Raw genomic sequence first — 72,089 nt, 5'->3', positions numbered from 1 at the left:
ACAGTCATGGCATTTTGATCCCGTCTCTACCTCTGTACCATTCTGAAGGGACAACACAATTTGCGTGTCGTCCGCATAAGAGGTTAACTGGAACCCAAAGTATCTAATCAAGACTGCCAGTGGTGACACATACACATTAAATAATGTGGGACTAACAGAGGACCCTTGCGGCACTCCACAGGGGAGAGAGAAGGGCCGAGATGTATCCCTACCTAGGTCCACAGTTTGTGTCCTACTGGTCAGAAAAGATTACAGAAGATCCCAGGCCTTGCCTTGGACCCCAACCTCAGTTAACGGTCCATCAGAACTTCATGATGGACCGTATCGAAGGCGGCCGAGAGGTCCAGCAAAATGAGTATAGCAGCACCTCCCTGGTCCAAGGTCTCTCTGATCTCCTTCGTGGATTTGATCAGTGCCAGCTGAGTGCTGTGTTCCGCACGGAAGCCAAACTGTGGAGGGTTCAACAGAGAGCTGGTTTGAAGAAACGCACTGAGTTGGCATTCATGGCCTTCTCAATCATGTTTCCTGGAAAAGGGAGACACGAGATGGATCTGTAATTACTTGGGTCCTTTGGATCAAGGTTGGATTTTTTTAATAGAGGAAGGATCAATGATGTTTTCCAGGGTCCAGGAAAATGACCAGAGTTAAAAATGGAACACAACAGTGGAGTGAGGGCTTCTCAATGATTTCTGGAACCTGTTTCAGTACAGAGGCTGGACATGGGTCCAAAGGGGAACCTGAACGAATTTCTAACATTAATTTGGTAACCCCATGTAAATCCAGCGATGTAAAACAATCTAGTTTGGGGCTAGGCCTATTATCCTTTAGCAACCCTGTTATTGAGGCCTTATTAGCGACAGTAGGCAGGAGAGTAAAGAAGGAAAAGAAGATTTCCACCTTTTGCAGAAAAAAGGAAGCCAGATTCTCATATAGTTCAGGGCTACTGTCTGTCTTGGGGCTAGAGGAGGTCGTAAGTGTGGAGATCATTTTAAACAGAACTTTAGATGAGGATCCGGCTTTCCTAATTTGTTCCCCGAAGTATATCTTTTTGGCTTACGAGAGCAATTTTTTATAGTTTGTAAGGCTTACTTTATAGGCCACTTTATCGAAGTTATTGTACCCACTCCTCCAGGCTCGCTCTAGCCTCTTACAGTCACGTTTATGTGCTTTTAGTTTTTCTGAATACAAAGGGGCAGATGGCAGAGCCCACTTGGGAATACACCAGTTGCCCGGCACTAATTTCCTGCAGGCGGAATCAACCCATTCCGTGTAGGTGGTCGTAGCTTCCTCTACATTAGAGGATGGTGGGTGTGATGAAGCTTTCAGGAGACTTCCTAGTTCTAGGCTATCAATATTTTTCCTGGCCCTTGTGGTTGTCACAGCCTTTAGAGGAAAGTTTATATTGATGGCGCTTAGCCTGTTTAAATTCAAATAAAATCGCCGCATGGTCAGTACAGGTTAGTGGTAATGTTTCCGTATACGCAAGGTTAGGGTTATTGGAGAAAATACCATCTAATGTATGCCCTGCAGAATGAGTGGGATCTACCACAAGCTGCTTGAGGTCCCCACCACAGAAAATTTGCTGCAGTCTTATATTATCATTATCGTTGAGGTCCTCAAGGTGTAATTTAAAATCTCCCATAACCGTAAAGAACTTAGCACACAACCCTTTCCTCTAAAAGTGTTCCAATGGAATCTAAAAACGCACCCCTAGGGCCCAGGGGGTTGGTAGAGGAGGCTGGCATTGAATGTGTCATGGTCAGATGTTCGAATACTGATTGACAGTGCCTCGCATGCATGATTAGAATCCTTAGCAAAAGAGGGCTCTAAGGTGTCATGAAATATAACTGCCAGCCCACCACCTCTCTTGCTCGGTCTATCAAGCGTCTAGCAGAAGAAACCGGGTGGAGTGGCTTTGACGAGGTCAGGTCCAGATGCTTCATCAGACCAGGATTCTGTTATAAGGGCTAATTTAATATTATGTTCCTCAATAAACAGGGCACATTCCACACAATGCTTGATCAGAGACCTGGCATTGAGAAGACGACATTTAAGTGATGCCTGAACAACTTGACTGGTCCTGTCCAGCAGATTGATGGCATGTTTCACAATGCGTGGTAGGACAAGGTGACACTTAGGACAGCGCTCAACCTGTGCTTCCATAATGAATTAGGGAGTAATCCTAGGGCAGCAGGCATTGCCCCCTTCAGGATCCCAACCCATAAGCTGCTCTCTAGAGTAAATCCAAATGTCTGACATGAAAGGGCTAGGGGGACAGGCCCTAAGCCCGTTCTGAGCATGGACAGGCACAGACGGGCTTGCCTTAGGCGCGCCCGCTGTACGGTCTCGTCAGCGTGAGCATTTATGTATTCTGGCTTGAAAAGCCGAGAGCGCTAACCACCAAGATGACGATCGGTGTCCTGCCCCTGATTCCTCTACACGGAGCAGTCCCCGTGCCACGTAAACAGATGAAGGTAAAGTGCCTAGTGCGTCTCTGTTAGAAGAATAACACAGAATAACACAGTAATGTCAATGAAACAATTAAAATAACTATTAAAAGGTCCAGCAATTAGTTTAAAAGTGATCCGATAAAGTTAGTCACCTGCCTGGCCAGCATTGATCACAGCTCTGTCCCAGGAGGCAGCGCTGCGCGGTCGCATCAGCGTGAGGATTTATGTATTCTGGCTGGAAAAGCCTAGAGCGTTAACCACCAAGGTGGCGATCGGTGTCCTGCCCCTGATTCCTCTATACGAAGCAGTCACCGTGCCACATAAACAGATGAAGGTAAAGTGCCCCGAAGAATAACACAGAATAACACAGTAATGTCAATGAAACAATTAAAATAACTATTAAAAGGTCCAGCAATTAGTTTAAAAGTGATGCGATAAAGCTAGTCACCTGCCTGGCGAGCATTGAACACAGCTCTGTCATGCCATAACTTCTCCACTAGTGAGAAGTGAGCAGTGTGTGCTTGCGCACATTGACGTGCCTGTTGTCACTGCAGTCCAGGGAAAATACAGGCGCCTGTGGGCATAAAACAGAGCCCAATAGAGACCCGTTTCGAGGCTCCCTTTAAAAAACGGCCTGTGCTGAGACCCGGTGAGACCCGGCCCACTCAAATCCCTGCCTTTGCACTTCAAATTGCATGGGCAGGTGTTCATATAAATTACATTTTCGCTGTTGCCATTGGTATATGTCCTTATCATCCATTGTATTGCAGTAACTTTGTGCAAGTTTTAGTGGTGTTTCTGAATGGGCACACGGAATATCTCTCACAGGGGTGATGGTCGTCAGCAGGCGGTAAGCCCCCAAAGTATTAGTAGTAACAGGGGAGTCACTCTTCCGTTTCCTATGTACCAACGTGTCCCTAATGTTTATATTTTGTTTAAATGAAAAAGAGACTGTTCCCATTGGCTACCATTCTTGTTGAATACTTGCCAAGGTTTAAATATGCTTTTCTTAAGCCGTTAGAAACTGACATGAACATGGTGGGACAAGTGGTCCTATCAGAGGTGGGTTTTTGGTTGATTTCAGTTACTACATCTCTGTTGTTGTTCCTAGCTTTTTTTAGGTCGAGCCTAGCGCAGCGCAAGCGCTGCCTAGGAAAACGACCTCTTGCAATCACTCCAGCATTCCTGCAAGCTTGTGCATGTGGGACTCACACGCCATTGGCCTTTGCACCTGGCTTTATTACGCAATTGGCCAAAGGCATGTGGATGTCCCAGCTTCTTTTGAAAGGTTGACTCCCAGAGCGTTTTGCTCTCGGGAGCCAGCAGCGGCGCACAGGGGCCATGTGGTTTGGTTCAGGTTTCATGCACATCCCCTCCACCCCACCTCCACAAGAATGCGCATCGCTTTATCTTTCGCGGCCGCGCTTGTTTTCTTTTCATTCCAAGACTTTTTGTTTTGCTTGTTTTTAATGTTCCTGTGGCACCTTTCGAATTTGCCTCCTTGAGACGTTGCCAATTGCATACTTGATTGTGTTGTGATTCTGTCTTTGCTGACACGTATGTTTATAGCAGTTAATGGACGTCGAAGCGCCAAGTGTTAGAATATCGAATCGTTGTGGATAAATTTAGTCACAAACGCAATATTGGTTCCGCGTATCATCTCCCAGAGCAATCTGCACCTTCATCCTTGCAGGAACGACTCGCACTGTGTATCAGAAGGTAAACTTTCAAGCTAGAAGACTACTTTGGTGTACTTTTTTAAGGCCTTCTGTCGACACAACTCTTTCCAACAGATCAGGGTTATGGAACTCATTTTTTAGGCACGGGGAATTACAAACAAAGCCTTGTTTCACTGCGCAGAACAATTAGTCAAAGTGAGAGCGCATCCGAGGACAGTGCTATAGGACGCCACCTCTCGTTCACTTATGGAACAGTATATTATATCAGCTGGTGCACTATATGTGTGTGATAGCTCGTGTGCATGCACGCGTGTGGATGTCATTGTGAGCGATACGTTCCGAGCTGAAGGCACTTCCAAGCCTTGCCCTCCTCTAGGCGCCCGTTGTAAACACGGATCTTTACACCTGCACTTGGGCTGCTGTGAGGTTATCTGACTGGCCATGGGTGGCATTGACAGGAGCCAAATGCCCAAGTTCTCTTCCAGTAAACGGAGCGCAGGGACAGTCGGTGCAGGGACGAAAGAGTCCCTGTGCAGGAGATGAGTGCACCTAGAACAATCCAGCAGATAAAGTTAAGCGTTATAAACAGAAATTGAGCTATGTCGGTCCTTTTCTATCCCAGTGTTGCACACATTACAAGAAAGTGACTAACCACAAGGGCGACCCTAGAACAAGAACCAGGGATGACAACCAATATACTCCAAACAGAGGTTCTTGAGCAATATTATCAGACTTGACTAAAAAATGGAAAAACAAGCCCACCAACAAAGTAAAAAAGGCAATGAGTGTCACAATGTCACAAAAAAACCAATGCATAAATATGGGCTGAAGTAAATTTAATAAAGTGAAAATGAAAACACAAGGGCGCTCAAACAATTGCACTCACAATTATTACATTTAAAAGATGTAAACATATGTGAAATCAAAAACCAAAGAACAATGGCGGAGACTGATAAACAAATCACAATATACACAGTGAAAAAATAATGTGATCTCTGATTTTTGCCATGTACAAAGCGTCGACGGCGTTTCAACCCAACATTCCTTTGAGGGTCATCATCAGGACAAATTAGCTTCAGGAGCGAAAGCGACCACTTGATAGACTTTCTTAACAGTCTTTCTAGACGTTGAGAAATCCTTCTCCTATTGTGCCAAATAGATTCCAACAGGGAAACCTGGCGGTATCCAGAAGTGCCACAAATTGGCGAACCTCCAAGTGAGAATTGATAGGAGAATTCAGTGGTTCCATTAAATGGGGAACACGAACATCAAGAATTTTTGCATGGTCACCCCCAGGTTGCAGAGAATTCCGGGTAATTTCATAAATTCAAGGGCAGATGTCCAGCGACCGAGTGTTTCACCAAAGAAGCCAGCCATTACAAGAGAGCTCACAGTGCCAGCTTTCTGGTACCCAAGGGCTTCTCCCATAATACACAAGAGTTCACACAGTGCCAAATGTCTACTTCCCAAGTGTTGCACCCATATTACCCGAGAAAGCTCATATAGTGCCATCTCTCCTACCCAAGCGCTGCTCTAATGTTACACGAGAGTTCACACAGTGGCAGCTCATTTCTACCCAAGTGTTTCAGCCATATGACACGAGAGAGCTCATAAAGTGCCATCTCTCTCTTACCTAAGTATTGTACTCATATTTCATGAGAGAGGTCACACAGTGCCAACTTTCTTCTACCCAAATGTTCCACCTACGTTACACGAGAGCTCATACAGTGCCAACTCTCTCCTACCCAAGCGCTGCTGTCATATTACACGAGAGCTCACACAGTGGCAGCTCTCGTCTACCCAAGTGTTGCCCCCAGTTTACACGAGTGAGCTCATATAGTGCCGTTTGTACTACATAAGCGCTGCTTTCATATTACACATGAGAGCTCACACAGTGCCGGCACTCTTTCACTGAAGTGTGTTACTAATATCCCACATTGCTGCGCTCGCGCTCTACCAGCGCTTTGTCATTTTAACTCTCCTCGTTTTGGATTTTGGTTTGAGACTTTATTTTTCCACTTACCCCTGTTCTTAATTCGGCTGCCTGCAGCTCGCGCCCCTCTCTCCCCTCACCGCACTTAAAATCGCACTAGTGTGCCTGAAAGCACCACCACTTTGGTGGGTCCGGGTCTGGGGGCACTACCTTGGGGGCCATTTTGGATTGGGGCTTTCCATCGGCGGCGGCCGCCATCTTGGAGCGGACTCGCGCTAGAGGAAGGACTGGAGCGCCTATTTAAGGCGGTCCTTAGTGGGGTGTTGTACTTTACCATCTCCCACATTGCTGCGCTCGCGCTCTACCAGCGCTTTTTCATTTTAACTCTCCTCGTTTTGGATTTTGGTTTGAGACTTTATTTTTCCACTTACCCCTGTTCTTAATTCGGCTGCCTGCAGCTCGCGCCCCTCTCTCCCCTCACCGCACTTAAAATCGCACTAGTGTGCCTGAAAGCACCACCACTTTGGTGGGTCCGGGTCTGGGGGCACTACCTTGGGGGCCATTTTGGATTGGGGCTTTCCATCCGGCGGCGGCCGCCATCTTGGAGTGGACTCGCGCTAGAGGAAGGACTGGAGCGCCTATTTAAAGTCGCTCCCCTACGCGCAGCGTGACGCGCAGGTTGACGCCCTCGCTGTGCCTGAGTCGTGCCGGAGTCCTGCCCGTCTGCGCCCGTCAGCATCCCGGAGGCGTCGGGGCGGCGGGGGACCTTGGTCCGGCACTACTCTGGCTGCGATGATTTGTTATTCCTCTGCGTCATTGCGGGACATGCGGGGCCATTCCAGCTCCTGCCGCTCCGTTTTTCCGGGGCGGTTTAGGGGCAAACGACGCTGTCCGGGCTGTGGATGGACGCCTTCTTGGACCTGTGCTACAGTTCCTCGCCCGGCAACTGCTGGCGTGAAGCATCTCTGCCTGTTGCTGAACACGAGGTCGGTAGGTCGCCACGCCCTGCACATTCATGATCTTCTGGTCAGGGAAAATCCCCTGTGCTTGCTACTGACGGAAACCTGGCTGGGAGAGGCCTCCAATCCGGACGTCTTCTCAGCTATTCCTCCGGAGTATAATATCTTCCGGCAGGACAGAGCTAAGGGTAGGGGAGGTGGAGTCGCGGTTGTGGTGAAAAAGTGCGTCTCCTGCTCAGTGCTTCCCTTGAACTCCATCGGGAATGCCGAGTCGCTCGCCTTTACGCTCAGACTGTCCCCGGGTCAGGCCATGAAGGGGTTACTGGTCTATAGACCACCAGGCCCTGTGGGTTCCTTTTTGGAGGATCTGCAGACAGCCGTCTCGGAGTTGGCGCTGACCTCACAGCACTGTATTGTGGCCGGTGATTTCAATTTCCACCTTGATGTGGCAGACGACCCTGATGCGGTCAAACTGCTGGATGTTACATCTCCGCTTGGCCTTTTACCGTGCGTGTCAGGGCCAACACATGAGAAGGGGCATACCCTGGATCAGGTGTTTTCGTCTGTGCCACTCACGGAGGTTGATACCCTGCAGATGCTCTGGACTGACCACTGGTTGATCAGCTTTTCGGTGTTGGAATGTGCGCACTCGGATCACAGAGCGCCTACTGTGCTCAGACCGGCCTCGAGAGCGCTGCATAGAGTGACACCCGACATGTTAGAGCAGGCACTGCTGGATCACCCTTGTCATCTTTCGGGCGATTTGGACAGCGACACGGAGACTATGCAGCGATGGCTCACCGATAGGCTTGACGATCTTGCCCCTAGGATAGCCCCCCGGTCCACGGTGGCACGGCAATCTGCACCGTGGTTCACGGAGGCGCTTCGTGTGGCTCGGAGCCAGTGCAAGGTGGCCGAGAGGGCCTGGCGCCTTCTGTATGATGGGGAGGCCAAAATCGCTTATAAGGTGGCGGTGAAGGCCTACCATCGGGACATCCTTGGTGCCAAGAGGGACTATCTGGCTAGGAGGATCGAGGCATCTGCGAACTCCTGTAAGGAGATCTTTAATATTGTGAAGGAGTTTACGACCCCCAGCTCCCATCCGCCCCCACCAGCTTCGGCGGATGCTTGGGCGTGTGATCTTGCTGGTTTCTTCACAAATAAGATCAAGGATATTCAGGCTACTTTCGTGGAGGGACCGGACGGAAGCAGCGCTGTGAGGGCAGTCCGCAGTCTTCCGCATACATCTGCGGCGGTGCTGTCCGATTTCCCTGCTGTTTCCAGCGATGTCTCCCGGACTCTGCTGGCCAATCTCAAATCCGGCTCGCCACTTGACCCCTGCCCTGCCAAATTTTTGGCCGGGATGGCGGCAGTGGTGAATCCACTGGTCAACTCCATCCTCAATGCCTCCCTGAGGGAGGGTAGGGTACCCAGTTCTTGGAAAAGAGCAATGGTGATCCCCCTCCTAAAAAAAACGGGTCTTGACACCGAGGCTTTGGCAAACTACAGGCCAATCTCGCTTCTACCAGCGCTGGTGAAGATAACGGAAAAACATGCCCACGGTGTCCTGTCGAGCTTTTTGGAAGCTAATAATCTGCTCCATCCATCTCAATCGGGTTTCCGTCCTAATTTTAGTACGGAAACGGCTTTGTTGGAGGTGACTGAGATCATCAGGGAGACCCTGGATGTCGGCGGTAGGGCCATGCTGGTCATGTTAGACCTTTCGGCGGCTTTCGACACCGTCCCCCACAAGGCGCTTTTAGCTAGGCTTTATGACATCGGCCTTAGGGGGACGGTGCTCAGGTGGTTTACTTCTTTTCTTGAAGGCCGCCGCCAGACGGTCTGGGTCTCCCAGAGTTCCGCCGAGATGTCGCCATTGGGAGTTGGGGTTCCACAGGGCTCTGTGTTGAGCCCCACGTTATTTAACATCTTTATGTCCCCTTTGGCGGCCTTGGTGGAGGCTTACGGGGCCCAGATCCTCTCTTATGCCGACGACACGCAACTCCTCTTCACATGCGGGAAAGAACAAGAGTTTGATGGAGAGAGAATCAGGGACTGTCTTGCATTGGTCTTCGACTGGTTCCAGCGGAACAGTCTGAGGGCCAATTCGGGCAAGTCTGAGATTTTATTTTTCGGTTGCGTTGCCGATCCGGAGTGGCAGCATTGGTGGCCGTCCGACATGAACCCTCCAGCACAGTCTTCCTTGGTGGCCAAAAATTTGGGCGTCAGGTTAGACAACCAGCTGTCGCTACGTAGTCATATTCTTGGCCTGGCCGGCACCTGCTACGGAATCCTGAAGATGCTCCGCAAATTTTTGCCCTTGCTGTCTGAGGAGCACAGGAGGATTACTGTGCAGGCTCTTGTCGGTTCAAGGCTAGACTATGCCAATGCTCTCTTTCTTGGCCTCCCATATTACCTGGTCCAGCGCCTTCAGGTGGTGCAGAACTCTGCTGCCCGGGCGATTTTCGGCCTAGGCAGATGAGCTCGAACTTCCGGTTTGCTTCAGACGTTGCACTGGCTCCCCATCAGGAAGCGGATCCAGTTTAAAACCCTGACCCTGATGCATAAAGCTTTGCATGGATCAGGGGCTGGATATCTGCAGCGGAGACTGACTTTCTATCATCCAGTCCGTTCTCTTCGCTCGGAATCCCTCTTTAAAGCTGTGGTCCCGCGGGTGAGGAAGGCTCGTGCTGGAGGGCGGTCTTTTAGTTGCAGAGCTCCCCAGCTTTGGAATCTGCTTCCACTCCCGCTCCGCAGCACTGCCAATTTACTCCAGTTTAGGAAGGGCCTGAAGACCTGGCTTTTTAATTCTTAGTCTGTCTACTGTTTTTATTATTTTTCTCTGTTGTCTTCCGTTTTTAGCTGTGTTGTGTTATTCTGAGCTGCTGGTGGAAAGCGTCGGGACACTCTTACCGAGTAGCCGTACGCTATATAAAAACTACATAACATAACATAACATAACAATATTTCAAGAGAGAGAGCTCTCTTTTACCCAAACCTGCTGTTATCTCGACAAACCTTTTAATTTGGAGCCTGTCCTTATTTTGACCTCGACACACAATTAACCTCTGATAAAAGGCATTGTCCATTAACTATGTCACCGCGGCGCCGGGCCCTCTTCGTGGGTAAAAAATACATTGACCAGAATGCAGTTTGAGCAGGAGTTGCGGGTCCCTGGCCAGAGTCATGTTGTGTTTTCTTCTGCAGATGGCCCTGTATATTGAAGCCTCATTTGCTTCAGACATGCTTACTCAAACTGTTGTTTTATTTTTGTAATAACATTAAATGGCATTTACTTAGAGTTGGATTTTTTTAGAAGGGCTAGTCGTTTACATACTGATTAATATCCTACCGCTTTGTCCTAGATGCATTGCAATGTCGTTTCACCTTATATAGTTCTACTCATGTTATCAACCTTAAAACTATGTACGGTTGAGCTAGTATGGCAAAATCTGACCTCCAAATTACAAGTTAAACAAATCTCTGCAACTATGGTGACAGCACAGACAAAGCTAATAATAGTTGCTAAAAAAAACTTTAAGTACTTCACAATGCAGTCTTATAATATGACTATTAGTGTCCATGTTAAAGAACAGTAGATGTTGTAGCACCCAGCATAATATGCTGCATGGCTAAAAATGTATTTGATCCAAAGGCGAAACCTATTGGCTTTGCCAATGCTTGCTGTAGCTTTCCTAATCATTTTGTCAGTGTACGGGTGGCTGTTAGTTTGTTTGACAGAGCTGTTGCTTGTTTATCAAACACAGTAATGTCTGAGCAAATGTGCTGCATATGCAAAATTGCCCAGAGGGAATATTTTCCCTAAAGGCATGTGGGTGTTGGCTGTCAAAAATGAGTAGTCCATTTTTATCTGTTGGTTTATTGTAGACCCTGGTCTCAAAATTCCTATCTCCGTTTTTGATCGAATGACACCTCTGTTTGATTAATGATGTGGATGGATAAATCTCATATGTGGGCCATGTAATTTATACACATAATGAATTCAAGGGCTGTAGCTATGTCCCCCGTAAGATGATCAAAACATCATCTGTTTATTAATCCCACATTTATATGTAATGTATGTATCAATTTGTCATCTGAATAAGTTAATTTAGTCACTAACTGATGTGTATGCGAAGAGGAAATGTCAGGGCTAAGGAGCTGCCCATTGAAGTGCCCGGCATCCGATGGTACTGGATGCCATTGTACTAAATCAATGCTAGGAGTGCATGTACTGTCACAAAGAATATTGGTGCAATTAGGTCCCAGTCAAGGTGTTTTAGTATGAACTCAATCACCTTGAAAGTGTGTGCCTGGGGCATGCTTGTGAATAAAGTCGTGATGCCCATGGTGATGAGAATATCTCTGTCCCCATCAATCATCAGATCTTTGAGAAGACAAATCAGATCCTTTGTATCTTTAAAAAATAATGGTGTTTTACCAATAGGTGGCCTAAGGAACCTGTCACAAAATGTTGATAATTGTTCTAGTACTGAGTTTTGCCCTGACATTATAGGTCTAACTGTTGGAGGTAAACATGGTTTATGAATTTGGGGTAGGGAATAAACATAGTGTATGGGGGTCTTTTGCCACTAGGAACTCTGCCCCATGTCTTGCGATCCATCTGATGTCAATCCTTTGTCAATCATGTTGTTAATGATGGGCCTCAAACGTGGTGTTGGATTCTCATGAAGGATTTCAGAGCTGACCCTATCAGACGTCAATCTGAGACATTCCATGTTGTACATGTCCCAGCTCCTAAAACAATAGACGCGCCTTTGTTGGCCCACTTAAATACCAAGTTCCTGTTGTTCTAAAGGTATTCAAGATCCAATTACTGCTTTTTGAAAGGTTGTAAGAAGTATTCTCTGTATCTGTATTGATGTCCTCTATTTCTGTGATCACTGCCTGATCAAAGGTTATGACCTTGGTAGGTACAAATTTCATATGGGGTTTAAAAGTGGATTTATTTCTCAACCTTGTGTTTACCAGTGCAATGTCGGCGTTGGGATTATTCTTAACCACTTGGCTGCTAAGGGGTTTTCCCCTCCTGTGCTGCATATTTATGAATCCCATTATACATGACGAGTTGACCTTGTCATGATCACAGCTCCAGTGTGCCTCATGACGAGTTCACCTTGTCATTAGCATGCAAGTGGTAAGGCCTTGAGCCTTATCTTCTGAAATTATCGAGTATTGAGCTACATAGTAATGATGATACGGGGAAAATATGTGTTCGCATAAACGAACACAGCAGTAATATCAGGTGTAAAGGGAGTTCAACGAAAATGACAAAGCATTTTCTGGGGACGGAACACTGTGAAAATTACCTTAAAAGGCCATTCTGGAGAAGGTCTGGTGCAACCAACAAAACATCCATCAGAGATTGTTAAACAAAGAGAAAAGATGGGTGTACTGTCTCAAGACACATATAGATGGTTTTCATGATTACATCTCATGTTGACAGGTCAGATCCTTCTGTTTAAACTTTATATAAGCAACATTTTACATAAACCATATGGACAGAGAATATAAACCAATTCTTTACAGGTCGGACAACCTTGAACAAACTTTATATATATATAACATTCCCCCCGTATCATACAGACAGTGGATATAAACCAATGTATTCTGTATGCATGCTTATAGGCCAGACACTTTTGAGCAACTCTATTTTCCAAATACTATACAAACATTGAATATGTACTTATTCATTTTCCATGCATTGTTTGCAGGAGTTGAGAAATGCTTGACCCTATCACCTTATTACTTTTTTGTGCGTGTTGTTACCTTTTTTTTTTCTTCATTATGGAGCTTATTTAGAGCTGAATGGTTAAGCACTCCCCACAACTTAAAACTTTTATTTTAAAATTCATAATATGACCCGGCTCCATTTGGTGGTAGGAGGTATTTGTGGTTTTTGAAAGAAAATGTCACATCACTCACTAGCACATTACATACTGACCAGCTCTATAAGGGTGCAAGTACTATAATTCCTGAAAGCCTCTGCCACTTGCTGACATCGTAATACTTTGAGCATGTTCATGTAGTATGATGACCAATAGAATTTTTGTCAAATGCGCTTTTAATTTCCTATCTTATGAATATGTTCATTTTCCTTTTATTTTGTATGACTTCACCATTTAAGATACACAAACAAAAGTATACTGTGTCTCCTATTGCATGAAAACTATGAATGATGTATTAATGCCTTATGAATGAGTGGACATAATTTTCAGGGATCTTGTCCCTGATAAAAGCCAGTGTATGGATGAAACATGTTGTCCTATATGACGCAGGAGTAATAATGCTCCTAGGTTTCCTGACTCTATTTTAATCATCTCCAGATTAGAGTAGTATTCTTGGTAAGTAGATGGAGATTTTTTGTCTTTGGTTCTGGATCCCACAACGTCAGTGTCTCCATGGAAGGTATACCATAAACATCGGAGCCCATTCACTATATTCATTTCTGACGAATAAGGCGGCCCTCTGATGAAGCATGACACCTAGGTTTGTGTGTGAGGTTTTGCCTAAAAAAAATTCTAATATCTTGAACTTTCTTTGAACACAAACAGACGACAGACCAGGTATCCCACCTATATGAATATATTGGGTACACATATTATTTGGTCCAGAGCCTCATAGCAGGACATCCAGACAATGGAGAGAGGAGGATGGAGACATGGCTATTTTAGGATTTCCACGAGGTGTATTGTTAGCATGGAGCTGCTGATTAGTTCTCCCTGAGGACTTCCATTTGATTCATGATATAAGTGAGGGGTCAGACTATAATTTTTGTTGTGCAAAGTGACCACGATTATATGTCAGGCCTGCCCTTTTGTCTGTACCTGACTTCTGCTTCAGAAAGGCAGATGACAGTCAGCTGCAGAAACATCACTCTTCATTGTGCCCATTGTGAGAAGTTGGCCTGGTATATGCTGTCCACAAGTTATAGTGGGCACCTTGCACCAGTCCAAACTACCCTTATTGATGTTTAGGTTAAAGACAACCGTTATTGAAAGCTATCCTAGTGGTAGCTATGGAGAGCAGCCTTCAGGCTAAGTCTCGAAGAATGTGAAGCAGCTTGTTTTACCAGTCTAGAACCTCCTGAATGACCAAATGAAAGGAGAACCACACAATGTATATATACAATATATGTATTTATTACTAAACACTCTCTACTAACCTCTTTATGAGATTAGAGAACAAGGCACACAATATTACAGTACTAGAACGACAGTAAATAGCACAATATACAGCGGGCTCCATGGGGGAGACCGAGCCATATAGTAAGAAAGTGGTATAACAACCACGACTTGACTAGACACAGAACCTAAAGCACGTAGAATCCATGGTAGTGACACAGGGGACCCACGGGGGATGCGTGCAGTGTGAGAACACAGCCGCGAGCTCCGTACAATCCTATGGGAAAGTCGCAATTGGAATTTTTATAGATTAAGGACACTTAGGAGAGGACTTTGAGCAAACCCTTTCAGACTTATACGGTTCTAAGGCCAGGACCCATGTGAGCACCGGAGTACTTATATGGTTGTCAAATGGTGTCGGGAATCTTCATCGTTTTCGATGGCGAGATGCTGCAAAGTGCTGCTGCCGTGAAGAGGAAAAGTGTCCGGTGTGATCTAAGCCTGGATCGAAGCTGAGAAGAACCTGAAAGCAGAGGGGACAGAGTCTGGGTTACTATCAATCACCCCTATGGCAGGCCTTATCAATCCTGAAGGCAGGGCGCTGGATTTTATGTGAGAGGGTGCCCATGCATGAGCAGGGCCCCTTTGCAGCCTTCAGAATCTATTCTCCGGGTCTGTTCTGTGATACAGCCAAAACCCAGCACCTTGCCTTCAGGATTGATAAGGCCTGCCATAGGGGTAACTGATAGATTTATATGTGCAGTGATAAGGTAGATATAGTGAACCTTTATCTATGTAAGGAGTGCCTGCACCACCTTACACAGGTTGCAGTAGCAGACCTGTGGTGTCACTTTGAGTGGCCTCTCAGGGGTGGCAAAATACACACTGCAGCCCCTGGGAGGCCTCTGGGCTACATATGCCCTGGGTATATACTACGCCATATACTAGGGACTTATAAGGGTACCCTAGGATCCAATCTGGAGTGTACCTAAAGTACATGCAATCAGTTTATAAGAGAAAGCAGCTTGGCTGGGGTCCTGAATAGCAAGATCCCAGCCAGACTAAGTCGAAAACAGTGAAACATCAGCAAAAAGTGGGGGTAACTATAAGAAGCAGATCCTACTCTCCTGCACCCGTGTTGGTGGTGCTCCAAGTTGGACACAACCCTAGAGGTACCTGCTGTGAGAATCATCACTTAACACAAACGCTGTGTTGAGAGAGCTGCATGGGACGGGCTCTTGAAAATAGAGCCACCCTAGAGTGTTTCTGAGATTTGAGACAGTGGACCCACATTGTTTGGCTAGAGAATGTGCATAAAAGAGGGTCCTACACCACACATACTTTGTTACAGTTCAAATTCCTTCCAGACCAAGTAGGGATTGCACTACAAGCGGTTGACATGTAAGATGCTTCAAGTATGTAAACTTTAGAGTGGTCAAAGTGATTCTCTCATTCATGCAGAGTGGCAGAGATCCATAGTAGACCGCTTGCCTGTTTGTGCTCTCTACAGATAGCCATTCTCAAGGGGTTTTGAATATTCCTTTCAAAACTGATGACAACTTTGAGAGACAGTCTGAGACAATATTGCAGTGTTTTGGTCAACTGGCCTACCACTGCTTTGTAAATATGATGCAGGGCATTGCGCCACCGTAACATTGAAAACAATTATGTTCCAGTGATGCAATCCCTTGTACATATGCCTCAATATGTCTTGTACTATGCTACTCTGAGTCTTCACTCTTAGACAGTGTAACTGTGTGTGGGACGGTGGAGTGCTGGTGACTGAAATACTGTGTCTTGCACTATTGTGTGGCCTTCAATGCTATAGAGTGTTACAATGATTGTGCCAATGAAGCGCTGGTGACAGGACTAATAAGGCTGACTTCAGGCACGGACTGGCAATCCCGGGCACCGGGCAATCCCCCGGTCGGCTGGACAGGGGGGTGGGGCCGTTTTTTTGACTGGGGGCCGTTTTTTTGACAGGGGGCTGGTTTTTGGTCCGGACTGTGACTGTAGAGTTCACTTCACTCACTCAATGCAGTAGTAGTCACTCGTCACTACTCTGCGTCTCTCCTACTCGCTCCGTGTTCGGCGCTCCATGTGCAGGAAAAAAAGCACAACTAACACTCGGGATTCTCTGCATAAATATGCATTGGGGCACCATTTAATAGGGTCACGCGCAGCGTGCAGTCTCCGCTGCCGCATCTGCGCAGATTCTTCACTTCACCCACCTTAGGGTGGGGCAGCTGGTGGTGATTGTGCGCACTGGGGCCAAATTGGGGCTCGCGCATGCGCAATAAAACTTGCATGTGACCGGTGAGGCAGGGTCGAGGAGCATTCCAGAAGTTAGCCAGAGACTGCCTGGTCACGACGACAGAGTGAGAGTGAGAGGCATACCATCTGGCCTGCACCCCATAATTTAATTATTTCTAGCCCCTGCCTCTCCCTGCTGCCGACTGCCACCGCCGCTCGTAGGTGAGTCTCTGAGTCAGAGTAGTGCCTGTCCGTGTCTGAGTCCGACCGTACGTCCATTTTCAAATTGAAATATCATCATCATGGCACTGTGGGCCGGGATGAAACAAAAGCTATAGGCCCCCCTGTCGCCCCCCGCCCCCCAACGCACGGGGCCTTGGCCAATACCCAGGCCTGCCTATACCTTTTTTTGTTTTATCCCCGGCCCGGTTCTGCGCAGCAACAGCGCGCTACGCCCTGGGGTCCCTCCCTGGGTGTGCATTTATTTGTGAGCACAGAGGCCTGCTCAGTGAAGCTGTTGGTGAGCAGGGGCCAGGCGGAGCCGGTTGCCGGAGCAAGGTGGTGGCTGTGTAGTTGCACGAGGGAAAGGTCAGGCACACTTCATTTCTGCATCCCTTAACAATTTTATTCCTTCAAGCGCTCAACGAAAAATCAGCTGTCTTCTCCAATTTTTCAAGATTGCTTGTTTTTCCACTTGTTTTCTTTCTCCCCTATTAATTATTCCATTGACATCCCAGACGCTCACGTGTCAAACTCTGTTCCCTCCAATTCTGCTTTGGAACACATTGAATGACTACAGGAAATAAAATGGAGCTGTGTTTTTGTGTATTTCATTACCAACACTTTCACCCTGTTTCTTAAGTGGGCATGGCTTCCTTATAGAATTTGCATTAGTTTCACATTTGACGAGGCTAAAATACCATTAAATAAAACAAGACATGGTAAATGAATGCACACATTGTTAAAAACCTTCAAAAGTGCACAGTTACACACTCCCTAAACAGTTTCTTTTAACTACTGATATTGTGCGAGTTTTCTAATCTATACAGATACAGTTGATAAAATGGAGTTCCTTTTTTCTTTTAGATAAAATGTGGCCTATGCGTAGAATAGCTGCCTGCCTCGTTTAAGTTGAGTTGCGCGCACAGTCTTGGGCCGCGGTGCCTGGGCCTGGCCCTGACTCCCCGAGCCGAGACACACACTCCTGGGGAGACGAGCACAGATTAAGAAGCCACTCCTAGTAACCCCCACCACACTTTTGCAGGCAGCCCTGCTTTGGTTCCTGCCACGGGCCCCAGCACTGACCTTAAACATGAGCTCAGGTCAGATTCTATAAAATAAAATGGGGTTTATCTTTGTCAGGGTGTTTGTTGTCTGTTGTTCGTGTCCGACTCCGAGCAGGTCCAGCTGAAATGTTCCGAGCCAGCAGCAGGCAGGATACGTGACACGTGTGCTCCCTTTGGTGGAGCTAAGCTGCTTGACTCTTGGGGGCTGTAACTGGGGCGAAGGATGGGGTCAGCACAGCAGGGCCGCTTAAAATATATTTTTCAGCACAAGCCCCAACAGGGCTTTCTAGTTTTTGTTTTTGTTTTTTTACACCAACGAGTCCTTTTGTTTTGTTTTCTTTTAAGGTGTTACTTGCCACTGGCACTAAGTTGCCACTACATAGCTCCTGTTGGTAAGGCTAACGTGTAAATTAACGTGTATATTTCTAGGAGCCCTTGGTACATTCCCTTGACGCTGGCTCAGTTTGTGACCTATGTTTTATTAAATTGTCCGGATTTCAGTCCGGATTTCACAAGAAAGATGTTTGCGCTGTTAAAATGCGCACTTGTGTGTTCACTGCTAGTGTCTTTTTCAAGACGCTCCTGCTAGGCCCTGCAACTTTGCTGTGTGAGGAAACAGAAATGGCCCCAGAAATCAGTTCCGCTTGGCTAGCGAGTTGGCACTTGGCAGCCATATGCCAAACAACACTCTCCCTGGCGCGCGTAAACAGACACACACAAATAGGGATGTGGCGTGGCTTGTTGACAACAAGAGGTAGGGACAGTAGGGACATGGCTGGTCTTGCAGTTAGTTGAATAAGGTATATTTACCAGTGACCGCTGTGTTCATGGCATAGGGTGGGTGAGTTAAGTCTCACTGGACCTTGTCCTACAGCACGTTTTGTGATGTGATCCCCGCTGACAGACAGGTCACTGCAGCAGACAGTTGGCTCCTCTCAAAGGCTTCATCCCTGTGGCCCCCCCCCCCACCCGGTCCCTTCCTACCACTGCTCCAAGCACCGTTGATCTGCAGCGGACATCCATGGCTGCCTGCTCCCACCTGAATGGACCATCTCAGCGCCAACTGGGGTTGCTACAAATGTGGTCAGTGCAAAAGGCTCTCACTGCTCCCCACAGTTCATGGCCATCCAACCACTCCATTATAATTGTTCCTTATATGTGTGTCCACAAGTGTATGTGCACCCGTTGGTGTGTACATGTGTGGTTGCATATATGTGCAAGTAAAGTATGCAATGCTGATTCCCCTGTGGTACCAGTTCAGTGTGTGCTAGGCAAGTCTGCACACGTTATATCAGATTGTATATGTATGTATGTGTGAGTGTTTGTGTTTTTGTTGCACTTTTTCGCCCATCATTGCATTGTGCATTTACATTGTGTCCCCATGAACCCTTTGTGCCCTTGCACAGTGCACACCCCATCGTACCTGAACTTTCCCACTTGCACCCTATTTTCTTCCCTGAGACCTCTTCACACTGTACAACCCTTTTTTATTTTATTTAGTTGTTTAACAATGTTATATGGTGCCCCAGCAACTTTGGTTATATTCGCACTTTACAATAACCGACAAAAGATACAGCAAGCAGTGTGCATAAGTGCCTTTATGTAATAAGTCTATAAAAAAGTTAGTGCAGTTGTACAGTGGAGTAACATCAGGTTTAAGGGAAGGCATGCCTATGCAAGTGCCTGTCAGGCGAGCTTACAGTTATTCCGAAGAGCATGGGAGTGGGAGCAGTTCCTAAATCCGCTTTGGGTGTGTGTGTTCCAGAGGGATGTAGTGCCACCTTCAGTGCTTGGGAGGTCTTTAATTTAAACATTTCTCCTTTGTGTCCTGCACCTTTGTATCCTGCACCTACTTTCCCATGTCCCCTACACTTCGCTCTTTGATTGTACTAGTGGTTTTAGATTTTGAACTAAGAAAAACTACCCTTGATAGCTTTGTTAAAGCTCAACAGCGGTACAGCACGGACAACAGCAGTGCAAGTTTCCCTAATAGAAATAACAGCTACAGGAGAGGCAGAAAGTCTGAATACCCAGTCACCCCCAAAGAACAGGTACCTATAACGTGCAGAAAAGCGTCTTATCTGTTGGAAATTAGGACTGACTTCTGCTACCTTTGTGCTACATGATTTGTGTATTATTCAAGCTTGTGAACATCTGTTCATTAGATAAAAAACAAACCCATTTACATTGGCAATTCTTGTTCTTGAATTGCTTTTTCTTGTTCTTCAGACCGTATGGGGGGATGGTCTCACTTTTACTTTGTTCTCTTTGATTCACTACTCGTGTCTATTTTTGGTGCTCTCTGTAAGAATGTCAAGGGGTAACCTAGTGCTCTTTAAGGTCATCATCTAATATTTACTGTTTTTTGAAAGTTGATACGATTGAATATGTAATGTAAAATGTGCTGTCAAATTCACCATTTTGGTTTGTTGCTTTCCAAAATTTTCTTTGTGGGAAACCCCCCCAAACCCCCCTAGTAGCAGTCGGACGAGCTGGTTGCACTAGCTCGCTACACGTCGGACGGGGGCTGGTCTGGCAAAATTTGCCAGGGCTGCTTTCAGTTCCCAGTCCGGCCCTGGCTGACTTGCACTGTGTTGCAGTGGGCCTGATTCCACCTGCACACGCGTGAAGTATCACTTTCACCATCAGAGACAAGTGCCAAATGAGGTTAAACCCATTTTAGCAGCTTAGTCTGTGCAGGACTTTTACAACGTCAGGCCAGTACAAGTCATGAAAATATTGTGTTCTCTTGAGTCGGCCTTGTGTTCTGTACCAGTTTACTGTTTTATCCTCGATTTGGCGGATTAGATATTAGTGACTTCCGTGGCTTCTTTAAGCAGAGTGATAAGGGAAGACACTGGTGACTAGGCAAATAGCTGCCTACTATTAAGAGAGACGGGCTGGTGCAAGCAAATGTGCTTTGTCACCGAACACGTGCGGTAGACCAGCAGAGTGACAGGCGCTGAGCCACATCAAATAACCATTCCACAACACTGCTTTGGCAGTGGGTACACATTTATGAAGGGAGAAAATCTGAGCTGATCAGCATTTATTGGAACCCAATTCTAGCTCCATGGGGCGATTCAGCAGCAAGTACTTGACCGAGAAAACGATCTTGCTGGTCTGGAATAGAAATACAGTTCAAGAACTGGTGCTTTATGAATGAGAAGAAGGAAAAATCAATTAAAAATAGAAGTGTTTGTCGACATTCAAGAAACAAAATCAACATTTTGGATGACTGCAAACGCAAAGGTTTCAGGCTCACAAATCACACGAGGTGTCAGTGAGGGAGCTGGCAAGAACTCCCGCTTCTCTCTTTTATGCGCTGCCATTCATATCACTGTACTGTACATCTTGGCAGCCCGGGAGCGTCCTGGCGAGATGCTTGCTCTAACACCTCGGGCTGTGCACTGTTCATGTGGAAGGGAACAGCCAAGTGTGCTGGAGGAGAGGTCCCTAGTGCGCATCGTTACTGTACACGCCGTGCTCCCAAATTCGGGTGCTGGCCGCATTTCAGCCACGGCGATCACTTCAGGGAAAGAGTTCATTCTCGAATCATCCCGCAGGAGAGTTTATGGCAGGGCTTTAAGTGGGATGAAAAAACACAGGGGGGTCTCCCAAAAAGGCGTGGCCAATATAATTAAGGGCATGGCTTAAAAAAAACCTAAGCTGAAAATCAGTGCTTAACATAGCAGCATGCCGCCCGACTGGTATTTTTCGGTTTCTGTTTAGCATCCTGATTTTTGATACAGGGGACATTCTACTCACAACACGCCAAGTAACATTATACCCACAACACGCCAGGACACTGGTGATGAGCAGGACATAGCACTTCAAGGCTTACACTGCTCTTCAGACGAAAGAACTAGCACTTCTGTGCAGGGCAGTAATACTTTCAGAAACTACCATGCTTTTCTGCTCTTCCGTAACTATGAGTATGGGACGGTAACAGGACCCTGCCACTACTCAGCAGGACTCCAAGCGAGCTATACAAAATGCAATGAAATACAACAGCGTAAAACACAATATTTTTTAATGAGGCAGCCCTTCCACTTCAGAGGAGGCAGCGTCTGTTAAGAGGCAGGACAAAGCACGCTCTCTGCTTACTTTTCAGTTCACACAACTTGACAAACGGGGTGCAGGAAACAAGCAGTCATTCGAATCGAAAGGCTTTCGGACACCCCTCAGAAGGCAGCTGAGCTCAACGAGGACGGACTGTAGCCCCCACCCCTCCTGCGCTTGACCGTGAACTCCCTCCGCCAGGAACGGCGCGCGCGGCCGGTGCCAAAACTTCTGCGGAGCATTAGTTTTCCTCGGCGAGCGAAACGCGCGAGAGAAGGGCGGGCTCGCGCCTCTCCTGTAAATAACAAAAGCGTAAGGTAGCCCCGCCCACGTCACAGAAAAAAAAGTTCGTGTTTCCCTATTCTATGCTGCGCAGCCCTGGCCGGAGTAAAGCCCTCTTTGGTGGTGACGTCACACATAGATTCGGAGCGAAGATTATTTTTTTTTCATTTCTCTATTGCAGCAATTAGCCGCGGAATGTATAAAAGGCTACGGCGCGTAGCGAGGCCACCAGAGGGGAACCTTTGGGTGCCACGGGCAGGAAGCCTGACAGAGCGCGAGAGGCGCTGGTCCAGGGCAGCGGCAGAGAGAGGGGAAAGGTGGCTCTGTGTGGTGCACATGGCGAGGGGGAGTGGCAGCCCAAAACTACTTGTCCACTTTGACCCACTCTTTGTGGTGCTTTTACTAATTGTTAAAACTTAAAAGTTACAACGCCTGAGTGAAACTTTTCCCACATTCAAAACTTGGAAAGGGAACAACTATAGTCCTCTGGTTTGGCAATTGGTAAAGCCTGTCCCATGCCCTTGTTAACAGACCCGCCAAATTATGCAGACAGGTTGCATCGAGCCATCTGTGGGAGGCACCTGTTGGGGCAGTGTCCTTTATAGCAAGGTCAGGGACAAAGTGGCGTCATTTTTCCTCTCCTTCATGTGGGTGAAGGGCTGCGGGGAAGGCAAGGAGCCTGGGCGTCAATGCCAGGCTCCAAGCATGGGCTTTCAGAGTGCCAGCCTGTTGATCGCCCTGCAGATCGTGCCAGGTTTCTTCTGCAATTGCCTCTTCTTGGCCATCTACGACTCTGTCGTCCTGCTGAAGCACGTGGTGCTGTTGCTGAGCCGGTCCAAGTCGGCACACCATGAATGGCGCCGGATGTTGACCTCAGAAGGGCTGCGTTGTGTCTGGAACAGCTTCCTATTGGACGCTTACAAGCAGGTAAGACAATGGATAGTCTTCTGCTGCCAATGGGTGATGGAGAAGGCTTTTGGATATTTTGTGGTCCTAGGACCTTAGGGGTGGCTTTGGAGACTGTGGACTTCCAATAACACTCTTCAAGTTGTGGTACATTAGGTTATTGAGTCTACAACTGAGTATGGTAACTTGAATGGAACGTTATCAAGCTATGTATTGCTATTGATTTATATTTGCCTGTGTGATAGAGTGTTTAGTCTTGCATCTAGCCAAGGTCCAAAAGTGGGTGCTAGTTGGGAAGTAGATGCAATTGTCTAGTTTTGATATATTAGTGATGACTAGGGGTTTACGTCTTTCTAAACTTTTCTAGTTTTGGCAGATAAGAACAATGACGTAGGTTAGGTGGCTTCCAAAGAACCATAAATGTGGCCACTTAGGGATGCCATGAGTAGAATTCTGGTTATTCAGTTGAAAATTTACAAACTTGTTCACATCTCTTTTTAACAATGTTACATTTTAGTTGAGACTCCAGTTGAACTTAAGTTTGTGGTGTATTATAAATCCTTGATTGTATCCTTATTTGTGCCGATTGGGGTTTCCCCATAAAATGTATCAATAGCAGAGATGTGACTCAAAGCTGATTTGCTAATTGAAGGCATGCTTGATAAGTGTCCTGCTGTACACGTGTTCAGTGGGATGTAAGTGACAAGATCCTCCCTTCCGTCCTTACTATGTAATGGATTACCAATAGGTTGATCAATGCTTCACTGCCTCCTAGCTGTGGTAGAACTATACTTAGACAAATACCCTTTCATACTTTTATATACTCCTCATCTGTGGAGACTGCAGAGAGCACAGGTCCTTTTAGAGATATAATAAAGCACTAGCCAATGGCTCTGAAAAGCTATTGGTGTGACATGGACGGAAGAGGTGGGTGGAATGTAACACACCACCTGCTTCTCCTGCCCCTATAAGGAGTCAATTGCAACTCATTCATGGCAGTGACATATAGACAAATTGACCGGTCTAAGATCAATCAAAGGTTGTGGAGAAGGAAGGAAAGACAAGGGAAGGGTAGGAGAGGGGATGGAAAGTAAGACAAAGGTACTTGTCTGAGTTCACGCAAAGGACATGAAGGAGGAAGTTGAAGGGAAGGGTAAGAGAAGAGAGGAAAAGAAGACAAAGGGACTTGTCAGAGGTCATGAAGAAAATAAGAGAAGGGAAGGGTAAGAGAAGAGAGGAAAAAAAGACAAAGGGACTTGTTAGAGTTCACACAAAGGTCATGAAGAAGGAAAGAGAAGGGAAGGATAGGAGAAGATAGGGAAAAGAGGACAAATGGACTTAACTGAGTTCACACAAAGATAATGAAGAAGGAAAGAGAAGGGTAAGAGAAGAGAGAAAAAAAGACAAAGGGACTTGTCAGAGTTCACACAAAGGTCATGAAGAAGGAAATAGAAGGGAGGGATAGGAGACACGAGGGAAAAGAATACAAAGAGACTTGTCTGAGTCCACATAAAGGTCATGGAGAAGGAGTGAAAGGCAGAAGTGAATGGTAAGGAAAAGATGTAAGGGGAGGAAATGGAATGGGAGTGGAAGGAAGGAAGGGAAAGGATGAGAAGGGTAAGGAAGGGGAGGCGAAAGAAGGAAAGAAAGGAGAGGGGAAGTAAAATGAAGTGAAGGGAAGAGAAGAGAAGTGAAAGAAAGGGGAGGTGAAGGAAGGAAAGGGAAGAGGAGGGGAGGTAAGAAGAGAAGGGAAGAAACATAGATTTGTGAAGCCCATGAATCACAGTATAACCTTTGACCGCTGTGGCTCTTTGGGTCATGCCAGGTGCAGCAAAGCACCCCAGACCTATTTGTTTAGGGAAGCTGAGATAGCTAAGCTCAGCGGTGAGGTATCTTGTGGTACAGGATGGTGCTGTACCACGAGTACCCACAGTCGAGTACTCCAAAGACATTTATTACGGACGGCCAATACAAGTAGGTGTTTTCTTTCGTGGGATGTTTTCTACTTCGGCAACCTGGCACCTGTATATGCATTTCAAGATGAGTCTAATGAAACAGCCCAGTGGGTTGAGCACGAGCTGCTTGGATTTGCATGACACCTGATGGGCACGGGGTTAAATCCCGGAGTAGACAACACAGACATTCTATGTTTTTTTACCAATTTAAATCAACGCAAGAGGCATGCATGGGTTGGGTAATAATAACAATGCGGCCCCTTTAACAGCATTTCAGCTTGCAGAGTGCGCAATACAACCAGTTCATTTACACATTTCCTTCACTTTCACTTCATTAACTGGCCATATGTCGTTCCCACCACCTGGTGCTGAGGACAAAGGGACCAAGAAATGCGTGCCCAGGCGCCTTCCAGCTCATTCTAGTCAAGAATGGCATCTCTGCATCCGTTCTAACTGAGGTGATGGTGTACTGTGGTCAGCGCGCGCTCGCGCGGATGCATGGCGCCTTGCCCGGGCCTCGCATGCTCCTGTGATGTACGCTGATCTTTCTGCACAGCACGCCTTTCTGCCCAGCTCGGGCTGGAGAGGAGCTTGCATGGCGCCTTGCCCGGGCCTCGCATGCTCCTGTGATGTACGCTGATCTTTCTGCACAGCACGCCTTTCTGCCCAGCTCGGGCTGGAGAGGAGCTGCTCCTTGAGAGCTCCCTGCGATCCCTGGCGAAGGTCCAGCTCGTCTGATCCAGGGTTTTTCACTCACGTGAGAGAGTGGAGGGAGGCTCTGGGAGACGGAAAGCGCGGGACAATGTAGGCTGTGCGCGTGGGCTATGATCTCACGAGGAAATACCACCTCCCCTACATATCAAATGCCTCTCGGTGAGTGTGTCAACTGTTGTTACCTCTCTCACCCTCCCAGACGTGCAGTCTTATAGCCCCCTATACTCCCCTCATAGTCACAGCCGCATAATCTGCTTTCCTTGCAACACAATATCCTATTTTTCAGTCTCATGCTCCTCTCAAACCCTGTCACCGACATCATCTCATACGTCCTCCGTTTTGCAATCTGAACTGACGTCTCTCTTAGTCACACTCTCACACACCCAGTATCATGCAGCACAACAGCCACCAGGCACTCAGTTTCTCGTGTCCCTCATACTATCACACACTCACACTAATACTCTTTCCAAGTCACACCCAATTACAGACTCAGTGCCACACCCCTCAGTCTCCCAATTTAAAATGCTCTCGCTAATTTACACTTCCTCACAACCAATCTCTGTCTCAAACACCCTGTCACACACATCCGGTCTTACTCTATTCCACACCCTCTCCGATTTTCTACCTCTCACATACTCTCATAGGCTTTCATATACCCAATCTCGGGTTTATAGACTCTCATTAATACATTTGCACATTCACAATATTTTTTTTCCACTTACCTAGACTCTGCATCTTTCTCTCAACCAATCTCACACTTTGTCGCACCCAGGTATATCCTCTCTGCTACACCCACTCACATGCTTTTTCTTTCACGAAATCTCATTCAGCAAACGTCACAGTTATACACCTTTAATCTCATTCTTTACGACACATCAGTCTCCTTCCATTTGACATACATCACTTTTACTTCGATCATCAACCCTATACACTTCTCAGGAACTTAGATCATCACATATTCTGCCATGCAAATCATCTCATACTCGGTTTATTGCTTGTCAACTGTTTTATATTCTGTAACCCCCCGTACTCTGTCACACAGAGAACTTGTGAGTCAGAAGGCATTATCACACTGTTGTACCATCGGGCATGTGCCAGTTCTACTCTCACTGTCTGACAGAAGGTCTAACACTGTCTTATGCTCTCTCTACACATTTGTACCCAACAGTGGATCAAACTATGTCACCTCCTCAGAATGGCTCTAACTCTACCAAGTTATGAATATGGCTCTTAACAACAAATGCGTTGTTCACGCATTCCATTACAACGCAGTCGTTACAACAACTGCGTTGTTTCAACGCGAATCATTACATCGCAAGTCGTTTCAACGTCTTGCTGTAGGGGGCGCGCTGGACTTGGGAATAGTATTATTTACTATTCCTACTCCAGTTTGTGCAACAGCAGGGAAGGTGTTGGATTGTGAATCCAACACCAGCGCGCCCCCTACAGCAAGTCGTTGAAATGACTTGCGATGTATTGGTACGTGTGGTAACAACACGGTTGTTGTAACGACCGCGTTGTAAAGGAACCACGTTGTGGAGACAGCATTGTAAACACGGATTCCCCCCAGTTATGGGTCTCACACATTCATTATTTCTACCACTTTCTTATATCGTGAATTGCAGTCTCATAATCTGTGACACTTTTAAACCTATTCTACACATATACTCACACAACCTCACACAATCACAAAATGTTGTTCTTATGTACATATTATCTTTCACACTTACCTTGCTCAAACTTAACCTCATGGTTTCCAATATAACCCTAAACATGCTTTCTATTGCAAAATTAATTATGCTCAGAAATACATGTATATATTAACAAGCACAATACGACATTTTCTAGTAATTTCATACTCTTTCACACACAATCTTCATAATGTATAAACATTCAATCCCATAATATTCAAGCCTAACTTCTACAGTCTCCAAGTCCAAAGCCAATGTTTAAACATATAAAATATCTTACCCCAACTCTTAAGTCTAAGCTTTAATTCTCAAGCTATAAGTAGAGGAGGGAAATTCGTGTATCAACAACTAATGTGTTTCATATTTTATTCTGATTTAAGCAGGTGAGGAACATAAGGATATATATTCTACTATTGGGCCAAGTCAGAAGCAGAGGTGTAAGGGCCTATAATAAAAGTGGGATGTGGCCCTATATGCCTGGATCTCTGCATAGAGGGTTGGGCTAAGCAGAGCAAGTGGTTGTTAATGGCCGTACACACTCTTCATGTAATCCAGTATTATTCAGCTCTGTAACCTGATACAGAGCACCAGAAAGCAGATGCAGCTCCAATTAGACAAACACAACAGGAACTATGGGAATGCTTCTGAATATAATACATTTAAAGAAGGAGTTACATTCATGTAAGTATCTACAACTGCAGAATGATGCTCTAGAAGGCAGCTGGAGACCGAGATGGACAAGAAGCAAGAGACGTTGGATAAAGAGAGGAAATATTGAAAGCCCAGAACAGGCCACATGTAGATAAAGAAGGATGAAGCACTGGAAAAAGGTATGTTATGTTATGTCATGGTTCACATTCAGAGATGGATGGGCCTAAATCACTTAAAACTCAACCCAGGCAAAACTGAATTGATTTTGCCTGGGAAGAGTGCACTGTACTGGGGACCACATTTCTGGCCTCCAGAAATGGGTGACCCCCCGGCTAAGTCCCAAACAGTTAAGAGCCTTGGAATTTCTTTTAATGAAGATCTATCGCTCAAAAATCAGGTAGGGACTGTGGTATCTGCAAGTTTCTTTCAACTTCGCAAGATTAAGAAGATCGCCCACCTTTTAACCCACCCTGCTCTGATTCAGGTCATTATCGCTCTTGTGTTGTCCCGTCTGGACTATTCCAACAGTCTGTACTTGGGTCTTCCAGCGGGGCAGCTCAAGAGACTTCAACTGGTCCAAAACCAAGCGGCCAGGTTGATCTGCAAGATCCCTAAGTGGCAGTCCATTAGATCAGGACTGGCCAGTCTCCACTGGTTGCCAGTAGCGCAGAGAGCAGCTTTTAAAGCAGGATGCATTATCTTCAGGGCTCTACAAGGTAAGGGTCCCGGATTTATTAGCAGCCTGCTTGTTAGTTACACTCCCTCTCGCGCTCTCCGCTCAGGTCAAAAGAACCTGTTAGTGGTGCCGCGAATCAGGAAACAACGCCAAGGAGGTGGATCTTTCCATTTTTTGGCCCCCTCCCTGTGGAACTCTTTGCCATTGCCGTTAAGGCTCCATGAAGATCTGTTAGCCTTCAGACAGGCTTTTAAAACTTGGCTCTTCAAGCAAGCTTACCCTTAGTTAATCCCGTTTTCTTTTTTCTGTTACATGTTATGTTGTGCCAGTTTTCCACAGCGCCATGAAGCCTATGGGCGTACGTGCGCTTAATAAATTTAATTTAACATAACATAACATAACATAACAAATATGTTACAGAGATGGAATGGAGCATTAAAACAAACTCTGGAAATGGAAGGCACTCCAATAACGACACATATTACAGAAATGAGAAGATCCTCAGAAATATGAGGAATCTTGAGAAATGTGATCAAACTATGAATTGCATTGTATTTCATCATAGAGTTTCAGGATGGCAGTCAAGCTTCTTGTGTGGCACTGGCCATCAATAGGTTTAAATTCTAGAAGTGTGACCGTCCTCCAAAAAGGAGGTGGAGTTTCAAAAATGGAAAAATTGTGAAACATAAGACCACGCTCTAGAAATAAGTTAGATAAAGTCCTTTGAGTAATCAACTGTTCTAAAATACAAGCAAGTTCAAGAAATTGGAATAAAGAACAAGGAATGAGGTAGGTCAATTAAACTAATATGAGGCTATGCAAATGGGACTCACTACTGAAATGGGATGGAGAGCTAGAAAGATTAATACAACTTACAAAATAAAGGGAATACGCTACAGAATAATATTCAGAAAGATTCCAAGGTGGTCGAAGCTGCAGGGTAACATGAAGGTCCAAAGAGGAGGCAACGAGTTTCAGATGTAGTTTAAATATCTGAAGAAGAGGATGGTTCATGATAAATATGGACCCGTAGAAGAGGAAGCTCTCTGGAAGGATGGGTGACACTCCAGCATGGGGGAAGCTTATGTAAGGAAATCCTTCCTATGAAAACCAAGATTTCATGATGCTATCTCTACCTGTATCCTTATTCAGCTCAGCAAAGCAAGTTTTGGTCCTCTCACAGCTGGATGGTGTCAGCACTCTGCACAACTACTTCCCCTTCTTTTTTTAGCATCTATGAAAAGCATTTTTATCTATGTTGCTTGATTCATTTACAGCTAGAAGCAACTTTACTGGCTGCGCTCCCCAACAGTTATCATCTGCAAGAACATCTACACTGCTTACCAGACTCAAAGTAAGAACAATCTGATACCTGGCTGAAAAACAAATCATCTGTCATGCAAGGGAACCACCAGAATAGAAATGAGGAAATTCTTCCGAACGAAAAGACCAGTTGACACTCCTTCTCAGTTATCTCTAACAACATCTCCACTGAAATCGGAATGGCTCTTACTATACCTAAACTCTAAAATAAACTGAAGACACCTCCCTTTTTGGTACCTACCCTCTCGCTGTCTCACTGGAAAATTATAATGTTTTTTTTTTTTACTTCACCCATTTGTTAATCCCGTCGTTGCTTCACACATAGGATCTCACTATATTAACCCCTTGAATGCTCATGACGAGGTCAGCTCGTCATGAGCAACGGCGCTCCAGTGCTCATGACGAGCTGAGCTCGTCATGACCGCGCCCGTTCCGTGGAACGCTCGCATGCTGGGCTGATTCCCCTGCAGTGCTGAGCGTTCCATTGGAACGGGTGTGGCCATAACGAGCTCAGCTCATCATGAGCAGCGGAGCGTCGTAGCTCATGACGAGCTGACCTCGTCATGAGCACCGGGGCGCTGTACGCGCCCCCAGCACAGCGGGGGAAACAGCCCCGCACGGAAGGGGTTAATACTCCTACATATTTGAGGGGATGATACCAAAGGAGAGAAGACACTTGATGAGGATGAGATGGGGCTCTAGTATGGACATCATATCACAATAGGGGTTAACAATGGAAGATGAAGGCTAAAAGGGGAATGATGCCTTAAAAAGTATGGAGGTGGGGTACTCAGAAAAAAAGATTATAGAGAAAGATAATGGAGCTGCAGGTGACCATGTAGTGGAACTGTAGTAAGATGGCAAGACGGTTAAGGTTCCTAAACCAGGTTTGAGGAACTTTATCTTGTAAGAGAAAGGTTATTGTGAAGTTGTTGCTTAGCTTCTCTTCTTCACCAAAGTGTCTCAAACCAGCGTTGTGTAGACTAGTTATTGAGAAGACAGGTCAGTCTGTCCCTTTGCTGAGGCAGCCAACAAGGTGATGTTTGGCAATGCTTGCAATTTTAGTTTGATCTGCGTACTGTCATTAAACCGCGGTCACCTTCTTAAGCCAATGTTTAGCACACCTGTTTGTTTTTTGTAGGTCTTCGCCATGTTTGAGGCATCTTACTCTCTGACTTCATTTGAACACTTTCACCCAGCTAGTTCTTGCAGCCATACTCATAGTCAAAGCATTTGCAACTAAATGAAGTAATTGATTTGCCCTGGGAAAGAATTGTAGGGTTAGAATATGTGTTTTTTTGAGACTCACCCCGTCATACTTAGCTGAGTAGCAAACGTGATACGTCTTCAGGGCGTCATTGATGGCAATTAGCTGTGGCATGGCCACTTATGGGTTCTTCAGTGACTGGAGCTGGTATGGCAAAGTTTGTAATTGACCTAGACACCTCCACCAACAATAATGTATTTCCATTGGAATGAGCAGCCTTTAGGAAATGAGCCCATTCATGGAAGAAGCTCGTTAGGAGCAAGCGGGGTTGGTGAAAAAGCGGTATTAATAACAAACGCTGCCAGGGGTCAATGAGCCCTACGTGTTGCAGAGTGGGAAGCACTCCAGGATGGAAAGGTCTACCTCCGTTCATTCATTCTGGCTCCCAGTACCAAAACAATGAGCTGGCATTCTTAAGAATGCACAGCCTGCTGTTGGGGTGAAGCCCTGACTGCGAAGTGGCACTCTTGGTACAAATACAAACTTGCGAAGGTCTCTTGGCAAACATGGTGCCTGGTTCAAAACAACGCGTCACAGAAGCCATTGTGCCAAGCCTGATGAAAGCAGTCCTCCTCTGACATGCGTAACAGGGGGGATAGTGGGAAAAGGATGAAAGGAAATGTATTACTCTTTTGTTGTTTATAATTATGCTACTGTCTTTAAGGCTAACTCATTTAGGAACAACTAGAAACGGATTTGCTTTTTCAGTGTCTTAAAGTCTATACCAACCTTCCTGTTAATTTCCATAAGTAGAGTGTTTTTGTTTTCAGGCATGGCTCTTATGAGAAGTTGTAAACTACACAGTTACACTTTGGGTTCTAAGTAGTTAAGCAAAAACAACAACTAACGTACGTTTTTCTCGGGAATTTTTTCTTTTTATATTCCCTTATTTTTGATTTTTTATTCCTTTTATTTCCTTTATTCCTTTGTGTCGATATGGAATGTATCAATTGGTGGTTAGGTATTGATTGCTCTTTGTATTACTTATTTTCTTCTATGTTTTTGATGATTTTATGCTTTGGGTTTATGGTTTTTCCACAATGGGTAAGCGATTGGTACACACATAAAATGACATTGAACACTTACAAGGAACCAGATTAAAACCATCACACTTGTTCCACTCATTTCTCGAACAGTCATTGAGCAATCTTTGACTAATTTGGATATTCTAATTGTTTAGCAACCGGTGAAACTCTTGTTAAAGAGTGATAACTGTGTAATTCATGTTGAGCAAGTTAGTCATACAAGTCAAAGTAATTTTGATCAAGGTTATAATTGTTCACTAATTGCATTACTTCAGCCAGGGCTACCCAAAAATCACAAAATTGAAGTTTTTGAAATATAGATTAGGGATCCTGCCCAGCAGAGAGCACCAACCACCATGGCTCAGGAGCAATGGCCATGAAGTCTGTCCGCTCTGTAATCTAGCAACGGGAGACATGACCTGTCTCTGTGAAGAGCTCCGACAAGGCTGGCGACATCTACTAAGGGACCAGTTCAAGCAGATAGGGACCAGCACGCGAAGGCAGGCTGTGCTTGCATGCTTGAACCCTGCGAACACAAAACTGAACTGTAGATACGTCAAGTTTCTGACTACGATAGAGCAAAGACTGCAAAATTTACAACTGGCGGTAACCATTGGCTCTGGCACCTAACGGATGAACTTTGGGTTACAAATGCCCAGCCTGCCCCGGCTCAGGGAACACTGCTAGACAACTACTCTCGGTCTCTTACCGTAAGGTCTGCAATAAGGACGATTACACAGACTACATTCTTTTATCATATTTTAAGAAATTGTTTTAAATGTAACGATTGTATTGGTTTTAATTAACTATACATAATAAAATGTACCTTACCAGTTCTCGAACAGTCATTGAGCAATCATTGACTAATTTGGATATTCAAATTGTGTAGCAACCGGTGACACTCTTGTTAAAGAGTAATAACTGTGTAATTCATGTTGAGCAAGTTAGTCATACAAGTCAAAGTAATTTTGATCAAGGTTATAATTGTTCACTAATTGCATCATCTTCACCAGTCTCACCCAAAAGTGTGGTTTGGCCTTGCTTTACACCGCAGAGAGGTGCCCTCTACCAACACCCAGCAAAAGTCTTGTAGATCTCTAGACAAAGCCATTATCTGGTAATTGCCACAGTCATAATAGGAATTGAAAAAAAGAATTAGTTTCAATGAGCCTAAAGTTCATGCTTTACTTAACCTTTGTGGCAGAGATGCAGGGCTAAGCCCCTCTCCACTTTTCCTCAGCTTCACTACATACAGTGCTGTTATAGCACATCCAGAGTGCAAAGTCTTCTGCTTGCGGCCATGGTCTCAATTGAATGATTTCTTCAGCAGTTCTCTGAGAAGGATCCTGGATTGACAGAGGAGTGGGACCGGGAATGGCAATGCCTGGAAAGTGTTCCTGCTGGTGGCAGAAAGGGGTAAAAACACTTTTCTGATGTTTTGAATGCAAACTCACTTTAGAGCTTGGGAACCTGCAGGCCACCTGTAGACAAGTAAATCTTCTGTGCGGCCAAGGACCTGGCGTCTGAGCTCAAGGTTTGCTCTTGTGGTTAAAGAACAAAACCTTGAAACCTGGAAATGCACCAAAGGACATTCCTCTTGGCTGGCCTCTGTTCTGGTTTTAAATCTAATCACAATTCTTTGGTTAGATGAAAAAATTATACCACATCTTGTCAGTGTGGCTGCTTCTTCCAAGTTCAGCAAGACACAATGTAGCTTTTTACCATCAAAGTCTACTTTTCAATCCAAACATAAATTAAAGGAGAGGCACTTTCCCTAATGCAGAAAACTCTCTGTGATCCTGGATAATATCCTGTCCCACAATTAGTGCACCTCGAATGTTTCTGCTGGCCCCCTTTTGCATATTTATTGTATTCTATTGTAGAATGTATACAGGACTGCACACACTCTTCCACCAAGTACCATCGCAACATTTTTGCATTGAGGAAAATCGAAGCTACAGTGGGCCAAGTGGGCATACATGGGCCAGAGGAGTACAAGAAAGGTAGATAATAGTCCGGTGTGTTCATGATCCACCAATGGCTAGTGTCCCCTTGCTTGACACAACCACAGTCAAGATCTCCACTAACTCTCCCTGAGCACAACCTGTCGAAGAGAGGCATCTCTTCAATGACATTGCCTAGGCTTAAGGGGAGGTGCTGTACCCCAGCTCATTTCCTTCTTCTCCTCCTCCTGTGCTACTGGAATACCATAATGCTAGGCTTTACATTTTGCTTTACATTGTGTCCTTTAGTTTGTCACTTAATAGTTGTGTGCCATGGTTGTGTAATCAAATCAAATGCATATGGCACACAGATGCCATATTCTGGCACCACACTGTCATAATATTGATAACAAACATGTTGCATGATGTAAATATTTTGGCCTAAATATCTTTTTTTATAACTATCGTTCGGTTGGGTATAGATTTTGTATTATTAACTCCATAGGGGCAATATTTTTCTCTATAATGATTAGGGTTGTCAATATTGAAATCAGTGTTCTGCGGTGGGCTACATGTAGGTACCCAGGAGTGGTGTATCTTTTGAGGAATGTGTAACTACAAAGGACACCACCCCCTCCGTTACCAGGAAGCCATTATCCCCTAAAATTTAGGGGGTCAAGGTATTCTTGTCAAGTCCCAGGTAGGATACAACCTTGTTTATTAGGTAGTTCACACTTTTTTAGCCCTGTGTAACAGTCACTAGTATTGGCACAGTGTCCATTTTTAGGGATCCATCGGCCCTAAAGAATGCCCCAGACTGTTTAGGCTATTAACTATGGGCAGAAATATGTTGGCAGATTGGAGATGTGTTTGAGCCATTAGTCTCAATATACCCGTCCGATGTTTGTTTTTTAAACCTACCCTGTGTCCTTCTGAATAAAGGCAATAACCTAGGGACACAAAGGTATTTTTAGCAGAATCTGGATCCCCTTCATTTTGCCCAGAGGATTTTTTTTAATAACTTCCCTCTTCCGGGGTGGCATTGCCCTACCAGGGTGGGGAGAGGAAGCTGATGATGAAGAATGACACTATTATGTGTGTGAGGCTTCCTCTTCCACAAAGAAAGACTTTCCATGTAAAAGGAGGCGATTCTTTAGTGCTATCCAAAAATAGGAGTCCTGTTTTGTAACAAAATGTGGGGATACAGCACAATATTTGCTGTGCTCCAGTAGTCATTGTATCCTTTTTTTGTGATTAGACAATATTGAGGTCACAATATTCTCCTACAGCAGACAGAATATTGATAACAACAATATTGGCAGATATAAATGCTGAGGCCTAAATATTGTTTACATAAATATCATTTCATTGGGTGTAGATGTTCTAATATTATCTCCATAGGGGAGATATTTTTGTAACCAATCTTCATGACACTATATTTTTGTGAGACAATATTTGGGCCAGGTTATTCTAGTAGCATACCACCCATTAGCACTGTGGGTGGCACCTGTCCCTGACCCTTTATCGGCTGTACTCAAACTTCAATTAGGTTTTAATCTATCCCCAGACACACATATCCATGATCTAAAGCTATAAAATATATGTTTAGCTGACAACAGTAAATTGTGGCTGTTGATGGATGGTTGGCATCAGTGGCTGGTTAGGCCACCCACTTCTGTCTGTGGCTTAAGGAGAGTAAACATCTCTCAGCGCTAAACAAAAGTGCTTTTATTGCACTAGCCTAGGGGAAATAGTGCAGGTGGCTGCAGGTTGAGCAGAATATATAGATTTTTATATCAACCTGCTACAATATTATGACTAAACTATCTACTACAATAATATTGTGTAGGCAAGTGTGTCTCTGTAGATTGACTATTCTTAACTCTACATGTATGTTCCTTGGCAATATATTTATATGTTGATGTGCTCTTAACAATTGCTAGTCTGTACCTAAACCTAGTGCTTAATTTGAGCTGGTAGTTTCTGGTGCTCAGCACCAGTACTTAATACTCAGCACCGGCACCAATGATAGTCCACCACATGGTGGCACTGTCTAATTTTGAGGGGAGCCTAACAACAGTGTTTCATACTTTTCTATATATTAAAAATTAACAATACTTGTCGCCCACGCCATACTTAAAGCTTTGAGTGACCTGGAACAGTGTGATTTATCACACTTGTAGGAGTGCAATGGTTAGTACTTGTGTTGGTACTGTCATTGGCACCGCTGGCAGGGGCAACGTGTGGTGCAAGCTGTAGTGACCTACTGAGAAGGACCCTGGCACTTGCTTTTTTTTCACAAAATAAGCACTACTTAAACCAATATTTAATGACCTTGACAATATAGTGGAAGGTTGATGTCAGTTAATGGTCATTCTTGATGTCAAAGGCAACATGATTTCGGTGCCAAGAGGCAAAAGCATTGACCTAAGTTGTGCTTTACAAATACTACCTAACATAGCAACATGTAAAATAACGCAATGCAACGTAATGTAACACATCAGAATATGTTTCATAATGAGAGAGCGCAAACTGATATAAATGTATGAGTACATCACACTTACCTATAGAGAGCATAATTCATGAAGAGAAATGCCATGAGTGCTAATAGTATCTGAAATTATATTCTAAATGTATAGCTAATATAGAGATTTAAGTAGAAGTGGAACTAATACAGAAATGTGTGACATTATATGATTTTATTAGACGTGATTATTTTGAATCTATGTCGTGTAGCTGTTAACATATAAGATGGTCTGTGGTAAAACGCAGAAAGTGGTAGGCCTCAGGGCCAGAGCTGGAGCTAAAAGGGAAGGTGTTTCTTTTCACGACACAGATTGTTTAACGTTTTTGGTCATTGCATTAATGGGCCATGATTTATAGTAATGTTTTCTAAATAATAGAATAAGAGTTTTAACATGTTTTAATTAAATGAAGAAGTTGAATGCTATAATCATAATGTGAAATATTGTAGGCCTGAAATGTTTTAGCATTGATTTACACGTACATGTCTGGGCTGAGAAATGTTGCAAGCCTTTTTAGAAGTCTATGAGAGTTGGGTTCTTGGCGGCAGATATCTGTCTGCAACAGGAAAGGGGGGATCCAATTATAAGTGAATGAATAGAGGTCTGTTCAGTAGACGGCCCAGACATGGAGGAGGGTTCTGGAATGTTTAAGGGGTATCAGCGGGCCGGAGAAGAATCTGAGAAGCAAGGTCAACTCTAACGTCTGAGGCCCAATACAAAGCATCATGGAAAAAGCCTGAAGTTGCACCACGTGAGAGGCGTTTCGCAAGGGGCGTCTCAAATGTTGTTGACTGTTTTGTATTAGGGACAGCACCCCTGGGTGGAGTTAGAGCAGAGACCTGAGGACCCCTAAGAGAGTGGATGGGTAGGCAGTGAGGGGTCATGACTGGAGAACTTTAGGTTTTCACCAAGAGACTTAGAGTGGGTGACTTCCCTTGGGGGTCATTCACTGCTGACACCTTTGTTAGGTTGGGATTTGGTTAAGTAGGGATACCATCTAGAACAGGGTAGGGACGCCTAACCTGTGTTTGTTTTCCTCCAACCTAAATGAAGGAGAGATATGCGTCTATGCTGATAGCTTTGTTATTTTTAGAACTTGTGTTAGTGATTTCTGTTGCTCGTCTGAGGGCTTTTCGAGAGCACATGTATGTAATTGGACCTGTGTATCTCGTGAATCTCATTCTGAGATGCTTGTATTTGCAGCTCATTATATCTTTACAATAAACTTTTGAAACCTAGAAGTTGTCCGTGATCTTTGAGAGTAGAGTCCTTTCTTGGGTGAACTAATTTGCAGATAGGTGTACTGTTTCCTTCCAAGACAGGCAATAAAGGTTCAGTCGACCAGATCGAGGTTTGGATCAATAGATATAAGTTATCGATCAAAATCTCACCCTTTCAGTTGGTAGCTATAGAGGATGGTTGCCTTCTTGAGGACGGTGACCTAGGCCAGGTTAGCTTACCCCAAGGCCCCTAGAAATCGATGATCGGAAGAACAGCCCGCCGAAGAAGATCCGGATGACGTGAGACAGAAAAAGCAGCAGTATCGGTTGAGAGTGAGTATAAAGGGTTATGCGTGTTAGATTGCGGTGTTTTTGTATTGTATCTATGTTGTAATGTCTGGCGGAGTTGAATGTCTGTAGAGTGACTGTGGAACAGGTTGTGAGCGCGCGCAACCGGTGGAAATCTTAAGTTCAAGGAGAGCTTAAGTGGTTCGGGTGTATCGGACACCCAGAGTAATTGTCAACTAGTGTGAAGGGGGTCATGAGGTACCATTGATCACCCGAGAGACCGAGATAGGGGGAACGTAAGAGTGAGTGCGTGAGTAACGGACGCTGGTCGGAAGTTACTGTGTGTGTAAGCAACCTATCAGAGAGACGATAGACATCTCGTCAGTTGTGTTGACAATTACAGATAGACTGTGGACGTACAGTCGAGAGAAGTGACCGCTTGGTCGGAAGTAGTCATTTTTCAGTGTATGAATGGGACGCATGCATAACCGGGAGACGAGTTGAGAAAGGAGGGGTGCTGCTGCGAAGCGGAGAAAAGAGACGTCAGGTGGTGTCGCGCAGTGATTGGCTGACCGGAGAAAGACCGCGCTGTGATAGGCCAGCTAGCGAACACGTCATACAGGGTCGCGACGTGATTGGCCGACAGGAGAAAAACCGCGCTGTGATAGGCCAAGCTAGAAAAGCCGCGACAGGATTGGTGGATTGTCATCAGGAAGTAAACAGAGTAGCGAGGCTGGATTTTGTGCGCATAATTATGAAGTGTTTTAAATGGTTGAAAGCGCTGTTTAAGAAAGAGAGGCGAGGATCGTATGAAGGGGAAGAAGCCCCGCCGGAGGGTACGCCAGCTCGTTATATGGCAGTAAATGTTGGGTTGCATACGATCCTTTGGATATCAGAGTGGAGTAAGATTACAGAAGGAAACGAGGAACTGACGTTCCCGAAGTACGGGACGTTCAGATTAGAGGTGTTACATAGATTGAAATCAGTCATGACCTCAAAGAGACCCTTGCCTAGACCAACCCAGTTTGAAGCCCTTGATGCATGGCTTAGGGCAGCGCATGAAAGGAATATGAACAGACGACAAGAAAGGGTGAAACGCTCGGTAAGGGCAGTACAGGATGCCAGGTGGGATGCGGATGCTAAAAGATGGAGAGTGCATAATTTGGAAATAAATAAACTGTACCCAGTATTAGAGGCGCCAGTAAATAAAAGTCCCCTAGAAGAAGATGATGAGAGCGAAACAGAGGACAGCCTGATAAACAGATTACTGACGGACAGGCCACCCCCGTATAATAGAGCAGGGGGAGAGGTTGAGAATACTGAAGGAGAAAAGGGGGGCAATGCAGGAGAGCATAGACCGCTTCCCAGTTCAGAGTGGGATCCTGAGCCAAAGAAAGAGTTGCTCCAGCCTAGTCAGGTGCAACAGGTGGTCGGTAGGTTTGTGGTACAAAGAGCGCCGGAAACGGAAAGTGCCACATCCTACCCATTACCAGATGCACTACAGGTACCTGTTACCATAGGTCCTATAATATCGATATATGACCAAGAGAGAGAAAAAGGGGAAGAACGGGTACGGAAAGACAGAGAAAGAGCAGAGAAGGCTAGGAGGAACGATACCACTAATTCCCCAAGTCAGATGCCGATACCCAGAGAGTGGAGTACACCGATGCACACAGCAGGGGACCCAGGAGGAGATCCTGGGGGCCCTAGATGGCCAATGGATCTGAGGGGATCTGGACGAAAATCCTTTCAAGAGCTAAATGAGTACATGAAGCAGTGGGACGAGGCAGTGAAGGCTCAAAAGTGCATCAATGCTGCAGAAGCAGAAAGGGAAAGTCAGGACAGCCGAGCACGGACTCACTGCGGGGCTGGAGAGAGTAGCCCGGAGTGGGACTGTAGAGGGAGTAGGGGAGTCACCCATTGGGCCCGGAGTGGAGGTAGAACAGACCTGGAAAACGGGGGCCCCGGGAGTGAAGGGGTGGCGCGCCCAATACTCAGTGAAGGGGAGAGGAGAGCACAAGAGTACAGAAACAGCTTTAAATGTCCACACTGTGTGCCTGGCACCAGAGAACAGAATGGGAGTTGTGAGAGGTCGCACCATAGTCCCTGTGATGACAGAAATGAGCGCAGCCCAGGGAATATGGGGAACCAGGAAGGATCGCATCGGATACTGAGCGATACGAGGCAAAGGGAGTGTAGCGACCAGAGGGAAAATAACAGAGAGATGTGCGGTGAGAGGAGAGAAGAAGACGAGAGTGGGCAGAGAGAGAGTAGGGATAACAGGCCCGTGTTCCATCACCTTCCAAGATCGGATGGCCGAGCATGGGACCTGGAGAGATGGGAGCAAAGGAGGCCACCCATTAATTCTCCTGAGCCCAAACGCAGAGCTCGAAGTTGGGATGGTAGGGAGACCAGTGAGCCCCCTTCAAAAGACATATTGCGAGCTGAGATAAAAGCCAAGAGACTTGATGTCTCCAGCTTAAGGTCAGATCTGGATGACATGGTAGATGGTACCCTGCCTTTAGAAAGAATGGAAATGTATGAACAGGATGAAATACTGTATATGGCAAAGGACATCACACGAAAGGCGAGAGCAGTCCATGAGAAGTTAGTCGAACTAGCAGGCAAATATATGGTGGACTTGTCAAGAACCAAAGCATTACAGGGTAACCACAGGCTACATTACTCAGATCGAGATCTAGATGAGAGGAGAACGATTGGGCTGAAAACACACATAAGGGAACTGATTACTGGAATAAGGACATGGAGGGCACTAGATAAATGGGAAGAGAGGTGGTCCAAGAAAGGGACCGGCAGAAGAAGCATGATTGGTATAACACCAGGACAGCAGGGAATAGAAGCTTACCCTTTGCGTGAAGTTGCCAATGGGAGCTATGTACATGTCCCTTGGAGTAGGGGAGATTTAGCTGCTTTTACCACATCTTTCCCCAAGTTACGAGAGAGCCCCGTGGAGTGGTACAAGCAAGTCGAGAGGTTTGTAAAGATCTCAAAAGTCCTATGGATAGATCTGAACACGCTGTTTGACATTGTAGTACCAGGAGATCTGTGGACAGCATGCAAGGTTAGCGCTGAGTGGCCCACAACGGAGCCAGAGAGAGATGCTAGGACTAATGGGCCGTCCGAGATCGTGATGGCAAAATTCGAGAGAGTGATGACTTGGCTGAAAGAAAAAGTGCCAATGCAAGACATAGATTGGGTCAGAATAGACAGAACGAGACAGGAACCCAAAGAGACAGTTCATGAATATTACGAGAGATTGCTGAAGGCATTTAAACAGTATAGCGGCTTGGATGTAATGGATCCAAAAGATATAGGGCAATTCGTGTCCAAGTTCGTCCTGGGACTGAGACCGGATATTAGTTTAATGATTCAGCAACACTCGATTTGTTGGCAAAGTAAACCCCTAGATGAAATACTGAGATATGCCAGGTACTGCTGTGATGAGGTAGACTCCAAGGCTAAGAAACTAAAAGAGAAGCTGATGGTGGTACAATTGCAGACAGCAGGAAAGGGGGGACCGCAACAACAGCAGCAAGGGACAGGTACAGGAGGTAAGAAGCAGTACAGTCAGAACAAGGGTAATGAGGAGAGTACTACCTTTAGACCCAGAGTAGACATAGCTACCTTGAAGAAAACGACTAGGTGCCACCAGTGCAACGAGTTGGGGCATTGGAAACGCGAGTGCCCTTACAATGTAGAGATAGGAGAGCAAGAGATAGAGGAGGAAGAGGTCCAGAGCGCACCTATGAGAGGGGCGACGCAATACCAAGGAAAGGTGCTCAAAGGGGGGGGGGCTCCTCCCCGAGCCCAGTTCCCGCAACCTCCTCGAGTGGGGAGTATGGGTAAGACCTATAGACAAATGCCCCTGTTTGTGGAAGGTGAAGAATGCTATTATGTGGACCCATTAACTGGACAGAGAGTGGAAAGAGAAGACTGCACCCTTGGGGCAGCCTTAGAGGTAGATCAGAGGGGACCCTATGTTGAAGCAGAAGTAGCAGGGTGCCCTACGACATTTCTGGTGGACACAGGAGCCACTAGATCCACGATCAGATCAGCTGCAGTTCCAGACCTGCCCATGTCTGGAGAGACCATACAGGTGGTAGGGGTCGCAAACAGGAGAATAACCAGCCAATTGACAGAACCGGTACAGGTGAAAATAGGGAAGTACAGCGATGAGCACCAATTTGTGGTTTGCGATTCAAGCCCTGTGTGTCTGCTAGGAAGAGACCTGTTGTGCAAATTGAATTGCACTATATATTGTACACCCCAGGGAGTGGAGGTATTGACTAATGATGATGATGCAGATTTCAAAGTTGCAAACTCAAGAATATGTGTGGAGCTGTACCCTACTTTGACAGTAGACGAGCTTCCCTGGGATTTGAGAGAGACAGTGGCATCAGAGGTATGGGATTTCACTGGGGAAGAGATTGGATTGGTCAAAGGGGTGGACCCAGTGAAAATTGTAGTGAAACCGCATGCTGAGTTCCCAAGAACACCCCAGTATAAATTGACTCCAGAAACGATTGCAGGCATAAAACCCGTGATCGAGTCCATGATTAAACAGGGAATACTGAAAGAAATCGTGGGTAGTCCATGTAACTCCCCGATTATGGGTCTGCAGAAACCAAATGGGAAATTTCGGATAGTGCAGGACCTTCGAAAGATTAATAACATAGTCGTTTCATGTTGTCCAGTGGTACCGAATCCATCAGTGATACTGTTTCAGATTCCATTCCAAGCTGAGTGGTTCACTGTGATAGATCTTTGTCAGGCTTTCTTTTCGATCCCTTTGGACGAAGATAGCCATTTTCTTTTCGCATTTAAGCTGGAAAATCGCGTCCTAACATGGTGTCGTATCCCTCAGGGGTATACAGAGAGTCCATCGATCTTTAACCAGCTTCTGAAGAAAAATCTTGAAAGTCTAGTGCTGCCCCAGAAGTCAGTTCTGGTCCAGTACATAGACGACCTCCTTGTGGCGTCAGAAACAGAAGAAGCTTGCAGGGAAGACTCCATTGCTTTGTTAAATCACCTAGCTGCCAATGGGCATAAGGTATCCCCGGGAAAATTGCAGTACTGCCTGACAGAAGTGCAGTACTTGGGACACAGAATTGAGAAAGGCAAACGAAAAGTGTCACCAGACAGGATAGAGGCGATCATGAAAATGAATGCGCCTCAGACCCAGAGAGAGGTCAGGATGTTCCTAGGGATGGTGGGTTATTGCCGACAGTGGATCGTGAACTTTTCACTGAAAGCAAAACCTTTGCAAAAACTGACGCACAAGGAGGTGAGTGATCCGGTACCATGGGACAAAGACTGTTTGATGGCATTCTTACAGCTGAGAGAGGACCTGTGTCGTGCTCCGGCATTGGGAATGCCTGATTACAATAAACAATTCTTTCTTTACTGTTGTGAGAGAGAAGGTTGTGCGTTGTCTGTGTTGGTCCAAATCCATGGGAATGCCCGTAGACCAGTTGCTTATTTCTCGGCTACTTTAGACCCAGTAGCCGCAGCGTTGCCCGGATGTCTCAAATCCGTTGCTGCAACGGGTGTCAGCATTGAAAGATGTGAAAATATCGTTATGGGGCACCCGTTAGAGGTGTGCGTGCCACATTCTGTTGAACTGTTGATGACCAGGACCAAAACACAGCATCTGACCAATAGCAGGCTCACGCGCTATGAGCAAGTTATTCTTGCTGCAGAGAACGTGACCCTCAAGAGATGCTCTGTTTTGAACCCTGCTACCTTAATGCCACTTCCAAATGATATTGATGATGATGATGAATATACAGACCATGACTGTCTCGATGTGACTGAACTATGCACCAAACCCAGACCCGACATCGTAGATGAGCCACTGACCGACCCAGACGAAGTTTTCTTTGTCGATGGCTCATGTGTAAGAGACGAAGTTGGGCAGTTGAGAGCAGCGTATGCTGTTTGTACAATTGAAGGAGTTGTGGAAGCAGGGTGCCTGGAAGGAGTAAACTCCGCTCAGGTAGCCGAGATTATTGCCCTGACACGTGCTTGCTTAGCAGGCAATCAAATTCGAGTCACCATCTACACCGACAGCCAATACGGGTTTGGGGTAGTTCATGATTACGGGCAGTTATGGTCTCAAAGAGGGTTCATGACTTCTTCAGGCTCTCCCATTCGCAATGGAGAGTTTGTGCGCTTGTTGTTAGAAGCATTGCAATGTCCAGCAAGTATCGCAGTTGTAAAATGCATCGCACATACCAAAAATGAGGACTTTGTTTCGAAAGGCAATAGATATGCAGATGAAGTTGCGCGGTATTGCGCAGAACAAGGTTACTCTTTCACAGAGGTGGATGTGGGTGGAATAAATGTAAGAACTGAATTAGCCATGATACTGGAAACTGTTGATACTTGGGATGAATTGTCAACCATGCAAGAAAATGCTCCTGATTCAGAAAAGGAAGCATGGGAAAAGGCAGGATGTGTAATGGGTGAGACTCATTTTTGGGTCTCAGCAGACGGCAGAGCAGTGTTGCCCAATGAGATGGTGAGTCCAATGGCTAGACTCATACATGGTCCCGTACACTTAGGGAGAGATGCTATGCTGAGAGTGTTTAGACAGACTTGGTACAATCCTAAGTTTAGAATAGCAGCAGAAGCAGTGTGCCAGCGTTGTGTGACCTGCCAGCAGCTGAACGTAGGGAAAAGAACACCAGTTGCACTAAGTCACATAGGAAGATCAGGAGGTCCATTCAATAGAATGCAGATAGATTTCATTGAAATGCCAAGATGCAACCGCCTTCGCTATGTCCTGGTGGTTGTTTGTGTGTTCTCCAGATGGGTTGAGGCATACCCTACACGTAGGTGCGACACCCTCACAGTGGCTAAGTTACTGCTTAGAGAACTTATCCCTCGTTTCGGGGTGCCGGCCTTTTTGGAATCAGATAGGGGAACACATTTTAACAGCGAGCTTGTGAAGATGATTTGCGTTGCACTAAATATAGATCAAAAGCTCCATTGCAGTTACCGACCAGAAGCCTCAGGAATTGTGGAACAAATTAATGGCACGATCAAGTCCAGAATAGCGAAAGTGTGCTCCTCAACGACCCTGAGTTGGCCTGATGCCCTGCCATTAGTACTTATGAGCCTTCGTAGTACCCCAGACAGAAGAACAGGGTTGTCACCACATGAGGTGTTAATGGGGAGAGCAATGAGGCTGCCATCTATTCCAGCTACTGCACTGTTAAATATCACAGATGATATGATCCTGGACTATTGTAAGGGGCTGTCTGACGCCATGCGTTCTGTGTCCCTTCAGGTGCAGGCTGCAGAGGTTCCAGCGTGCCAGGGCCCTTGCCATGACCTGTATCCTGGGGACTGGGTCCTGGTGAAGAAACATGTGAGAAGAAGCTGCTTGGATATTCGTTGGCGTGGGCCCTACCAGGTCATCCTGATCACAAGTACAGCTGTAAAGGTGGGAGGCCTGCCCAACTGGATACACGCGTCGCATACGAAAAGGGTTCCAGCACCTCTGGAAACAGCTCCTCTCTCGGATGGACGTCCAGCTGAGGACCAAGAAGCCATAGAGGGAGCTAGCCAAGCTGTAGAGGTGCCAGTGGAAGCAGGGAACGAGTCTGACCAAGCTGAGGACGGTCAGTACAACAGCGAAACAGAAGACGCTACAGAAGGAGAAGACAGCTGGGAGTACGAGTCTGACCCTGACAGGTCTGAAAGAGAGCGAGAACAGACCAGAAGGAGAAGGAGTAGAAGGGCACGTGGAGAAGCAATTTGGCCGCAAAGAAGAAGTTCTAGCCTAAGGTCAACTCCAGAAGCAACCCTTCCTCCGATATCAGAAGACTCAGACCCAGAAGAAGGTGCTCAGGGCGCTGAGGCACCGGACCGAAGAAGGTCAAGAAGAGTGCGTGTGCCTAACAGAAGATACTCCACACCTGAGTGGACATATCTGGCGACAAATGTCTGTGAAACCGGAGACAGGGAGGATCCGAGCGGTGGTGGTGTCCAGTTCTGAGCCCATTATCACCGTGGAAGTACAACTGTTGGTACCCGGTGTCGAACAAGAAGGGTCACTAACATTCGTGCTCCCCAGACCTCCCCGCCTCAGCAAGTTAAAACACATGTTTCTTACAGAATTGCAATTCCCCGACTTTGGTACAAAGATAACAGCACATGAAGAGCATACTCTTCGCATGGAAATATTGAACTATGCTATTGAAGCTGCAACCACAAATCTAATAGTCGATTGTTAAAGGACTTTGTAAATAAAGCAAGCAGAAGAAAAGAAGATTACCTAGCGCCCAGGAAGCAGAGAATTTTAGGGAACCCCTTGAGTGGATGGAGAAGGGCTAGGGTTGTCTTTTTGAACTGTGAAGGGACTTTTTGCGAAAAAGGCTGTCAGCCTCCAGCTGTGTGGATTCTAAAGACAAAAAAGGATTGAAAGAGACTGTAAAGGAACGAGAGGAAAATAACTTTTTGCAAAGAGAAAGGGATAAGCTAGATTGTCTGACGAAATGGAGGCCGGCACCCCGAACCGCAGAGCTAAATGTATAATAGGTACACTAATAGTAGGAGTGATAATATTAATAGCTTTAGTGGTAACGATTTCTTATGTAAAGGGACATGAGGAAGAGGTAAAGGTAACTGATGCGAATTCTGTAGTAACTCTTACACCCACTGTTACAGGTGAGAAAAGGGAAAACACTCAAGAGAAAGCGTTATTGGCTGCAGAAGCCCGCAGGTTACATGTAGACGAGTCCCAAGGAGACTTTAGGTCGAATGCTTATGCTAAACTTTTGTATGAATACGTGGATGCCATGGATGTTAAGGATTGCTACGTCTGCATGCAGTTGCCTGCGTCTGTAGATGAAGGAATTCGATATCATCACCTCCCTCTGACATATGGCATTACATGTAGCTTATTGCTTAGTATATTTTATGAGAGAGATAGTTTTGAATACTATTTCTCCAATTATGATTCTGTGTTGCCAGAAGTCCCGAATTATAAGCAGATGAATAAATGGGATTACTGGAAGAGTGAAGACAGATTGGCCAAGTTCTTCATTCCTTGGATTACCTTAGATACTTCACATGCCCGTAGAAATAATCTGACATGCAAGGTGTCAGAAGTCGAGAAGAAGTTCATAGGGCAGGTGGATGATCGTTACAGGAGACAAAAGATTTTGAAAAAATCAGGACAAGGGAAAATAGATTGGACCGAAGAAGAGAAGTCACACAAGAGAAAGGGTAGTAGTGGTCCAATAGCTTTAGATAAAACGCAGAGAGGAAAGTTATGTCTTCACCGAGCCAAAACGTATTATGAAAATGTATACGTGGGTGAAGTTGACTGTGAACATGCTTTTAATTTAGAGTACTACACTAAGGATTTCCTGAAGGGAATGCAAGTGATTCCAAATGTGTATTTTGTATGTGGAAGAAATGCTTACGTGAGACTACCTGACAACTGGTATGGATCATGTTACTTGGCAATTGTCTTCCCCAAAATATATCATGCACAAGACTTATTGATCATTGAGGGCCAGACATCATCGAGGGGAAGGAGAGATTTAGGCGATGCAGAAATGGTTGGAGATGTTTTTGGAGCTATGTTCCCTCTTTTGGGAATAATCCTTAATGATGTTAAAATTAGACGACTGGCAACAGTTGTCGACAGGTTGTCTGCCAGCACTGCTCAGTCCTTAATGCTGGTAGAAGGAGAGATGCAATCGATAAGGGCTATGGTTCTTCAAAATCGGCTTGCATTAGATGTCTTATTAGCAAAAGAGGGCGGAGTCTGTAAGGCTTTGAAGGTCCAGGAATGTTGCACTTACATTCCAGACGCTTCGAAGCCCCTTGAGAAGGTTATTAAGAACATAACTAATATACACAAAGAGATCGAAGACTTGAGTAGAGAAAATGTCTGGGAAAAGGTGGGCCACGGAATGAGTACAGTTGGAGGGTGGTTTTCCACCTTAGGAAAAAGCTTTATATGGTATATCCTAAAGCCTATCATCATAATATTGATCTGTGGGATAATATTGTGGGGATTGGTGAGGGTATTCAAATGGTACAGAGCAAGAAGGTCAGAAAGGGCCCAAAGAGAACAGTTGCAGAGATTGGCTGCCATACAAGATAATCAGTACAGGAGTCTGAGAGCTCTGGAAGCGCAGAGAATGCCAGCAATAACTGCAGTTTAAATGTTAGTGATGACCCCGAGAGGTCATCAAAGGGGGGAACTGAGAGAGCGCAAACTGATATAAATGTATGAGTACATCACACTTACCTATAGAGAGCATAATTCATGAAGAGAAATGCCATGAGTGCTAATAGTATCTGAAATTATATTCTAAATGTATAGCTAATATAGAGATTTAAGTAGAAGTGGAACTAATACAGAAATGTGTGACATTATATGATTTTATTAGACGTGATTATTTTGAATCTATGTCGTGTAGCTGTTAACATATAAGATGGTCTGTGGTAAAACGCAGAAAGTGGTAGGCCTCAGGGCCAGAGCTGGAGCTAAAAGGGAAGGTGTTTCTTTTCACGACACAGATTGTTTAACGTTTTTGGTCATTGCATTAATGGGCCATGATTTATAGTAATGTTTTCTAAATAATAGAATAAGAGTTTTAACATGTTTTAATTAAATGAAGAAGTTGAATGCTATAATCATAATGTGAAATATTGTAGGCCTGAAATGTTTTAGCATTGATTTACACGTACATGTCTGGGCTGAGAAATGTTGCAAGCCTTTTTAGAAGTCTATGAGAGTTGGGTTCTTGGCGGCAGATATCTGTCTGCAACAGGAAAGGGGGGATCCAATTATAAGTGAATGAATAGAGGTCTGTTCAGTAGACGGCCCAGACATGGAGGAGGGTTCTGGAATGTTTAAGGGGTATCAGCGGGCCGGAGAAGAATCTGAGAAGCAAGGTCAACTCTAACGTCTGAGGCCCAATACAAAGCATCATGGAAAAAGCCTGAAGTTGCACCACGTGAGAGGCGTTTCGCAAGGGGCGTCTCAAATGTTGTTGACTGTTTTGTATTAGGGACAGCACCCCTGGGTGGAGTTAGAGCAGAGACCTGAGGACCCCTAAGAGAGTGGATGGGTAGGCAGTGAGGGGTCATGACTGGAGAACTTTAGGTTTTCACCAAGAGACTTAGAGTGGGTGACTTCCCTTGGGGGTCATTCACTGCTGACACCTTTGTTAGGTTGGGATTTGGTTAAGTAGGGATACCATCTAGAACAGGGTAGGGACGCCTAACCTGTGTTTGTTTTCCTCCAACCTAAATGAAGGAGAGATATGCGTCTATGCTGATAGCTTTGTTATTTTTAGAACTTGTGTTAGTGATTTCTGTTGCTCGTCTGAGGGCTTTTCGAGAGCACATGTATGTAATTGGACCTGTGTATCTCGTGAATCTCATTCTGAGATGCTTGTATTTGCAGCTCATTATATCTTTACAATAAACTTTTGAAACCTAGAAGTTGTCCGTGATCTTTGAGAGTAGAGTCCTTTCTTGGGTGAACTAATTTGCAGATAGGTGTACTGTTTCCTTCCAAGACAGGCAATAAAGGTTCAGTCGACCAGATCGAGGTTTGGATCAATAGATATAAGTTATCGATCAAAATCTCACCCTTTCAATAACATAGAACAGAGAGACATTAAAGACTGCCAGCAAGATGTCTCCTGCTTCCTCAAACAGCAGATTGAAACCTTGAAATGTAGGACACGTATAATTCTTAGCATTGCAGCTAGATGAGTAATCACTCCACAAAAAAGCTTCCGACTATTTTTATTACCGCAGATTACACCACAATGAGTTGCACTTGGCTAATGTCATCCTCTCAAGCCGGCCAAGGGAGTTTTTGTTTCACCCTGGCAGCAGAAGTTTAATGTGGCGGTAACTTGGCAAGTGTGATTGCGGAGGAGTCCCTTTTGAGCCACCACAGCCAGGGCTAACACATTCAAAGTTCTTATGTAAGGCAAATAGGTAATTAGGCAAGAAATGTGTCACAGGCGCCCATTGATTGATTGACCCCAGCTACTTTTATGTGGGTCTGCTAGAAGAGCAAAATTAAGGCCTATTTAAGGGAGTAGTGTAAAAACTAGCCTCCATTTTTAAGGGAATTTGTTGCTTTTGCACTTTGGGGCAAATGAACTAGGAAACATTCACAGTTCAATTTGCACATAGCGATAAGTCGGTGAATTGTGAAACATAATCACTCACATATATCTGATGAAAGAAGAAAAGGTCCTACATATTTGGGGTCAGATAAACCGATTTAAGGGCAGTAACAGCAGTGCTTTCTTTGTCCTGCGGTGTATGAATTACTTTTTTTCTTCTATTTTTTAAATACGTCTTTTAAATTTCACTTGTGTCTAAGGTCTTCTACTCTGATCTTGATTACATTACCCCAGGCCTGCTAAGTTCTTACTTAACAGCACAGGTCTCTGCAGGACCTATTGTTACCATATACATAGACGTCCATATTTACAAAGAGTTTGGTTCTGGGTTGCGTCACGGTTTTGATACAACCTTGAGACAAAATCCTTGTTGGAATTTTTGGAATTTGTTGATTTGCGTAGCTTTCTAAGAAAAAGTAGCACAACACAACTAGTCACTGTGTGTCAGTGAATCTTGCCATGGGTGGTTCATGGGCTTTATTGTGCACCCCTCCCCCCCCATGGATTTTGACGCAAACCCATATTTTGCAAAGAGATGTATGTAGACATGGGTTTGCACCAAATGGTGCACCTGTCTTATGCTGGCGAACAAAAGAAATATGTTTATTGCTCCTTGTTATTTCCCCTTTGCATGTGTGCTGCAATCTGCAGCACACATAAAAAGCGGAAAACGCCTCCAAGGATAGTTTCTGAGCAGGAAGAGACCACTTAGCGCAAGGGTACCCACATTGGCGCTAAGCAATTCAACCTGCGCCATGGCATGGAGAGAAAAAAAGTTGGCATTTGTTTGATTATATGGAGCAGTTCTGCTCTCTCCCTTTCACATAAAGGAACGACTTTACTTGCTGCGCTACATTGCGTAAATGCCTTATAAATATGCCACAGAGTGTGGTTTAAATCCACCTAGGGGAGTATTACTCTCTTTCCACATCCTTCAGCCTCCTGCGGTGAAATTGTATTGCTGTGCATGAGGGACTATTTACTTTTCAAAATTACAATGTATCATGGGTCCTTATATTATTTTTCTCCTCTATGCATTGTAGTGAGAAACCAATCGCTTATTATTTTGTGTTTTGTTTTTCAATTCTGGAAATTAGAAGGGAGTAAAACTTTCATTATTACCATTTTGAGGACTTTTTAAAAAAAAAATAAGTGGAAGGGAAAAGATTGCCAGGATGCTCTTAAAAACTCGAGTAATGTCATAAGTTTGTGTGCTTTTTGTAATATTTGTGGTTGGTTGACTATATCAAGTTGTTCCATTTCGTAATCCTTCATCTATGACATCAAGACATTAAATGAGAACACACCGACAACCATGGATAAAACTGATATGGACTTGTTGAAACATTCTCCTGCCCAGTCATTTACCAAAGCACCCTGCAATTGATCAGGGAGCAGTGACACCCATTGAGTAGAACTGCAGATTGAGTTCTACCACTGCCATTTGAGCAGTGCAGTTTACAGTACTGGATGTCAAGGAATGTTCTAAAGTTCTGATTGTGCTTCAGATGCAGAATGCTCATCAGCTATGGGGAGTAACCTGCAATTTCAAGCACCGCAGACTGCAGTGACTAAAAAGCATGTACCCATAGCTTTACGCAGAACATTACTCATTTCACCTGAAATATGGGGTCTGATTCCAGCCTGGCAATCTTTGAGTATGCCACATTTGCTACCTGGTAACCATAAAATGGTCCACACGTGCAACAAGTCAACCATTAAATGTATTAGAGGGCATGTCAGTCATGTGCTTAATGTATTTATTGTTAATCGCCCATAACATGCAAAACTCAAAATCTGTCAACTTGATTATATCACTAGTCTTTTGACATGTAAATCATGTGTTACAGGCTGGTATTGAAGATCCAGTCCTATCACTTGCCACCCGTATTATGTGACACCCTTAAAAAGTTTCAAACTTTCAATAGGGTTTTCTTGTTAATTGTTGATAAAGTAACAGTAGGAACTGTTGGTGTGAAATGCTATTACACAAGTTAATACTTCATATTATTGTCTTGTTTTAGGTCAAACTGGGTGAAGAAGCTCCAAATTCCAGTGTGGTTCATGTGACAGGGGACCAGAAGAGCAAAAATGATGGTAGAAAATGCGGGATCCTGGACTTTGCCTCTTCAGATCGGCCGCTGGTGGTCAACTTTGGCTCTGCCAGCTGACCCCCATTTGTCAGCCAGTTGCCGGCCTTCAGCCAACTGGTGGAAGAGTTCTCTGGTGTTGCCGACTTCTTGTTGGTCTACGTTGATGAGGCTCATCCTTCGGACGGCTGGGCAGCTCCTGGCAATGAGTGTTCCTCTTTTGAAGTGAAAACGCACCAAAGCCAAGAAGATCGCTGTGCTGCAGCTCAGAAGCTCATGGAACACTTTCCCCTGCCTGCTCAGTGTCAGGTTGTTGCTGACTGCATGGACAACAACACCAATGTAGCATATGGAGTTGCTTTCGAGAGAGTGTGCATTGTTCAGAGACAGAAAATTGCCTATCTGGGAGGCAAAGGACCATTCTTTTACAACCTCAAAGAGGTCAGACTGTGGTTAGATGGTGCCTTCAACAAGAGATGAACTCGGCAAGCCAAGACTAAAAGAGATGTAATAGAGGATACACTAGAAGTAATCAAAGATAGACATTGTAGCCCAAGTATTAGTCTTCTGTCCACATTTTTATGGCTGCATGACTAAGAGTTTCTGCTAAAGGTGAAACCTCCCAGGAAGGCAAAGCTCATTCAAACGCATCAGTCATAAAACATAACATGAAGATAGTGACAAATCTCTGGTTAGGTCAGATGAGAAGCTTGACCAGTGGCTGGTCTACATCATCTGGCATCTGGATGAACCAGAAATATTAGCTACAAAAATGAAGACCAACCAGGCAAGATTCTAAGAGAATGACAAAAGATACTTTGCAGGAAGAAGTCAAAAGTGGATCATAAAGAAATAAACTTATTTGTTAAATACTGCTTCCTCATCTGGCCCTAAAGGAAGACAGTAAGTAAAATAAATATGACACCGGTCAGTGACGAATAAGACCAGGAACGGAACTAACCTTAATATTCCTGCCAGCAGGAAACAGTATTTATTTATTGAGACATTGCTTTTGGGGTATTTTTTAAAAAGTGACTGGCATTCTCTTAGATTTTGTAAGATAATTTATTTCTTTGCAGCAATCTCACGATATGCATCCTGGATGACGTGATAGTGGGTGCACATGACTTACCTCAAGTGGAATCCTTGGCAGTAAAGCTAGCATCTGCGCACTGCCTTGAGAGCATGTCCATGTGGAAATGTAAAGAAAAAGTAGTTTGATGTACCAAAGGAACATAAACTGTGGAGGAATGTTTACCTCAAGTTGTAGGGTAAGTAGTGAGCAAATGAAAGTGGAGAAATCCAAGAATCAGTGGTTGAGGTAGCATTTCTGCAAGTTAGGCATTAAATTATGTGTGAGGGAATACCAAAAGTGAATAAGATTGACAAATGAGGCGCCCCACAAATGAACTTGTATATCTATTGCAAGGGTTCTTTCTGTCCATGGAAAAGGAAGAAGGAAGCAGAGAGACTGGGTTATGAAGAGGGTATTGGTATGAGGGGAAAGTTGTAGCTGCTAAGGCTGTGGAGGAACAGAGGAGATGCACACACATTTCAAAGGATTGCCTGCAACATCCACGCTTTTATAAGGGGAGACCAAGCACATTTATGCCACTAGATTAGTATCTGTCCCTTTCAGTAGGTCCATTGATATATTCACGAGGTCACTGGGATACACAGTCAGGGATTCAAAGTGCTACTAACTCATGTATTCATTTGACCACCTGTGATCATTTTGGAGCACTCACAAATGTTGCCAGAAACAGGTGACAGCAGTGGGACTGGACATCCTTAATCCTCATGAGCAAAAAGGGATTTTGGGAGAGAAGTTACATGCCAGGTTAAAACTTCAGAAGTTTGTAAACCCATCCACTTGACCTACTCCTCTCTTCACGGGTCGATCATGGCTAACAAAAGTAGGAACCACTTTACTAGGTTTGCCGCACTTACAGTTCAGAATATGCCATGCACCAGGTATCTAGTGGATGGAAGTTGACATCATATCATAAAATAGTGGGACACTTCTCTGGGCCATCCTTCACCTCATGGGCTATGAGTAGCATTTTCTGATTGAACGAATACCCCTTTCTAATTGTGAATGTTTCATATTTCAGTAAGCCCTTTATGCCTACTCAATGATCTTTGGAACCGGAGTGAATGATGTAGGAAGTCCTGGGCCCTTGTATTGGGTAATTTTCTGACTTCTGGTGTTTGTCAATAGGTATTCCTTTGTACCATCCCAAATGTATACTCGCTAATGTTAACATACCTGTTGTTTCTGCACGTTATTTTTGTTGTGTTCCCAAAGAATAGTGGAAGTGCATGAAGTTATACAACCATAGGGTCATCTGCAGCCTTCTACACAATTGTTTTTTTATTTTAATAGACATAGACTCTTTGTGGGACAAGAGATATCAGTTAAGACACAGAAATGCCCCATTGTGAACAGCGCTTCACTGTAACAACCTCTCACACAATGTCATTGCCCTTCAATAAATAGAGCTCTCTGGTTGTTAGTAACAACATCAGTTGACCCACAATGCATGGCACAGAACTGCAGGTCAGGGATGGACAGTTTTGTGAGTAGGCGTGACTGCAGGTCCGGTACTGTGTTTTTGAGTCAGTCACACAGCAAATCAATTAATGTCTTTGAATCAGATACACGTAACTGAAGCAGTGTTTTTTTATCATCATATTAGCCACACTATAGCCCATATGCAATTCAGTCAACAAACGTAGCTCACTGGAAATCAGTTCATGACATAAGCCATGCTTTATGCCAGACTTAGTAACTGATTTATATGTTTGCAGTAAGGATACCCCGTTGCAACCATGACGGAGTAGCGTTACCGCCAACATAATGGTCTGTCTGCCCGAAAGATTTAAAAGCGAGCAGACCATAGATTGCCAAATGGCATGGATTACTTCACCTCTGCCCTGGCCAAACTTCTCTGATGGAGAAGTATCTATATGTTCCCTTAACCAATTTAGATGGGCAGACATATATCAGTTTTTTATTGCCCATCATTGCCAGGAAAACCCTAGTGATGAGAGGCAAGAAAAATCTGCTTCAGAATTGAAAAAAACCAAAAAAAGTTTGACGTACAGTTCCATCATCTTGACGAAGTGGTGCCTCAAATTTAAAACAGGAATGATAGGCAACGTTGTCACAGCAGTTCTTTAGATATGACCACCCGCTTGGGGGTCACGTCTAAATTTGACGAGCGAGGACGATGTCAGTGCAACATAGTATTTTAGTTTGTTGCCCTGAATGAGTTAACCCTGTTGTCCAATATATAAATGAGTCCCTTAATCTTGTTTCCAACATTAGTAAAAAAATGTTTCAATGGTTATTCAATCCATATTGCAAGAAATCAAATGTGTACACTTTGGAGCCCAAAGTGCTGATCTTATGCCCCATGACTAGTTAGACCAGAGAAGGTCATAGCATCTGATATACCCCACGTAAGAGTGAAGACTCTCCCACTACTAGTTAAAAAATACTGCAGATTTAGAAAACTGCCTGTTAGATAACCTGCAAGCCTGTACCTCCACATCACAAAATTAAGCACACACAAACTAAAAAATTGCCTCACCAATGGATATACCTCACGGATACTGATTACATTTAGCTAATACGGCACATTTTGCACTACACAGAATCACCAGGCAACCCTAACTGTATGTTAGAAGTTGTCCTGTCTCAAATAACTTTCAGTGCAGGCCAGTTACTGTATTCACAAGTTAATAAATGGCCTCAATCATACCAACCACACTACCGGCCAGGAACCAGCGCATCATCTAATGTACCTCATTAGTGCTCAGGAACTGCCTAAGTGTTAGACAACACACGCTGAACCTCAGGTATTGCCAGATCCTCTCAGGAAAGGCATTATACTCTCTCATCATCAATCAACTAGCGCCGTGCCCTAATCACCAGGACATTATCACTGTACCACAACCATTTGATGGCCTTATTAGAAATAGTCCCACCTAAACCTTTTGATGGTCTCAACATAGCATGCTTAATGGGTTCATCACAGAACTGGTGATGATATATCCATAACCCTGCTGAAACTCCTCATAACAACACAGTTCATGCTTTCACCTCACTGTTGATGCTTTCACAGAGGGATTATTGATTTACATGGAGCCACTCTGTTTATGGTCTAATTGTAGTCCTAATAATAGACCTACTACAACATTGTTTGAATCCTCAACATAGCATTGTTAATTGTCCACCATAGCACTGTTCATGGCCATATCACTGCAGAGGAGAGGGTTACGACTATTGTTCTGTTAGTGGTCTTAACACAGCATTGGTCATGTTTTCCCCTCATTAATGGTTCAACTGCCAGCACGACATTCAGACAAAGCAAAGACTAAAGTCTTAAGAAGTGTAGGGCTGTAAACTGTATTGGACACAGGACACTTGCAAGGATTTAAGGGCAGAATATTATCATGTAATTCACTGACCCAAGACTAGGTTTCATTTGCATCATAGCTTGCACCCAAAGACCTACTCTTCTCAGAGGCTTGAGCCTAATAACAGGTCAGGAACGCTGTTATTAATAAGTCTAATGCATACTCACTTTTCCTGGAAGAAAGCATGACCCGCCTACATTGTGTCATCAAACCTTTCTCTATCAGGCTTGCTGCAAAGGAATGCTTTTAGTGAAATATTCACAACCGAGTATAACATTTTTTCCTATGTATATGTTCATTCTTCTCATCAGTACACCCACAAAAATAAAAGTAAATGAAAGAAAGATTAATGCATCCCTGAATGTATCCCCTTTAGAGTGGCACTAAATGCAACCAGACTGACTGCACAGTAAGCTTGTGTTTATAAAGGGACTGTACCAGTCTTCGTGTTTTATCTTGAATATGCCCATTCCCTAGTTTATTCCATTTTTGCTGCTGCTCCTCAAAGGTGAGCTTTACTATTTTTTAAATTTATGTGAATCATAGAGTTTTGCCTTTCTTATTATGTCTTGTAGATTTGGCGGGATCTGTCTACTCGTTCATGCCGATGTGGGCTCTGGGTGTAGCAGACGGCTGTTTACCTACTGGGTGTGGTAACCACCCTCTGGCAAACTGCTGGCAGCCCCCATCAGATACAATAGCGTTCTTCCTCTCCCCAGGGGACTATTGCCCTATTCATATCTAACAACAAACCTGTTCTTGTTTATGCACTAGGCACTAAACTAGTCTTAACAAACATACAAACCTTTGTGAACAAAAGTACACTTTAAACAGGCGTTGTTTTGAAGATTAAGGGCTCATCCGAACAGAACATTAGTCTCGACTGACCCTTTAAAGTAACAGATTGTGTGACCAATACATACCACTATTTCCATCTAGTAAGGCGCGGGCCTTCATTGTTATTCTCCGAGGATACAGCCAGAGAACCAGGAATAGAGTACTAAGAGGGGCGTGAAAAACTAGTATTTCTAGTCCCACCTTACTATAAGTTTCCCTCAGACCCATTTGCTATTGACATTGGTGAGGTCTTCACTGAACATTTTGTTAACTGAAGGGTATGCAATGTCTCCTATAGAACAGCAGCTTTGGGGAGGGGGTAAGGTGTTTTAATCATATATGTAAATCAAATATGAAATATGTACAAAATACTTCAAAAATTCTAAACACTTTTTGAAAAATGTTAAACAGATGAACCGTTTACATCTTCCTGCATACACTCCTGTTCATTTGCTGTTTCACAAAAGTGCCTCTGTTTCATCTTGATGGTAATCGGAGAGCTGCAGAAAGCCTGAAAACTGCCATATTCTAGACGAAGACAATTCATTTGCAGGTTGTGGAAAAAATCAGCCATAGTCAAGAACCTAAAAGGAGTGAGATTAAACATGTTGGAAATAAATGCATTCTGGGCCAAAATAATGAGAAGGTTGTATCTCAGGCCAGCAAAATATACATTAACTAAACTTGCCAAACAGGCTGCTACTTCATATGAAGGATGCTTGTGTTGCTAAAGCTGTATATGTCCTAAGCACACTGCAAAGATCATGGGCTTGCCTTTGTACTACTGATGTTATCATTGTGTGTTGCAAACTCAGAAGAGCCCAGGTATAAGGATGCTCTCAGATACTCTGTTTAACAGCATGCCAGAAATGATGGTGCATTTACTCCACCCACATAGTACAACGTTATCACAACACAAAGTGATGCAAACAGGCTTTTCTGTGGAGGAATGGGGCATAGGTGGACAAGCTCATAGAACACCTCCCCATTGGTAGACGTCACCTCACGATAGCCAATGGGGCTTGGAGAGAGCAGTGCTCTATCAGCTAATGGCCCATCGAGCCGTTTCTCCAGGTTTACCTTTCGACCAGTTCACATTTGTGTATGGCTTTTGATAGAATCCTTCCACCAATTTTTCAGCAGTCTCCGCTCTTTACCATACAAGACTGAAGGCAACCTAAATATTTCTGAAACGGCGCCTCCAATTTCAACTCTCAACTATGTTTTCTGATCTTGACAATGCTATTTCCATGTGCTCTGTAAGCAACTATCCTTGCTCTCTACCCGAATGTGTTTTTGACACCCATACCATCTTGTAAATTTACTGTTTGTGTTTGTCAACCTATGTGCTAATGAGTTGCTGAGGCGGGATGATGGAGAAGGGATGAAAAATGGGAGATATGTTAAATGGCATCCAATAAAGGTGGCAGGAGAACGCCTCTGGCGTGTTAATGAAGTTCACCAACGAAAGGGTCTTCGCACCCTGTTTGTGTTCGGATAACGTCACGCCTCAGGCTCGTCTCTCACCCACATTTTAAGTGTGAGTGCCTGACATCTGCAGGATCCCTTCACCTCAGTCCCCTTCAAGAATGTAAGACTGCAGCTGAGTAAATTGTAAATTGTACAGCATAGCGGGACTGCTATGGAACATGACATATGTTGTTGTTTTTATATTTTAATAAACTCTTTGGAGAAAACTGTGTTGTTTTCATTTTCCTTCTTGTAGGTGAATGCAGCTGAATATCAGAATTGCATGGTCTGATGGTTTAGCTTTCCTATTGTCATTGACCTGGATTCACCCATAGACGCGTTGGAGGGGGCGGAAGTTCCATTGAACACGTTTGACTGCAATGACATAACAGTGTTGGCCTCTTCTCCCAGCCCCTCCACAGCATTGTATTTGCTAATAAGTGATAAGGTGAAGGGCAAAGAGTGAAAACTACAGAAGCCAAACAGGACTCTGATCCTGGTTTACTACCTGTTCCTGCTGCTGCCTTCATGATTAAGGTTAGCAAGGGCAATGCCTTGGGCACCATCGATGAAGTCTGTTTGTAGTAACTGCTACTCCTCGCTACCCCTGAGGTCAATACCTACCCGGTGTTGAAACAACGGAGATCCTGGTCCGATCTACCTAGGAACAGGTTCATTCTGACGTACAAGATGGGCACAAAGATTTGCTTTAGCAGCCAAGGCTGGCACAGGTTCAGTGGTGTGAAGTAAAATTATGCTGCCTCTGCCTAAGGTTTCTACAAGTGACGTCCTCTGGCTTGTTTCCCAAGGGAGCGGTCTTGGTATTGTCATACCTTCATATTGATACTGTGCATTCCTTTCTACAGCAGCAGGCACACTCCCAGAAAGCTGTCTATCGATAGGATGGTAATGAAGGCTGCCGAAAGCCCAGAGGCATGTTACAATTTTGTGTTTGCCAAGAATCAGTGCCCATCCCATTGTCAGATGGTTTGTAATTGATTCTGCAATATTTGCTATTGACCTCAATAAATAGTGCCATAATCCTCACTGTGTACGGACCTGTGTTTGGAGTAGTTACTATGGTGATAAAGATGCTGCTTGCTTTGAGCAGACTAGGAGCGGATTGCGGAAGGATGGTAAAAAAAGCATATTCTTCAGGAGGAAGATATGTTGGCTAGGTACTGCTAAGTAAGCATCGATAACTATTACAGTGGGAGGCATGGAAATCAAGATTCCTATGGGAGAGAAACACATTGGAAATTATGAATTGGTCTCACTCTGTGACTTGTGAAAAACTAAGCCGGAAGTAGATGGGTGTGGTGTGGGCTGACTGAGTAGTAACATAACTGATAAATAATAATGGTTGACAATCCAAATATCCCCCTATTCTGAATCGCCAAATTTATATCCAACCCTTTTAGCCTTACCACAAGAGCATAGATCCTAAGGTAATAAAAGTCCTAAGTCCAAATCCATAAATGTAGAGGTAGATTTCTATGCATTAAATCTTAATGATTAGAATAAACCTGTAAAATCAAGCCAACCCCAAAGATATTAATGCACTATCCCAAGCTCAACACTTAAAACCTACATTTATGCTTAGAACCATTCCATATTATCAGACTTCAAAGATATAACCCTGCCCCTAATCGAGGGGGGGGGATTTAATACAGTTAAAGTTAATTATAGGCAATGTTAGAAATGGGGGTCTCTAGTTGACAGTGGCTTGCCCCCTGTCCAAGTAGGGACCCTTATTCTACTTAGGGTAAGGGAGTTACACACCAAAGATAACTCCTGCTCACCCCTCTGGCAGCTTGGCACAAGCAGTCCAGCTTATCTCACAGGCAATGTGTAAAGCATTTGTACAAACACACACTATGACAGTAAAACACTACAAAAGGACACCACACCAGTTAAAAAAAATAATCAATATTTATCTGAATAAAATGACAAAAACCCAATATACACAAGCAAAGTTAACACTTTTAAAAGGTTCAAAATAGTTCAGTCCAATAGAAAGAATGGATGTGACACTTTTATCACAAAGCACCTGGGATGAGTGAAAATCAAAGACTAAAACCGGCACACGGGAGGTGAGGCACCGGAAAAGCAAAGCGGTGCATCGATTCATTGCTCCTAGGGGATGTGATGCATCGTTTCCTTACTGCTAGGTGAGGGGATGCGTGAGTTCCTTATTGTCAGGAGAGGTGATGCGTCGGTTTCTGAATGGGTGGCCTCGGTTTCTTACTGCTGGGCAACGTCGAGGAAGAACTTAGAGCACAGGTGCGATGCGGTAACTAATCGAATGCCCTGGGTCAATGCAGCAGTGACGAAACAGGTGCTGCATCAGCTTTTCAGCTGCATGGCAGGCGATGTGTCGATTTCATCAGCCACACTGCAGGGCCTGCGTCCGAGTTAGAGAGGGTGCCCCGGACGTCAGTGACACAGAGCTCAGGACTCGGGCTGCAGTGATCTTTCAGCCGCAGGGCAGGTGCTGTGTCAATTCTTCGGCCGCACTACGGCGATCCATTGGTTAATCAACCACAGGGAGTTGCTGCGGCGGGAAAAACAGGCACTGAAGGTCGATGCGTGGATTTCTTCAGCACTTTGCAGGAAAGCCACCTCCAAGGGCCCAGAACTGGAATTGGCACCACTTGGCAGGTCAAAATTCCCAGCTGAGGAGTTCAGGGGCTACAGGTGAAGTCGCAATGGCCCTAAAACTTCATAACAGGAGGCAAGCACACACACGCCTGTGGAGAACCTTGGCAAGTAGTATACAGAATGCAAAGTCCAGTCCTTTCACTGCCCAAGATAAGCAGTAAGCCAGCACAACACAGCAACACGCAGAGTGACAGTTCCCCTCCTACAGCTTCTCAGCTCTTCCTGGCAGAACCTCCTCTTAGTCCAGAAGTGTTCTGAAGTAATGGTGTCACAGCTCCAGTACTTTTTACTAGTTGCTGCCTTTGAAGTAGGCAAACTTCAAAGGAAAGTCTTTGTAGTGCACAATACACTGCCTTTCCCTGAACTGGCTCCAGACACACTGCAGGGGGGTGGAGACAGCTTTGTGTGAGGACAGGCGCATCCCTATTCAGGGGTCAGTGATAACTCATCTCCCAACTTTAGCTCAGGAAGACCCGTCAACCTGTTGATGGGCCATCAGGATATACAGGGCACATATCGCCTCCCTTTGTGTGACTGTCTAGCTAGAGTGGATGCACAAACAGGTCAACTGTCAGTCTAAACCAGATATTGATTCCACAGACAGGCAAAGGCACAGAATGGTAAAGCAAGGAAATGCCCACTTTCTAAAAGTGCCATTTTCAAACACGTAATCTAAAAGCCAAATTCACTAAAAGATGCATTTTTAAATTGTGAGTTAAAGGACCCCAAACTCCAAATCTCTATCTCTTCCTAATTGGAAGTTGCACTTGTAAGAGGTTACAAGGTAGCTCCATTGATAACATATGTGAGAGATTGCTCTTGAAAATAGTGAAAAACGAAATTAGCAGTATGTCACCATCAAGACATCTGAAACACACCAGTACATGTCCTACCTTTTAAATGCACTGCACCCTGTCCATGAGGCTGCCTTAAGCTTACCTTAGGGGGTGCATCACATGTAGTAAAAGGGAAGGTTTTGGCCTGGCAAGTGGATACACTTGCCAGATCGACATGGCAGTTCAAAACTGCACACACAGACACTGCAGTGACAGGTCTCAGACATGGTTGCAGGGCTTCTCATGTGGCTGGCACAGTAAGTGCTGCAGGCCCACTAGTAGTATTTGATTTACAGGCCCTGGGCACATGCACTGCACTTTACTAGTGACTTACCAGTAAATCAAATATGCCAATCATGGATGTATGACGGTACGACGCGTACCGTCACAACGCATCCCTTTACCACGCATCCCTTACAACGCAAGTCGTTACCACGACTTGCGTTGGGGGGCGCTGATTTCGAATAGTATAATTTACTATTCTAACACCAGTCCCCGTGGACTCTAGGGAAGGTGTTTGGATAGTAAATTTACTATTTTTAATCTTTTAGCGCCCTCCAGCGCAAGTCGTGGTAACGACTTGCGTTGTAAGGGATGCGTGCTAAAGGTACCGCGTTGTAAAAACTTCGTGGTAAACGATGTTTACCGCCAATCATGGATAACTAATCACCATCACAATTTTTACAGGGGGCTCTTGCAATTTAGCACTGATCAGCAGTGGTAAAGTGCCCTGAGTTCTAACACCAGTACAAACAAAATTCAGCCTACAGCAAAAAACAGGAGGTCAGAAGCAAAAAAGGCAGGGGAAAAACATGCCAAAGATGCCAGGTTTAACAGGCAAATTATTTGAGTCAATCCGGTTGAATTATTCCAAATGAAAGTAGTCCAAATGAATGCATCCTCTCCTTGTTTGCTTCTCACCTACGGGCTGATTTCATTTGATCAGAAAGACACAACACAAAGGTGTATCATGTAAACCTAATTTCTAAAACTTTCAGGGATGGAAGGTGAATTAGACATATTTTCTGATGTCTGTAATCTAAAGTTTATACAACCATTGTGTATCATGCATCCCTGTTCAGACTAGAGAGCCCAGACCTGCATAGATCTGCATTCAAGTATCAACTAACTTTGCCTAGTCTCTATTCTACTTGCCCTCCAGCCACGACTTAGGATAGTTCTTAATATTAACTTTCATAACCATAGCCAAGTATGTTCTATGTACAAAGAAAACAGGTCTTTCTCCTAGACCCCTGTGGTCATTCCTTCAGAAAAGAAGTGGGGAATCACACACACATACACCCGCGCACGCACGCACACACACACACACACACTTTTGAAACAAGGAAAACATACAACAATTCTCATAACGATACAACCAAAAGAGAACCACTTGACAATCTACTGTGTCAGTTTGCCCAATCTCTATTAGAAGCAACTGAGAACAATTAGGCAAGAGTGAATTGATAATTGTGTGTGAATAGCAAGTATGATTTGAGAAAGGCAGTGTTCAAAGTTTAAGATTGGAAACATAGGCAACTCTAGGTTTTTGATACTTTTTTTCAGGTAGAAGGGCATAACTGTATGAGGGGGATAAAAGTCCAGCTGGCGATTTCGAGAGATTTTGGTTGTGAAAATGCACTATTTAGTATGTATGCTACTTTTATCCACTTGCAGGTGTTACAACAGCAGTCAATTCCCTGCCCAGCAATCTCGTAGGACACATAATAATACAGTGGAGCAATTAACAACAATTATTAATTGCGCTATTCAGAAGGAAAACAATGCCATCAGATCATGTTGTCAAAACAGAGCAAAATACTCTAACAAGAAGCCATTAACTGTGAGCTTCCTGGGAGTATAAAACACACATGTGTACCATTGGTGCCTTGTACTTACCTGTGGTAAGGATATCTGTAAATAACTGACAATTAAAGCAGCCACCAGGGAATCGAAAGGGACACCTTCTCTCTCTTTGTATGAGGATTTAGATGGATGTAGCTAAGGGGTGCCCTGAGGCTGTCATTGGGACCACCTTTTCTCCTGAGACTCTCATCGTTCAGTTAAACCCTCTCCTGAGTCTCCATCACCCTCCGGAGTAGATGTACTAGAGCACCAGACTACTCTTGCAGGGACCAATAAGGAGCTGGTGCTGAGACTATTTGTGGTAGAAGTAACTGATGTCAGCAGTGCCAGTTTTAGTACAGCAGGGACTGTCATGGTCTGTGCCAGTTGTTGACTGCCTTTTATCACTTTCTGAGAGACATTAGCCTTATGGCCAGATATAGGCAAACCTTGCTTCAAATTATTGGTCACCATATCCCTTAACTCACTGCCTGCTCATCAGCTAACAATACACAAAGAAGAAAGAGACTCTTCCCTTTTGCAAATGCATTACCTCTCCAACCCTACTAGAGAGACAGTAATAACAATAAAAAAAACAAATTGAACCAGATTTCGATCACAAAACATTGATACACATCACACCAATCTGGTATTTGGAAGGGATGCCTACAACACGCCAAACACCAATTCAATATGGGATTTCAGTTCCATTCTAGGAATCAGTAAAAATACACCAACTCCTAAAATGGGTTGAATACATCCCAAAAGCATTTTAACTGTCACAAACATCGAACTGAATTGTTTGCAACAGTTAAAATGCTTAGTACATCTGACCCTTAAATAGTTTTTTTTTTTTTTAAATTTCATATTTAAATTTATACGAAAAGTTTCAGCTGTAACATAATAAAAGTAGAGTTCGCTGGCAGGGCATAAAGCCACCAACACAAGCTTTTTCACCATAATTGCGGGTCAGCCAGATCAAAGGGTATATGCAAGTTTTATGGTTGGGTGATGGTGTCAGCTCAGGATGCAGGATTTTTCGGTGGATGGAAGATCTGTTGTAGATCACCATCTTGTCGAACACACCCCACAGAAGCATCCGAATTTGACAGTTACCTATGAAAAGTAAGGAATTGGCAAAAATCTCTCAAGGCAAGTCAGAAAGGTTTACTGATAATTGAGTGTGAGAAAGCAGGCAGCATAGGTTTTACCCGTTTGCTACAGCAAGAGTCTCTGAACAGGAGAGACAGCAAGCATAGGGAATGCAGGACATAAATACAGTGGCAAATGGCTCAGGCAGTAGTTCCAAGTTAATTTTCATCTGTTTGTTTGTTTCAACTTTATTTCGGCTAATATAGCCATAAAAGCAGGAAGTACAAAAGAATTTTTTTTACAAACAATTATATACAGTACCCATACCAACAGTTAGTCACATAATCAGGTTACAATAAATGAAAAGGGGCAATCAACAATTAATTCATATCAATAGCTTTACAAATACCACATTAAAATCACGATCTCACTTTATAATTTAGATTAAAAAAAAGAAATTCGTTTTTATATTTTAAAAGCCAGATTTAAAACCTTTAACAGCCATGTTTAAAATATAAAATCAGTGCTATCTATGGTAACTTGTGCAAAGTAAAGGAGACTACGGACCCCATTATTACATTACAGCTTGTGGCCAAGCTGTTTTCTGATTAGGTACACGTTGAATAGAAACCTGCTTATACAAACCACTATCAATTGAGAGGTATTAGACTTAATTATACGCTCTGCTTCTTTATAGGATCTAACACCCATATTTTTACAGAGGGGTCTGATCCATTGGTCTCTAGGTAGCTTATAGACCGGAAAAAAAGACATTAGATGGACGTCTTCTTCTTTTGCCTTTTGAGAGCAGAGAATACAAAAACCGCTATCATTTTTACCCCCCCACCCACAGGTATTTGCATTCGTCTGGAGCACCCCATATCTAAATTGCAAATATAACGTTTTTGCTAGTGGTGGTCCTATCTCGTCCATAAACGGTTCAAATGCAACATTATCCTTTACATTCAAGAATTTCTGGGTCAATGTGCCAATTGATGAACCATGGAGTAGCTCACCATTGACATAAGACCAGAAGGTGGACTTTAGAAGTTTTTTACATGGGGGTGTCATATTCTGAGGTTCTTCCCAATAATGGGATAACCCTAACCTAGTACACCAAAAAGAAATATGTTTTAACCATGCAATTTTCTTGTACTCATCAATCTGAATAACTTCTAACAATCCACTTTTATAATTGCACAGCTCCGGAGCCTTACCCAATACAACAATGGCCTTAAAATAGCTTGGTGATCTGTCCGTTTAAGATCAATGTCCAAAAACACTGGAACTAGGGGACTTCTAGTTGGAATTTTTAACAACCTACGTATGAAATGATTCTCTTCCCGTTCAAAGTTGCTTTTGCAGCAATGCCCCCAAACCTCAGCACCATAAAGTGCCGCTGATTGGGCCTTTGCCTTAAATACTTCAAGTGCCAGCGTAATAGCTTTAGAATGACTTGCACCGTGCACTTTTAGTATGGGCATCGAATTTTGTTTGAAAGACAATCTACTTTTTACCAGATGCCCCTTCCATGAAAGGGTACTGTCCAACATAATACCTAGTTAGTTAAAACTCTCCACATACTCCAGTTTTTGATTATTTAAGGCCAAATTCTTCCTGAAGGACTTTTGTGGGGTAATGGACATATATTTCATTTTAGACGAATTTATTTCTAACCCCTTCTCAACACAATAACCATAGAATTTGTTCACAAGATTTTGGAGACCCTTCGTACTCAGGGAGATGAGGATTGTATCATCGGCGAAGAGAAGTGCCGTGATTGCCTCATCTCCTAGCTTCGGGGAGTCATGATTGCAGTCCCTCAGATATGTAGGTATGTCATTAACATATAGTGAGTGCAGCCTTGGCGCACGCCGCGACTCACAGGAATGGGCTTTGATACTTCACCTCCCTTCCCCCATCTGACTTTGGCATAATTCCCTGTGTGTAGTCTGATAAGTTCTTGAAGTAACTCACCGGGGACCCCCATATTTCCTAGACAAACTAAACTCCTGAGGCGGAAGCCGGGAGATAGCGTAACCTGTGTTTTTAAAAAAAATTGTGTATTTGAATTGTATTTTAACTCACTCGCTCCCCCTTCTGGGCACTTGCTTGGTAAAACTTCTTAAAACTCTGGCTGTCCCGCGCAGCTGATTGGAAGAGCTGCAGCGGTACCATACCCTTCTCGCCGTCGCCATTGTCCAGAGGACACTGACCACGCCCCCCTTCAAACAGGCCACGCCCCGCCTAACCTTTAAATCGCGCTGAATGCGAGCGCGCAGTAGAGACAAACTAAACTCCTGAGGCGGAAGCCGGGAGATAGCGTAACCTGTGTTTTAAAAAAAATGGTGTATTTGAATTGTATTTTAACTCACTCGCTCCCCCTTCTGGGCACTTGCTTGGTAAAACTTCTTAAAACTCTGGCAGTCCCGCGCAGCTGATTGGAAGAGCTGCAGCGGTACCATACGATTCTCGCCGTCGCCGTTGTCCAGAGGACACTGACCACGCCCCCCTTCAAACAGGCTACGCCCCCGCCTAACCTTTAAATGGCGCTGAATGCGAGCACGCAGTAGAGACAAACTAAACTCCTGAGGCGGAAGCCGGGAGATAGCGTAACCTGTGTTTTTAAAAAAATTGTGTATTTGAATTGTATTTTAACTCACTCGCTCCCCCTTCTGGGCACTTGCTTGGTAAAACTTCTTAAAACTCTGGCAGTCCCGCGCAGCTGATTGGAAGAGCTGCAGCGGTACCATACCATTCTCGCCGTCGCCATTGTCCAGAGGACACTGACCACGCCCCCCTTCAAACAGGCCACGCCCCCTCTTACAAATCATGTGTTTTCCCCGTACGCGCAGCGGACGGGCGCAGCGGGCGCGCCAAAGGAAAGCCCGTCTGCGCCCGTCCGCGAGCAGACTGCGACCACGGCCGGCCATGCTGCCCGGGAGGCGCGGGTTGGGGGTCGGATTGCCTGGTCATCCGCAGACCTGTGGGCGCTAAACACCGACCAAGGCTGCAGAGATCACCCGATGATGCTGGGGCGAGGTCTTCGCCTAAGACATGCGAGCGTTGCGGGTTCACCCTAGGGGCTTACGGGAAGGCGGCCGATGAGACACCTGCAAAAACAGTAGTGCCAAGGTCCGTGTGCTTTAAAGCAGCCCTTCTAAATTGTAGATCGCTGCCTAGGCACGCGGCCGACATTTGGTCGCTCCTCGAGGATCATGAGTGGGACGCTCTGTTTTTAACAGAGACCTGGCTCAGGGAGGATAATATGACGGCTATTGCACTAGCTGTACCTATGGGCTACAAAATGTGTTTTGCTAATCGAGGTGAGGACAAGAAAGGGGGAGGTGTAGCGGTGATAACTAAGGCAGCTTTCACGCTTACCTCATCAACCCCTATCCAGATATCAGGAGCGGAAGGCCTACATTTTGGTATCCAGATGGGCCCTCAGGTCACACTGACTGGGCTATTAGCATATCGCCCCCCGGAAGGTTCCATCTCCAGCTTGGAATCATGCTGGATATGATTGTTCAGAGTTCACTCTTACATTCCCATTTTCTTTTATTAGGGGATTTTAATGTTCATGTGGATAGGGATAATTGTACCCTAGCTGAAACTTTACTGTCCGCTTTGTTGACTGCAAATCTGACGCTGTGTAATGAGGGCCCCACACATAGCGCAGGTCACACGCTAGACTTAATCATTAATAATGGGGATACTGTAAAGGTAGAGTCGGCCATGGACACAGACCAGGAGCAGGAGGGACTCACCGGGCACACTCCGTTGCTGCTGCTGGGGCCCACACGCTGTGAGTGCTGCACGCCGCCGTTGCTCTCCACCTGCACGGCCGCCGGCGGACTACAGCTCCCAGCAGCCTAAGCGGGTCATTTCCGGTCGCTGCGCGCCCGGAGGCGCTGATAAAGGACGAGGCTCCCACTGAGGAGCGGGGGGACACAGTCCAGGAGCAGGAGGGACTCACCGGGCACACTCCGTTGCTGCTGCTGGGGCCCACACGCTGTGAGTGCTGCACTCCGCCGTTGCTCTCCACCTGCACGGCCGGCGGCGGACTACAGCTCCCAGCAGCCTAAGCGGGTCATTTCCGGTCGCTGCGCGCCCAGGGGCGCTGATAAAGGACGAGGCTCCCTCCGCGTCGCGGGACGCGTGCGGGACTGCGCCGGGCTAAGCCCGGGCAAAGGGCGGGCCCTCTACGGCCCTCATCGGACTGAGGAGGACGGGGACGGGCCACCCCCATTGTCAGTTTAGAGGTAATTATCCGACTTGTACTTAGTTTAACTATGCCTAAGCCCAAAACAGGGGATATTCCCGATAAAATCCCGTACGACATATTTGTACATTCTCCTTCCAGTTTTTCATGGCTGGAGGACTTAAATAGCCTGTGTAAGGTTAAGTACGTTCCAGCAGTACTTACCCCCACGTTAAAATGCCGCAGCTTATCACCACGTCCAATGGAGCTGGAATCCCTTCCGGATACTCAACATATACCTCCCAGGGCTACACTTGTCAAACGGAAGTTCGATGGGGACAAAGTCAATGGGAGTCTTCCTAAAATACCCAAACTTGATAAACCTTCCTTAAGCCCTATACCATCTTTAATTAACTCATCCTTTATTTTGCCACCTGTTGCTAACCTGGACGACTCACCACTTTCCTCCCATCAGGCTTTTCTGACTATGATCGAGCACCTGATTACATCTTTAATACACCCCTTGATGGACAAATCACTACGCTGGGGGAGAAGCTGATGGGGTTGGAGAACTCTGTTGAATGTCTCCTGAACCACTCAACCCATGCTGCAACAACCCAATGCCCGCCGACAACTGCTCCTCCAAACCCATCTAATTTGATCACACCTTATGAAGCGGTGCCTATTCAATTGCCAACTCCAACCTCTTTGTTGCCCATTAATCCTAAAGCCCCACCGAAATTGTCAACAGCGCGTCAGATTCCATTTCAACATGTGCGTACCACCCATATTCATCTGCCTCCAGAAGCTGCCCCTTTTGTAATTGTTCTCTCGGGAGTTCCTGAACTAGTGAAAGGTAAAGCTGAGAGACAACATGAACTTATGAACAAAGTCAAGTTCTGGCTGTCCAAAAACAGACCCTTGCCCTACCATCTTGATGGTCGAATAATAAGTGTCCGGAGGGTGGGCTGGCTTGGACCCCTTAAAAAGGACATCCTGGGCGATTTGATCCTAATACGATTTAGGAGCAGACATATTGTGCCATACATGCAGACATGGCTATCTCAAAATGGCGATGGACTCATTTCTACTTGGAATCTACATGATTTCTATCCTAACATGTCCTACATGCTTTCCCCTAGTCCCCGGGGCATTGACTGCAATCTAGTGGGCAAAGGACCCCATTTAAGTAATGGCAGTAGTTTTTCAGTGGCTTTTAATTGTCCCAAACCGTCGTATAATAGTTTTATGCATTGTAAATACTAGATCTTTTTAGAACACTGTTACCTACAACGTTGCCTAAAGGTTTGTGTAAAGTATGCTTAACCTTTAACTGTGCAATTTAAAGCCATATTCCGCACAAGCACTTTCCTAGAAGTTATTTTTAATGTTCATAGAAGTATGGGATGCCCTTGACTTATTTGTAGTCTTAATGATTATCGATCTCCTTTGAATTTTAGATAATGGAAATATGTGACTTCGTCTGTGCAATCAAATATCCATACCATTTTATTTTGTACTTATTATGCGATTCTCAGGAAAACATTATTGAAACCCCTATTAAAGAGATGGGGTCTGAGGCCCTGTAAGGACGCGTATGAGCGCTTACTGATGTTAGAGGATAGAGAAGTCATATGTATCATGGAACAGTATTTAAAATTGTTGATCAAATTTAGGAAATCTTTGCAAGGCCCATTGTAAATATTTTTTAATCATGAAACGTTTGGTTCTCCTGATCTTTCTTTTTTTAAATGGTATCATTTTTTCTTATAAACTTTTTTCTATTTTAATGAATTGATTAAATGTACTGTCGTATGTTTTTATTCTGCTATGTATGCTTGTATGATATTCTTTGAAATATCGAATAAAGCTTATTTGATTTGATTTGATTAAAGTCGGCCATGCCGCTGACTTGGTCTGATCATTTCCTTATTCCCTTTACGGTGGAAATAGATACGTGTAGACCGGTTATGAGTAAATGTACTTTTATTAAAAGGCATTGGAATAAGTTAGTCCCTGTGGCTATGGGCCCGGCCCTGGGCCTGAATAAATCTGTTTTAACCGCTGATAGTAATACTGATGCTCAATTATTCAATGATTGGATCAAGAACATGGTGGACTCAGTTGCACCCGCCAAGCGTGCAACTTCACAAAGGGAGTCTCCATCGGCCCCCTGGTTCTCGAGTGATCTCAGAGCCGAAA

General features: G+C 44.8%; 1 protein-coding gene across 1 annotated transcript; it reads left to right on the top strand.

Annotated features, from left to right (window-relative positions):
• Positions 1 to 22,289: 22,289 nt before the first annotated feature.
• Positions 22,290 to 60,296, top strand: DIO2 (iodothyronine deiodinase 2). Its single transcript, XM_078659993.1, has 2 exons — positions 22,290 to 22,976; positions 52,452 to 60,296. Exons 1-2 carry the CDS (start codon positions 22,593 to 22,595, stop codon positions 52,995 to 52,997), a joined length of 930 nt encoding a protein of 309 aa, XP_078516119.1. The 5' UTR covers positions 22,290 to 22,592; the 3' UTR covers positions 52,998 to 60,296.
• Positions 60,297 to 72,089: the final 11,793 nt, after the last annotated feature.

Source organism: Lissotriton helveticus, chromosome 9 (genome assembly GCF_964261635.1).
Source record: "Lissotriton helveticus chromosome 9, aLisHel1.1, whole genome shotgun sequence".
NCBI classification, from domain to species: domain Eukaryota; kingdom Metazoa; phylum Chordata; class Amphibia; order Caudata; family Salamandridae; genus Lissotriton; species Lissotriton helveticus.
Note: the sequence above shows the minus strand (reverse complement) of the source record. Positions and strands in the feature narration are given on the sequence as shown.